The following is a 72,089-nucleotide window of genomic DNA, read 5'->3' as shown; positions in this document are numbered from 1 at the left end:
AAAGGCCAACTTCATTCAAGACAAAAGGTTTCACCACAGCAGTGGTCAAGAGCAGAAACAGGTGTTCAGAATTTGTGGAATCTTCATCCTTGGAAGCATCCAAGGACAGATTGAACATCCTCACCCTTGGTCTTGCTAGGAGCAGGGGCTTGGAGAGGATGGCATCCCATCCAACCTACATGATTCTGTGATTCTAAAAGAAAATAATAAAAGGTTCACTTTTTGCCTAATGTATCCTCATTCCCAGCAAAATACCTCTAAAATATAAAAACAACATTAGGTAAATTGATCTTCCCAGTTTCTCTGCTTATTCAACAACAATAGATCTGTTAAATGCTATTTTTCTCTGGAGGACAGTGAATCAGTGTCCTTGAAAATAACCTATCCATTTTGTCAACAAACCTTAGTCCATCTGATTTATGCTAGATACACTTATTTTATTAAATTAAAGTTTGGACATGCTATCTATCCAGCAACAGAGAAAAACATTGCTAAAGACAATTGGTCCAGTCTGATCTCTCTCTGCTGTGTAAGGGCAGGAACTTCACTGAAGTCAAATGAATTTATGTTGGCATAATAGTGGTTCCTGGGGGAGTAGAATGGATCTTGGCTGCCCAAGGCTGTTTGACAATAGAAAAGAGCAGTTCAGCAAAAGCTAATGGGTTTACAGTGCTTACTCCTATAGTCCTGGGAAGGCAGAATACTTCTGCAATTAAAAATTTCATGCCTAGCTACATTGGGTCAACAGCACAAGATCACCTGTGGCAGAAGAAAGACCTGTTTACAGGTGCTGATGGGAATTGCTCTCATATGTGGGCAAAGCCTTCAGTGTGTTTGGTGCAGAGCTATGGCAGCAAACAAAGGCTCAGGAAACAATCTAGAATTCATCTCTCTTTATTTTATTTTTGTTTCTATGTCTCTACTAGTGTGAATTAGCTCTACTACTATCTGAGCCAATGGAAATGTCAAGACACCACCTGCAACCACCACACTGATCTTTGAGGAGGCCAGACAGAATGAAAACTGGGGGGCTTGTTCCCTTTTGTGGACGAAGTTTAATAAAGAATCTGCTTGCAGTCCACTGATGAATTGCTTTGCTCAATGTGAAGAGAAAGATTGCTTGTGTTTTTTCTGGGGGCCAGCAAGAGGAGGTAAGAACATAAACCTGTGACATTCTTCTGGATTGGTTTGTGTTTTCTGCAAACATTAAGTCTAATCTTAGTCTGTTCACTAGTTATAGTCATTATAAATCTAATCAGCACACTAGAATCAATGAGAGGGAAGACAATTTAAGGAGATTAGAAGAAAATTCTGGTAAACAAGAGCTGAAGCAGCTCTCTTCCAAGATGATACAGACAAAAAAGTTTAAGATGAGAGCATTGGTAGTATGCATACAACCTCAAGAAAGCAGCAGAAAACGTTTTTATTGTAGCAAATAAAAGAACTTTACCATTTATTAAAATTTCACCTCAAGTTTAAAGTCTTCTATCAATTTATGTTCCAGCAATACACTGCTTCAAAACTTCTGTAAGTCTTCATGACGAAGACATGAATAACGACTTCAGAAAATACAGATGCAAATACCCAATCTTAAGATTTGTAAAAGCGTATTTGGAAAAGGGAACAGAGCTACAGAAGATTGCCTCCATGAAAATTAGCCTTAGAAAAAATTTGCATTTCTTCAACTAAATCAGCTGAAGTTTTGTGTGCCTTTAAGAAAATAATCTAAGCTGAGTCTTTTTAAATGCTTTTTCAAGCATATTGAGACTAATTTAAATTACAGAAGGTCGTTTCTGGTTGAGCAACAGCTTTCAGTCTGAATATCACTTTTGGTACAATAGACTTTAGTACAGTTCAAGGTGGGTTTTTGTTACGTCCAAAAATAGCTCAAGTCATTACTGAGTGCTGCACATTGAATCATTACAGTATTTAGAAAATACACATAAATGTATGTATACATATATGTTTGTTCTACTTTCAGTGGAAGTTCTGGAACTTCCTTTCAATGTTAAAACTGAGTTTTCTGCTATAGCCTCACATCACACCTGATATTTTTTCTGAGTCTGTGCTCCTTCAACTTTCAGTCTCTGAGAAGAGATGAATCACCACCACGTGTGAGAGAGGCAAATGGAGGGCATCAGGCCCATGTAATTCTGCCTTGTTTTTGCCCTATATCCCACAAGAGGCTGGTTTCAGGGAGGGCAAAGCAAGGGTAGGAGGGGCTTTAGATCCTTTTCTGTATTCCAGATGTTAGTCTGTTGCGTGGGTACAGACAGGGGACATGAGTTGTGTTCCTTTGCCCATGGCACATCCCTCCCTCACAACACCATCCCAAGGCAGCTGGAGCTGGCAGGACGTGTGGCAGGGACACTGCTGCTGGGGGTCTGTTTGCTGCTGTGCTCTTCAGATGAGATCACCTGCTGTCCCCTCAAATTTTGGTTTTATCTACACGTGAACAGCAGCTAAGCTATTAAAGCTCTAGCTAACTGTGCTCAAAACAATCCAGCTAAAAGTAAAAGATGAATGGCAGCATTTGCATAGAACACCTCAGATCTTTTTAACAATAAGATACGTTTTAGAAAAACAATAGCACCTTGAAGTAATTCCTGAGTGCTATAACAATGCACAGGAAAAAAGTGCAAGAGCAATTAAAGTAGGGATGGATTTGAGACTGAGCAATGCAACAACATGTGCTGCTGACAGTGCCAGAGAGTCATGGAGAATTCGGAAATTGTCACATTTCTATCTCCATAAAAAAGGAACCAAGACAGGTCCTGTTTCCAATAATACAATGATATTTACTGACATCAAGAGCTAATATGGGATTAGTGACCAACATGGGACCAACTATCCACCAAAGCTCCTCTCCATACCAACTGATGTAGCAAGTGGGAACCTGCCTTTGAGGTTATCCAGAGCCCTCCATTGTAACAGTCTGGTGTCAGCCACCAGAATCTTAGCTGGCCATTTCATCTAAAAGGTCACCAAGTTTTTACAGGCAGGAGGGCAGAAATTGTAATGAAAACTATATGGTCATTCCTGACTGTTGTTTTGCCCTTCTGAGAACTGAGACAACTTTTCCCATGGGATTTGACCAGAGACTGTACATGGCAAGGATATCCCTTCTCTCACCCCAATGAGACAACTTTTCCCACAGGATTTGACCAGAGGCTGTACATGGCAAAGATATTCCTTCTCTCACCCCAAAATTATCTGCTCGGGTTCACCAGAGCTGAGCAGCTCCAGTCAACAGAAGTTATGCCATATGAAGTGTGACATTGCAATTTAAAATTAGGTATAGTGCACAGCCAAATGGAGGCAATTGGCATTCTCTACCTGGGTGTCCTGTGGCATTCTCTACCTGGGTGTAGAGAATGTACCCCTCAGGGGGCACCTGAGGACACTGAGCAGCTGCAGCAGCTAAGGCAGCAGCTTTGCCTTCCTGCATCCTAACCTGCTGTCCCTGACTCCCAGCAGTGTTCTGACAGACAGAAGGAAGCTTCCAGAGGAAGCTGATCTCCATCCCGTGCCACAGCAGGAAAAGGCACATCCAGCTGCAGTGGGAAAGCCCTGCAGCTGCATCCAGGGGGTGCAGTGCTCTGTTGTGCACCCCCTGACCCCCAGCACAGCCCAGTCACTTGAGCTCATGGTTATCAGTGTCTGGGCTGGAGCTCAGGCTTGAAGCCCAAAGTTTCCTCCATCAATATCCTCAATTTTCTAAAAAGCAAAGATGGCCTCTGAGCTTGCACCAGTCCAGAAAAAGTTTCTGTTTCACAGTAGGTTTTATTCTTCCCAAGTTACACAGTCCTGGGATTTGAGAGGAGCTGGTGTTTTCTATTCAGCTGATGTATTGTATTAGCCTGCTCTGTGAGTGCCATTATAATTAGAAACAAACCTATACAACTGATAAATAAGACACTAATTGTTGTATTTATTCCCCTGTGAAAGCACACTCTGGCACTATTAATTGTACTTAGTCACAACCTGTTCATCATCTGTTTTCCACAGAGCTGAAGAGAACCAAATATTTACCCACATGAATTTATAAATATCTACTCATGAATCATAGATTTCTTTTTAAAGGCAAGAAAAAAACGCAGAAAATGAGATGTACAAGACTGAACAGAGGTGTCAGGGCTCTCGGGGGACCAGGAGCTATGGAGCCTCTCTGGAAGCCCAGGGCTCATCCCACCACCCTGTCCAGGACTGGGAGCTCCATCCCTGGGCATCCCTGTGGATGCTGCAGCCATGGGGGAAGGGGCTCATATCCCACCCTGTGGCCACCACAGCAGCTCTGGGACCTCTCAGCCTGTGACTCCAAGAAATTCCCTGAGGATGCAATCCTGGCCTCAGCTGGCATCTCTTCCAGACCTTGCTTTGGCTTATCTGTGCTCTCAGGGTGATCTTTCTGCTGCATTTAAGTTTAAGGCAGATTAATCTTTTAGCTGCTGTAGCGACACCACCTCTGAACCCAGCGTGAATTAAACACATGAGCTTGCTCTGATCAACCGGTGGGACTGATTGACTTTCCCAGCATGTCATAGAAGAAATGTACCAAAAATACTCCTCTGATAATATACAAGGTATTTTCAAACTTTAAAAGCAGAGTCCTCAAGTCCCCCAGAGAATTACCTTTGCTGCAGAGGTGTGAGGTGGGCTGCTGGCTCACATTAACTCTTGGTTTTTTCCAGATAGATTCTCCCCTTTACAATGTATATGTATTCTGATCACAGATGCGGTGAATTATTTGATCAACTTGTAGGCAGAAAAATGACAGACTTTTCTTTAAGTGGCAAGGGACATTTTTCTTTTGACACATTGTAAAATATGTAAAAACAATAAGTGCTTAGTCAAGCACTATTTTTCAAAGGATTGTAAGAGTCAATTTCATATTAAGGATTACTGGGAGTTTTATAACTTTTATGTTGAAAATAATACAAACTCTCTTTCTACCTGAAGAGCAGTCAAATTTAAAGACAGAAAATTGGTACAATAGGTAACTGTAATACAAACTGAGTCTTATCAAAGCACACACAGGAACTGTGGTTCTACTGCACATTTCATAGGAGAATATAAATGTCTTCTGTGATCTTAAATTTGGTAATTTGAGGTCTCCCTTTTCCCCTTGGAAGTTATGCAGACAGATCCAAACATGCCTAGGAATGTTCTTTCTATAAGTCAAAGTGAAATTTATGTTGTTAAATTACTTAAAATACGAAGTAATAGAAAGTTGAATGTGCATATGTGAGAAGTCCAGTAAATGAAGTGCTTTGCTTGGGAAGTATGAAAATATGAAGAATTGTAGTTCTAAGTCTGATGAAACTCTGGTACTCTCTGATAGTGACTGCCTCCCCAGAATCAGGTGAAACCCAGAACACAAATTTATTTTTGTAAAGACTGTGGACCTCATTAACAACATCCTCCCCAAGACACTACCTCAAAGGAACACTAAATATACTGAAATACTCTTTTTTTTCACCAGTGGCTGTGGCTCACTGTGTAGGATGCCTGGATAGAACTGCTACCATAGTACACTTGATAACAGGGATGTATCACCAAAATAAAATCTCCTGGCAGCAAAAGCTCACTGTAACAATAAAAGTCCCTTAAAAAAGGGAAGGAAGGAAGGAAGGAAGGAAGGAAGGAAGGAAGGAAGGAAGGAAGGAAGGAAGGAAGGAAGGAAGGAAGGAAGGAAGGAAGGAAGGAAGGAAGGAAGGAAGGAAGGAAGGACAGATAACTTTGAGGGTAATTTGGAAGATTATCTCCAAATACCACTGATTTTATTTTATAATATAATAAAATAATATATTTATGCCAGTACTGGCATATCCAAATGATTACATAACCAGTCCACATATTTTTGTTGTATATTCCTTGCCATGATGTAAGAATATAAATCAGAGTGTCCACAATTGGTATCCCTCCAGTGAAAGGTTGAACCATCCTGAATGAAGATTGAAAGAAATAATTAATGGCTAAAATCCAGTATCCTTTCTCTGGGCCCCACCTTCCCAGCCACAGGAGATGAGAACAGAAACCAAAATCACTTCAAGGCTCCTTCTGCCCTTGTTTCTCCAGGCTGGGATTTTTACACCTACAGCATGTTTGCATGGAGGTGTTATACCCTGGTGACCAAAGTTTGCACTGAAGTAGTTCTGGTCAGAAAAAGAGAGAGCAGAAATAAATTATCTGAATGTTTTATTTCTCAAAAAAAGGAAGCATTCTACCACAATAACAGCATTCCTTCCAAAATCCTTGTATATCTGGATTATAAGGGGAGACCCAAAATGCCTGGTAGCTCAGTGAGTTGTTCCCACCAGGCAAGCCTCAGGCAATTCCACAAATTCACATTACAGTAGCTGCAGTAATTTCAAGCCACAGACAATGGCAGAAAAGCCATTAGTATCTCTACTGCCACGAGCAACCTCACTGTTTTCTGCAGGTTCACTTCCTTGGGAGCTTCATTAACAGGGGAATTATAATCTTTTAAAGGCATTTTGTGCAAGTTTAGTTAGTTTTATGCTTTTTTTTGTGAAAAAGAAAGCCAGAACTTTTGCAATAAATATCAGATTCTTCAGCAGAATGCTTATAAACTGCTCTATAACAGAACAGAAAACAGTCAAAGTGCAAAATTCAGGAACAAATTAAAAGAGATGGGGAAAACTGAGCTAAACCCTGGTTCCACCATAGTCCAAAGCAGACCCAACTCGTTCATTCCAGCCCAGTCCTGCTCATCAAACACCACATCAGAAATGTCAAACCTGACTGTGTCATGCACACTGTAAAGAGTTTTGTGTTACCTTTTAAAACAGTGTGTGAATCTGTTAATGAGTCCTTTAGCTCTTTTTAATTTCCATTTTCCCTCATTGTTGAACCCTCCATAATAATCTTTGATGCTGGGAAAGGATGAAGTTATTTCCAAAAGGCTACAAACAGCCCCAGTTTCATAACCTGCACAATTCTCCTCTGCAAACCAGCAGCCTTTAGCCTGGGTTCTGCTTCTGCATTGTACTGTTCACAAACCTGCCCCTCTACTCTGCTCTTATGAGACCCACCCCGGAGTGCTGCGTGCAGATGTGGGGCTGCCCAAATGAGAAAGACATGGGCCTGTGCAAAGAGCCCAGGGAGGCCACCAAGCTGGTCACAGGGCTGGAGACCTCTCCTGCAAAGGAGACTCAGAGAGCTGGAGCTGTTCAGCCTGGAGAGGAGAAGGCTTTGGGGAATCTTCCAGTCCTTAAAGAGGGCCCATAAGAAAGCTGGAGAGGGACTTTTGCAAGGGCATGTAGTGATGGGACAAGAGGGAATGGCTGCAAACTGAAAGAGAGATGGTTTACACTAGATAGAAGGAAGGAATTCCTTGCTGACAGATGAGGTCCCTCAATGTCAGACTTTGCTTTGAGCAAGTTCCACTGTGTACATTTATCTTTCATCTTTATTTCATTATACTGATTTTAGAGTAACTGTACCCCTTCTCTCCAGACCCAGGTACACCACAGTACCTCTCCCCTCATTGCCTCTGCATCCCCCTGAGTGCTCAGTAGACTTCCCCCTTTTACCCACTTATATCCACGGCTACAAAATGCAGTGTGGCAAGCCTGCTGCCTTGCTGTGTCAGGACAAGGACAAGAGAGGCACACCAGCAGTGTCACAAGGACTGTGGCAACACCGTGTGTGAGTCACTCTGGTCCTGCTTTCTGCCAGACCACCAGCAGAGAGACCTGTGCCTGGAACCTGGGAACCTGGAACCTTGCACAGCCCTCTGGGCACCCCTAGGGTCACTTCCTGTGACAATAGAGACAGAGGGAAGTTCTCCCCTGGCAGGGGAAGTGCCTGGGCATCCCACACATTCCCAAGCCATATTAATCCATGGAACTCTGTGTTTCGTGGCACCCCCACTGTGAGCTGGCTGAGCCACAGAAACAGTGACATGGTGAGCTTGGAGATTGGGCTCCTTCTGTCCATCCAAGGCTCCCTCCAAGCTCTGGGTGCTCACACTGGTGCTGCCAGCAGCTTCTCCGGCCCACTTCAGTCCCAGGACACAGCTGTCCCTCAGCACTTCTCTGTGCAGGTTAATCTTCAAGGCTGAGTTTACACAGGGTAATTTAATGATGAAAAAATGGAGGACAGGATGACAGGACAGGTATTTCAGCTTTTTTTTTCCAAATTATTTGTGGGATTTACAGCTGGTTTAGAGAGAATATATGCTGATGGATATTAAAGAGCTATAGTAACCACAAATATGGCACCTACTTAAACAACAGATTTCCAGAATTTCTGAGGCATAGGTTGAAATTCTTAGTGCTATGACAGCCAGCATCCTTCAGAGCTGCTCTTGAACCAAGCATGAGTCAACACAGTGGTTTCAGGCATGAAAAACTGGAATGTTTGTAAGAAACTGATTAACAAAACACAATACGAACATTCATCTGTCTGAGCAATTCATGTGAAATTTGGGGAGGAAATTAATCAATCATTCCACATTTTTATACATCTCAGTATCCTACCAACACCAAGTTCCCCATGGAGCAAGTCACTCCACCCAACTGACAGATGGGGGTACACAGAGGCCTAGAGCAGTGAGAACACTTCCCAAAAGAAATGAAATTGCAATGAATCACTGTGATTAATAGCCTGGGGCACAGCTCATCCTGTGAAGGACCAGTTAAAAAATGCTTTTCTTTTCTGTCAATGAAATATTGTCCCATCAGAAAGCACTGATGAATGAGTTGTGCTGGACCCATCTCTGTAGGAAGATGAATCTGCCTCTACCCAGGGAATGCAACGTGAGGTTTAGCAAGGCCATCCATGAACCAGGACACTTCTGCAGCACTTTGGTGCAGACAAGGATGCAAACCAGCATCCTTGAGCCAGCATCTCCCTGTGCACTGTGCTCCAAGAGCCATCAGGTGCAACAAAAACTTGCTCGTATATGAGAAAACAAAGGGAGTTGGGGCTGTAAAACAAAGCAAAGGGCTGCAAACCTGTTTCTAAATAAGCCAATCATTACAAAATCAGGATCATGTTTTTCAGGAGCATAACAAGGTTTCACAAAGGAAATTAGGTCAAATCTGTGTTCCTCATCCTAAACAGAAGTTACCAGGGAGCGATTCAAATCATATGTGCCATTGTCATATTTTTCATGAGTAAAGCAGATTTGCAAAATGAGATTGAAACAGGGAAAACACCATGATTTATAGACTGGTGAATGTTTCATAAAGATCATGTGCCATTAAACTCACAGCAAGAAAAACAGGATGAAATATAACCCACTCATGCCTGCACCTATGGAGAATATCCTCTAGCTAATTTGAGCCAGAGTGGATCCTGTAAATCTATAACAGCTTGAGACAACCATTCTCATCTCTCTGAGAAAGTCAGGTTTCAAAACAAATCAGAGGAAATTGATAAGAAATGGGAAAGGATGGGGTCTGTGTCTGTCTCAGGACAACAATATTGGAAAAGTCCTTGCCACTAACACCTGCACCCCATCTAATTCTGTGATTAACTGTCAGACACTACTGATTTTGGGTACAATTTCACAGCACAAGGTCCTCTTCTGCTCCTTTGTAAATTAACAAAATGTTAGCACTTCATTAATGTTAACTGCATTTCCCAGCAGACTCCTAATATTCATTCAGTTCTCATGACAGTCCACATTTGGGTGTTTCTGGGTGTCTTTGGCCAGGATCCCTGAGCTAAGAAGTAAATGGTGTTTTCCATGCCTGGAAAGACTGGTATTTGGAGATCTTAGCATTCTTCTCACTGGAGCTTTGGCAGAGGAGAAGGAGGTAAGACACCTGCCCACTCTTCAAGCACCTATCCCAGCACCTTCTGTCCTTCACATCCAAACATCACAGCAGCATCCACAGTGGCATCCCTAAAACTCACTGGATGGGGCAGAAAATATCCAGCCTGTTTTTTCTAGTGTTGCAGCAGAATTTTTAGATCCATTTGAAAATTATTATTTTCTTTCTTTTCAGAGACCAGAAAGACTCAGGTTTACAGTGGTAGTTAATTGCACCTCCATGATAACCTCATAAAAAATTCTTTTTTTAGTTCAGTTGCTAGCAAAGGGATTTGGATGTAAATTTGAACTCTGAAAGGGTTAGGATTACTAGGGATATATAACATGCATATGCAGGTGAGCTGCTTTTGCAGTGCTACCTACAAGAAGCTTGTATCAAACATTACAAATATTTAAATATTTTCAAATTTTGCTGCTAAAAAGAGCCTTCCTCATATGTTTCTTCCCTAACAAGACAGGCTTGGGAGCCCAAGCATCCTGCACTGAAGGAGTTCACCTGGACAGGTGAGCAAGTCTCAGTGCTCCAGCCCAGCTCCTGGGGAAGCTGTGCCAACAACAAGGAGCTGTGGGAATGAGAGCTGGCAAGGGCAGAGGCATTTGCAACATCTGTGTGATTAATGCAAGCCATGCTTGTAAAAACACACAGCAAACCTTGATCTGCATCAATTACATTAAAAAGGGGAATTATTTTGCCTGTCACTGTGATTAGGCTGTGTCAGAAGGAAACTTTTTCCATATTGGTAGTTACTAATATTTATGGAAATGCTTTGGCATTATTTAACTAAACTTCATTTCACTGTGACTAAGGCCTTTTCTCTTGCTCTTTTCACCCAATTGCCTTCATCCTCCTGATAAGGGGGCTTTTGTCCCCATTTGTTTTGGGGCATGGGGTTTTTGTTCTTTTACTGGTTATGGAATTTTTAGTGAATTTTTGATTAAGCTGAATACTGAGCCTTTCTAGTTTCTGAATTGTTTCACTTTGCTGTAGAAACAGCAGGAGGTAACAATAGTATGCAAGGAATTTTTCACAGTGTCTGTGTTTCTCCTGCCTACTTGGGAGGACCACAGAGCTCTCCAGGATACAAAAATTCTCTTTCACTCAGACAAAAAATAAACAACAAAAAAACCAAAATCACATAAGATCTGTTTCCATGCAGACATGACAAAGTTTTTTCTGGAAACGGAAAAGTTTTTAAAAAAAGGAAAAAAAAAAAAAGAAAGAAAAAGACACATTAGATAGTCTTTAGACAAGCCAGTTAAGATTAACATTTGCAGCATCAGCAGGAGCTTGAATCTGGGTCTGCTGCATTTCCATGTTCAGCCTGCTCCCTCCCTCTGTCTGACTCACCACAATTACAGCCAAAGATTCAATCTCAAGGGATGTCCTTCCATAGGGATCTTCATCTTTAGCCAATCTACATTTTGTGATGGAAAAATGTTTAATATATCATACCATCAGTTAATTGTAGTATTTCCAGGAATTTCTTTTTTTAAACCAAAACTACTCTGGATAGTGGAGACTTTGCATCCAAAGATTCTCTTTAATTTCTTTTTTTGAATTTCAGCACTGATCCATTAACTTATCAGGGATAATGGAGAGCATGTTGCTTCTTGTGTAACAGTGCTAATGTATTGCATTTATCAGATTTGGTAATTTTCTGTTTACAGGAAGCCAACATTTACCAGTCATTAGTCTTTATCCGTTTCATCCTTTGCAGCAAGGAGTGATCTGTATTTTCTCCAGTGGAGCCACTGAGATTTGTAAGCCATACAGCCTTGAATCTGATATTATTCACAATGGGAGCACTCTCTCAAATTAACTTATTGCAGAGAAATGTAAATCAATTATGTTTACAGCTCTCAACAAACAGAATTAAAATGTTCCACCAGTCTGTTTCGAATTCCTAATCATTTTTGTGATTAACCCAGTGTCTGGGGTTTGCAAGAGAGTAGGAGATGAATTGGTTTCTCTTCATTATCTGACACAGTTCAGTTATTTCTGAGGTGTCCTGAAAAAACAAGCAGCCAAGCAAATTCCCCTTAAACAGTGAGCCATCAGAAATGGTTAACACCCACTGCCATTCCTCAGGGAAGGTCATGCTCTTGAGATGGCAAATGAAGGAAATTCAACCCCAGGCCAAGAATGAGCACACAAGGCAAGGCCAGCCTGCTCATGAACTGTGAGTGAAGGCAAGAGATTTGGGTGCATGATAGACAGAAATGCAACTTTGGAAAATCATGAGCAACATCCAAAAATGTGAAGCTCAAAGCACCACTCATTACCCCACCACAACATTTTAACCCTTCTCTCTGCAGCAGCCATCTCCCACTGATTCCATTCCGTTTGGACCAGTACAATAAGAAGGTTTTGATGATCCCTGGGATCTGTCTGCTTTTGCAATCACATTAAAAGCTTATCCCTCAGTGTATGTTTGATTGTCTCCTGGCTCTGAAGAGCCTTTTGGGGCAGGAGAGGTTTGCCTTACACCACCCTAAAGATCCTGCTCCCTGCTGGCAACCATCGGGACTTGCATCCAGGCTCCCCATCCCTGTCCTGGGGAGAGCAGGGATGTCCTTGGGGATGCCTTGTTGCTCTCTACAACTGCTTGAAAGGAGGTTGTACTGAGGTGGAGGTCAGTCTGTTCTCTCAAGTAACAAGCAACAGGATGAGAGGAAATGGCCTCAGGTTCTGCCAAGGGAGGTTTAGATGAGATATTATGAAAAATTTCTTCATGGAAAGTGTTAAGCACTCTAACAGCCTGACCAGGGAAGTGGTGGAGTCACCATCCCTGTGAGTATTTAGTGGATGTACAGATGTGGTACTTACAGACGTGGTTTTTAAGGTCTTTTCCAACCTAAACTATTCTATAACTCTATGACTCAATTTCTGAAGGACACGTGTCTTTCAGATATGCCAAAAAAAAAAAAAAAAAAAACGTAAAAAAAAACAAACCCAGGGCTGGAGCATTTTACCTTTTAGTACAGTAAGACACCACCATTTTTGACATAATCACTTTTGTCTTCCCAGCACACATGTGAAGCAGAAGCTGCCCCATCAGACAGATGGGAGGCTCTGGCAGTCTGAGCACGTGACAGCTCCCTATGTAATATTCCAAAGAAGTGCATTACTTCAGGAGAATCCATGTGCTCCTACTGCCCAAGAGCCCAGACAACTTCTCTGAGATGCAATGGCTGGGTCAGCCCTGGGTCAGCCTGAGCTGCCAGGCAGATTGTGCTCACTCCCCCTCGTGAGGAATTTGGCCAGCTGGGAGGGAAAGGAGCAGCCTACACCCAGAGGAAAGAGGAGCCTCCACATCTGCAGGAGCCCAGCTGCTCCTCCTGCTCTCCAGATGTGCAGGCTCCCATGGGACAGGCACTGCACCAAAGCACAGTTGCAGCAGGAGCACTGCTCTTGCAAAGAGCTTGTTGTGCTCAGCAGCTTCAGCCATCCCTGAATTTCAGCAGCCCAGATCCTTCACATCCTGATGTAAATCTCTGCTCAGTCTAGACTGACTTACGCAAAAGCCTGCACTGATTTCTACAAATCCAGCATTTAGTGGCTTGACATACTGATGAAATATCACATTTTTTCACATTTTTTATTCCAACCTTATAATCAGAAAGTCAGAATTACGGTAAATGGAATCTTTTCTATCCTCTGTTTTAAAAGGTCTAATTATTTTATTATTCAGTGTATGTACACGCAGATAAGTAATAATTATTCAGAGTATTATCCTGCATAATAGAGCCAGTTAATGCTCAGAGATAATAGCACAGAGACAGCTCATTATACCAATTTGTACAAAAATAACATAATTATTTTCTTCTTCTGAACAAACTTGTTCTGGTGTGATAAGAGCAAGTTTCAATCACTTCTTTATTTGCTGAAAGATTAAACGTTATGCAGCCAGTAAAGTGATTATTATTTTCATGATGAATCATCATGTGCAACAAGGAATTAGCCATCCAAAGGATTTGAAGACAAATTCATATAAGGCTACATTAAAATAAGGATGCTCCTGAAATTATTGCACATCTGTTTCTAAACAGCTTCTTACTGGAAATATCACTTAGGGGTTCATCCTACTAACAGCTGAGAAAACCCAGATGAGTATGGAGAGGCAGAAATGGTGATGTTTCCCAGACTGCAAGTTTGAGATGCAGAAAACCAATTCAGCCACTGAGTGTTTGCTTTCACCAAGGCTGAACTCACACTCCAAAGCAGGACAACAGCAACACAGAAGGTGCCTTTCCTGCAAAAAGACAGCTTTGCTCCCTGATAACCTAGTGGCCTGGAGTACCGTGGTCTCTGCTGGATCTAGCAGCCTGCTCTCCTCAAAGTGAGTGTGGAATTCCTATGACAAAGTATGTGTTTTATTTTTCCAGCCCTTTTTTCCTTCATCACCACTGATCCAAGCCCTCTTCATTCAGTACTTCTTTATCTAATCCCTTACTCCACTTTTACCCTGAAATAAAAAAACTCAGGGAAAAAGAGAAGAAAATATAAAACAAGTTAAACCAATGCTTGCCACTCTTGGCTCCTGTCTCTCTTACTCCAGTATGTCCCCCACAGTCAGCTGTGCCCCAGAGCTGTGTCCTGGGAGCAGGGCATGGCAGGGCTGAGCAGCAGGAAGGAGACTGACCTGCCACCACCTCCTTTGCTTGTGGGATGGGGCTGCCAGGGCCTGAGACACTGGTGGGACAACTTACTTTCAAGTAGGAAAATAAGGGAGGAAAAAGGAAGAACTAGAATAAAATCTCCATGGAAAAGGAAGACTTTATTTCAAGCTTTTCTGTCTTGCATACCTTGGAGTCTGTCCTGCAGTGGAAAAAGAAAATCACCACTATACTGAACACAGTTTCATAACTCACTTCTGCTTTTGATGAAAACTCATTCATGGTGGGTTTTATTCTGCACCAGCATTTATGCATGTGCTCAGGGAATGGGAAGGTTCCCCTTAACCAAATGAAATACTGTTCTTGCCTCTAGACAGACATTATGGATCATTGCAATTTCTATCTCCCAGCAGAGGACTTGAGACTGTGAATTTGTCTGCAGCTTTGGGTTTTTTCTATGCCAGCTGTGTGAGGGTGAGCAATGAGCAATGCTGCTCCTTAATCACAAACTGTGCTTCTCTGACTGGAAATCAGGCTGGTTCTCAGGCCAAGGTGCTGACAAATCTCCTTCTCTAACACCAGCAGCAGGAGCCTGGCTCCACAGACAGAGGTGAACCTTGAACCTGTTTCTGGGGCTTACTGGAGGAATGGGGCTTGTCCTTGTTCTGGATTCCAGTTACTCAGTGATGCTGCCAGTTGTAAATCTTATTCCTACAGTGTTGATGGATTTATTTTCTGTGGATTAGAAAGGGCATTTTTATCATCTGCATTGCATGAGCCAGTGATAAAATTCACTGGAATATAGTGCTTCTATAAATATTTCATAGAGATATGCCAAGTACTATAAATTGTTTCATACCCTGCTCCCAAGCACCCTGAAAGCGCAGTGCACACCAAAGGCCTAGGAAGACCTGTGATCCAAAGTCTAGGAGGAGCTGTCTCTCCCACCTGTTAGGAAGAAAATACACTAAAATCTTGCTTGGACAAGGTGTTCACCAGCACATCAAGTCTCCATGACAGCTCTGAATCTTCACAGCATGCAATCTGGACAGAATGTCAGAAAGAGTAGAAAAAACCCTTCATATTTATGGCAGAGACTGAGTCTAGCAACCAGCCACACTCCTGGGGCTTGGGAAGCCTTCTTCTCCATGCTGAATGAGGCTGAGCAGGGGTGGCACAGGGCAGGGCAGGGCAGTGGTAGCACGAGGCTCAGAGAGCAGCTGTACCAAGAGCTGCTCACACCCTCCATGGCCTCTTACATCTGCCCATGCCCACCCCTCACCATGACCCCCAAAAGGGACCTCTGTGGCTGTCCCCTCTCCCCCTGCTCGCCAGATGTGCTTTTTATGCAGCAGATGTTGCTGCATACTTGGCACTTGGCACAGGAAGTAAGAATCATTTCTTAAAACAAAATACAGCAGCCTATATTTGGGCTTATTGCAAATGTTTATGTACAAATTCATTTTTTATTTAAAGATATGGAATTTTAAGGCCATGCTCTTTAAAATGTTGGTGTTCCAGGTGTTATGCAGTGACCTGAGGCTAAAAACCACATCTAAGCAGCCTGTCCACACCAAAGCATCTGAGTCATTTCTAGAAGGGCTCACTTGCAGTCCACAACAGATGGTACAAAGGTTCTCTCCTAATCCCCTCTGTGGTATGTTGAAATTAATTCAGAAAATCCACACAGGTCCCTTGGAGTGAAGACAGAAGCCCATGCACATCTGCACAGAGGAGACCTCTATTGCAGAGGCCAGTGCAGTGGGTCCTGAGCTCCCCAGAGCTTCTGGTGTTTAGTAAAATAGCATCCATTTCAAAAATCTTAGCCAGGTTTGAAAACCTCAAGCAGATTTTCTTACCTGCAAAGGGGAAGAGATAAGAAGTCTTTTTGCCAAGCCAGGCTTTCCATTTTCTCAGCTGAAAAGCAAACAGGTCTGGTCAAGAAATGCCTCCTCAGGACTGGAAAAAAAACACAGTAAGAACAAACACAGCTGGGACCAGATTTGGTTTGATGCAATTTTCAGTTTCTTCCATTCTGTTTCCCCACAAGGGAAGAAGTGTGGACTTTGCAGTCCAAAACTCAGCCTGCTGAGGGCAGTGAGCAGCAAAATGTCAGGATTTCCCTCAGAGGTTTGCTGAGCTGTGTCAGAAGAGCCCATCCTCACCATGCAGAGGGTGGAGGTGGCAGCCCCGTCCCCTGAAGCGGGTCACACTGCCTGGGGAGGAGCAGGAGTAAGAACCATGGGGAATGGGTCCCCCCTTTCCACAGGAGGACAGTCCCTGGCTCTCACCAGCACAAATACTCCTTTGCACCCCAGGGGATGTGACACCCAGTGTTTACCTGATTTAGAGGGTAGCCAGATTAAAGACAGAGTGTGGTTTAACTTAACCATGCCTGTATATCATGCCTCACATCTCTGAAATACCCATGCTACAGCAACAAGCTGTTAAGGATTGCAGCTATTGGAAAACAGCAATTTAATCCCACAGGTAGCATTGATATTTCATGTTTATTGCTTTTCCCCTGCTACCTTTGTGCAGGGAACAAACTTTTGCTCTTATAAATGACTATTCCATCACTAATTACAGTGATCAGTTAGTTATAATAGAAGGGGTTTTGTGATAAAGATGAGATCCAGAAGTGATTATAAATAATACATAAGGTTTATGTGATATGAAGAGCTTCACAGGTATCTCATTACACATATTTTGTTCAGGAGTAATTAATAACATTATTCATTTTCTAAGCCTTTTTTGCTGCTTTGTGGAGTATAGCCCAGGCATTTTCAAATTTCTCAAGTCTTAGTTACTTATAGGAACTTTTTATACTGGTGTTAAGAACTCTTGCTATCAGTTTTTGTATTTATTCCCAAACATGAAAAGAAATAGCTCTAGTTTTTAACTCATCAAGCAGTTCTTATGGTAATAAAGAAATTAATTAAACTGAGCAAAATAAAGGAGAGAATCAGAACCATTAAGGTTAGAAAAGACCTCCAATATCATCAAGTCCAACCAAGCAAGAACTGTCTTCAAGCCAGAATCAGCTTTTTAACTCGCACTTAACATTTGAAGACACTCTTGAATTAAAACAATCCCCCAGATCCCCGTTCCAGTTCTCTAGATGTTTTCTCAGGAGCTAATTTACTCTCCCTTTGAGGCTGATTTTACATCAACTTTTAAATTTATCCAGCTTTTGAGATGAGCAGAATCATATTTTGGCCTGTAAACTTGCTGAAAATTGGTTTCAAAAGAACTGTACACATTGTAGGATGTCAATAACATTGGAATAGCTTTTACAGGATTGTCTCTAGCTCCAAGTACCCCTGATGCCTTAAGTTTTAGCTTTCATGTTTTCCAGATTCTGTACTGCGTTAGTATATAACTCTGAACTTCATATAATGTGTTAACAAATTCTCCTCACAGTTTAGTTAGACAAAACAATCCTTTTCCAGCTTGAGAACCAAAGACACAATTGCACCTTCAGGCCTAACAAGTATAAACAACAGCAATTTGAGGAGAGCAATCTGAGAGGATGGGACTTCTTGACTGAAAGCTGTAACTGGACAATTAACCCCAATATGCAAATGGACCAAAATGTACAAAAGTGTGAAAACGTGTGATCCGTTGTCCATCTTGGGTGTAGCCTTGGCCAGGCTCTTGTACTGCCCAAGGTGTATCCTTTGAAGGCCTTTTTAACAAATACCCACTTCATTCCTTTAACACTGTCTAGCCTGTTCCAGGCAGCCTCTCAAGGCATCACCCCCTTGGCATTCAGGTCAATATTCCTTGCTTGTTTTGACTTCCTATGTAGATTTTGGTGAGCTTTTGGTTTGATATCTCCTAAAATTCCTACAACAGTTCAACATAAGAGATCAAACTAGTAAATTCCTACACGTCCCTGTCATCTCATTTCTGGTACACTGAAAGCCATTATCCAGTCTTTCAATAACTGTCAGTCAGCACGGACATCTGTACACCCTCTGCCTTGCTGTTCTTAACTAGAGGCAATACAGATGTTTAGGAACAGCCAGGAGAAACACTTCTTGCTCTGGGAACCAGCTGCAGCTTTGCAGAGCTCAACAGTGAAAAGGGAGAGAAAATGGAGAAGCTAATTCCACTTGATTTACTTGTGCTGCAGCATTTCCACTTGTTGGGGTGTTGTTTCAGGACTGACACATGCATCACTGTGGAAAAGCACATGGATTCAGTTATGTCCCCAGTCATGACAACCAGAAGAGGCTGCTGATGGATCTGAGAGGTCAGGGATGGGGCCACATGGCCACCCTCTTTGCTCCTTCAGCACAGGGTTCTTTCTCCACAAAGCTCTGAAGCCTGTCTGATCACAGTGTCGAGGATGCATTTTGTCTCCACTCCAGGGCTTAAATCCTGAAACATCAAAACATCTTTAGTTTGGCAGAGTCCCACTTTTTTGTACTGATATGCTGGGGGTCTTTTAAGGGCAATCCATTATGCTTAGGATGTGCCAATTTTTGAAACTTCAGAGTTGCTTTCAAATAATTTATTTACTGCAGCAATGTGATCAGACACACTTCATGCTTTGATCTGCAACAGAGCCTGGTACAGACTTCATGTACCCTTCATACCCTTACTGATCATGAACTCACAGGTACAAGTCTGTTCCTTACCACACTGCCATACAGCTGCCACAGCAGATTTTCCTTCAGGTGATGGACTAGCAAGGGAAGACCACATCCACAGCCATTTAGGAGGAGGTGAAGTCCCAGATTCCATATCCCTGTTGTTGAAAGATGCATATTACAGATAAAATGTGGGTCTATCTTACTGTTAAAAGTGTTATGTTGTTCTCTTAGCATCTGAGCATGGCCAGGCTCCATGAACAGCAGGGCTGGAGCAGTCGCTCTGGATAGGGAACACTGGACCCTCCAAAGAATCTGCAACCAGATTCTTTGCTCTTATGTTCACTGTGGTCCTAGTTCCTTTTCTGCAAAAAGAGACTGTCTTGACACACAAAGACTTTTTCCTCCTTGTTCCTGTCATGTTTGTTTTTCTTTGCAATACTGCTGAGAGGTCATTCAAATTGTAATCTTATGTCCCAGAGGTTTTGTCCGTGATATTTTCATATTCCTTTCCCCTTTTTTTTTTTTTTTGGTCCAAGATAAAGGAGAGAGAAAACAGAACAAGTCACTGCTGCATAAACTCCAGTCTCCATAGCAACAACAAAAAATGTTTCCCTTCCCTCAGTTTTACAAGTCCAATCCTATACTCTCACCTGAGGCTTGGGAGAGCGGCAAGAGATTAAAACATTTTCTAACTTACTTGTTCATTGCAGTTTTGAAAGCAGGCTAGTGGGGTGAGTAGCATAGGCTAAATCAGACCCAAAAGCTTTCCTGAGATCTGGGGCGTGAGGCAGGGCTTGGGAAGTACTGGATTTACCTCTCTAGAACTCGTATGCAGTAAAGCACACTGCTCTAACACAAAGAAAGCAATGGAGAAGGGAAAATGTTAACACTAAGCAGTGCTGGTCTTCCTCTGACCATTCCACCACTGTGGGATCAGGAAGGCAACACTGTACTAAATCCTTAGAAAATACGGGGCTGCATTGCTGTATTTGCACCAAAATCACAGTAATTGTCCCAGGTTACTGCCATGAACCTGCCACAGCCACGCAGAGTGCATGAGGCACACAGCAAATGCTGCACTCCTGAGCACAGGGCAGCTGACATACATCATGACCCCTCTCTCCTGCAGTGCACAAACTGAATTTTCTGGGACAAACTGGGGAATTTTGAGCCTGAGGAAGACTGGACCCCACAGTCTGAGTCAGTGTCTGGCACCAAGACTTTGGCTGTGGCTTTGGAGTTCTGTGTGATGGATCAGCACTCAGCAGTGGCTCTCCAGAGAAAAGTACCTTAAAGTAACAAGAGATGCTTGGAAGACTTAAGTTTTAGTAAAGCCAGTTCTTCCTAAACCCTTTCTTACCTGCCTGCCAGTCTCCTGGGCAGGGGCTGCCAGTGAGCAGCAGGCAGGGGCTGCAGATGTGCAGCTCTGTGTGTGCCACACTCCTGTCCATACCACAGCAACGTGTCTGTCACACATCATTAGAGTTGTTCGTGGAGGAGGTGTTGATTTCCCCTCTCTCAGTGTGAGCGAAGTTCCCCCATGTGAAATCAGCAACCAACAGCACAGCTGGTGCTGTGCTGGCCAGTCTCTCTGGTGATCAGTGAGAGGACCTAAGGGATTGGCATGAAACTGTGCCAGGGAGATTTAGGTTGGGTATTAGAAAAAGGTTCTTCACCCAGAGGGTGGTTGGGCACGGGAACAGGCTCCGCAGGGAAGTGGTCACAGCACCAAGCCTGACAGAGTTCAGGAAGTGTTTGGACAACACTCTTGGGCACATGGTGTGATTTTTGGGGCTGTTCTGTATGGGACTAGACTTGATGATCCTTATGAGTCACTTCCAACTGAGGTTATTTGTGATTCTGTGACTAGAAGGACAAAAGCAAGCTGAAAAACAGATGCATCTAAACAAACCTTATTGCACATAAAAATACCCTTAATTTCTTTTCTAAGCTCATCTTGCAATTGACAATGTTAATTTGGAACAGCTGAACTGGACAGGAATGGTGTAATTTAACTCAGAAGAAAAAAATTAAGCAGAGTGGTTCAGTTTCACCATTTGTAAAAAAAAGCCACATATGAGTTTTCCTTTATCCTGTACCTGAGGGTACATTCTGGGAGCATTTTACAATACCAAGCTGATACTTAGGACAGGTTCATTTTCCCACTACCCAGTAGTATGTGCTCACATTATAAATTGAATAGGATGGAGTTCTCAAATCAGTTTTAACTGAGTATTGGATTCACTAGAGATTCTTTTCAGCTCTGAAAAGTTCTTGTAATTTAGAATCAAAGGTGACTTCACTGGTAACAGCATGATTTTTAATATGTACTCAAGTAGTCTGCTCTGGCAGACTTTCTGTGCTACAGATTCTGTACATTATTCTAACACAGTAAAGCAAAGTGAAATCCTGCCTTTGATACAACCCCAACAGGGAATTTCCATCTTAGATTCCTCTGCATGTTTTATTGGTTTTGCTGTTAGTCTCACAGGATAAACACAGTGTTTCAGATTCTGAACATGTTTTCTCCAGTCAAAACCAGAAATAGGAACCTTTGGGGAAAAAACTGGTAAATGTGTTCATTTGTTTAACACAAATTTCACTTCAACATTCAAGGAACATAACTGGCATAAACCAGAAGGCACAGTGATAGAAGTTGTGTTGCAAGTGGTGGTGTTTCAACAAAGTACTTATTGAGGTTTTTACAGTGGTAATAAGCACATATAACAAGTTGATAAATACTCAATGACTAAAGGTCATTTTATCTAAAAAAGGATTCTTCCTTGTTTATACTTCAAGTACTAGCTTTGAAATGGTTACAGAGATTAAACACTGAACTCCTCACACACATTCCGTTGTGCAGGATCATGTGTCCTGTAAATGAGCTTGTTGAAACACCTGATATTTCATCATAACACACTGCTACAAGTAGCAAAACCATTTCATTCTTATGCACTGAATTTAAGCACTCAGAGCTCTCAACTTCAATGAACAAAGAATACTTTGTATATACATATGTAAAGGTTGCACTAAATAAAATTTGGTTCTGTGATCTACATGTACCCTACCTGGTAGACAGAGCACTGGAAAATCTGGAAGGACTCAGCACTGTCATTGCTCCCAGAGCAGAGCTGGGGCCACTGAAACTGCTAAAATGTTCCTACCAAAGCCAGTGGTTTTGCAGCAGATGCATAACCTCCATGAACAAACACAGATCATTTACAAGTGCAAATGTTATCACTTCTAACACCTTTTAATTTGTGTCAGTTTTTGCAGCCAAATTCCTGATGTGGCTTCACAGGGAAGACCCCTCCATACACCACTGTCCTAGGTTACAATGTAAGATGTAACCAAAATAATGTATTCTATTATCATCTCCATAAGATGCTAAAATAAGTGGGGCAGTATTCCTTATCTTTTCCATGACTCATCCCTGATAACTCCCTCTGGGGGGGCTATCTCTGGTAATGGGAAAATCAAGTCCCACTGCATGACTCATAAAATTACATCATCCTATTGTGAGATGCCCCGCCCAGGGGGAGGAACCAGACATTCCTACCTGGATACAATCTGAGACTTGGAACACCACAGGGGCACTGCCACAGGATTCCCAGCAAACAAGAGCTCAACACCCACTCCTGGACCTCAAGACAGAAAGAACAGATTGTTCTACAGGATCACTGTTTTGACAAAAACACATCCATCACTCCAGCAGGACTGTAGCCACCATTTAATCAGACTGTTACCACCACCCTGACACACACGATGTCAGGTTGTACTCTGACTGTCAGTTTAGGTCCGTGTTTCTGTACTATTGCCTTTAATTTTCCTATTAAATTGTAGTTCTGCCTTGGAATGTTCCACTGGTTTGTTTTCAAACTAGTACAACCACTGCTCACTGTGAGGTGGGCACACCCAGCCTGGTCCAGCACCAGGACATGGAGCAGTAGGGCATGGATTAGGCAGTCCTGCTTATCAAACAAGCCCAGCAATACCCGTGCTGCTGCATCTATACCCTCCTGCATCTACACTATCTAACAGGAAGAATTTACCTTGAAACTCTTTCCAAGAGGTCTGAAAATCAACAGTTAAGCAGGATAGCACATAGAGACTTATTTTGTCCGAGAATGTGAGCTGTTTTTCACAGTGATTCAGCTTTCACAATACATCAAAGGTACATAGATCCTCTGTGGTCCCACTTGGGTAAATCAGTCTGCTGGAAGATTCAGTCTTCCCTTTGCTATTAATTTAGCTACAGAAAGCAGAAGATAAAATAGATTATGACAGGCAGGGAAAGCCATGGTTCCTTCATTAATTCTCCAATATTTTTACCTAGAAGCCAATGAAAATTTGGCCACTGACTCATCCATGCATTTTCAGTGTCTCAAAAATACGTATTCAAGAAGAAATAGAATGTCCACTAATAATTCAAAAATATTAAAGTCCAAATAACTAAGGAATAAAACTTCTTCATAAATCCTACCTTCAAGATGTTACATTATTAATTTACTTTTAAGGAATAAATACGTCCTAATAGCTCTTGCCAGGCAGTCAGTTAAAAACAGCATAAACCCACATCCCAGGCCTAACAAAACACTACAAGAAGGACATTTTATTTGTTCTTTTTAAGATGTGTAACTTTGCATATCAAAACTGGTCATTTTTAATGGCAGAGATTTCTGAAAATTCTTTACTTGTTGGTAAGACTTCAGCTTGTGTCTTTTCCAGCTACTTAAAGCTTCAGCTCACTCCAACTCATTGTTTTCAACTTAACTGTCATTAATCACATTTGTAAATCAAAGAATTTTATTAATCCGTGGCAGTGTTGGCATCATGAAGCTCCTGTGGGGCCCCACCACCCACATAAGCCCTGCTCAGACCAGAGCACACCTTACTATTAGCACTGCCTGTCTTAAAGCCAGGAATCCTGAAAGATGCTTCATTCCTGTAATGGAATTTTGACTTTTGTGGGAGTTGTTTAAAACAAGAATACAAATACTGTACCAAATACAAACTACTGCTGGGAATGAAAGAAAAAAATTGTTGGATTTATTAGACAGAGGGTTGTGGATGTAAAGATGTTCACCCTCACGTCCAACTCCCTTTAGGTGTCATTACAGGCTTAAGATTTTCATGCTAAATAGCAATTTTTCATTATTAATTAATTTAGCCTCTAAAACCTAGATGCATGCATGAGTAGACAGAGCTAAAACAAGTATTTTACCTAGTTTCATTGAACTAACAAGTTACATTAAATGAGTTGATAAAAATAAGGTGCTTTAAACTGCAGTATTTGAAATAAATCTGAAGCAACTCAGTATTTGAAATAAATTTGAAGCAACTTGGATACTGACTGGAAAGCAGGCACAGGTCTACTACCAGTCAAGGACTGGAAACAAATTCTGTTGTCAACACCCAAAAATTACTTTTAGTATAGATTTAGTGATAGAATTACTGATTACTCTTCATCTGATGGAAGTGCAACAGAATAAATCTTAATGCCCTAAACTCCAGAGCTGGATTAGATTTTTACAGCCTTTAAACTGTAAAAAGAAGAAGACTTTAGCAATGTGTGAATGGCAGTATCAGAGACAATTTTCAAGCTTCCTGTATGCACATGCCATTTGCTTCCCACTTTGATGCTGGGGCATCTTAGGTATGGAGCAGGCCAGGAGGGAGCTGCCAGTCTTTCCAACTATGCCCCTGAAGCACCAGAATCAGGACCTGGGAAGAGCCCTGCAGCCTGGATGTCATCTCTGCCCTTCCATCCTGCTTGCACTGGGTGCCTGAGGCTAAAGCGTGTTCCTACTGCACACACAGCAAAGGCAGTGGGTGTCAGAGAAGATGCAGCTGTCACCATCGTATTTTCTGGAAAATCTCTTTGCCCAGGATTCTTCTCCTGAGAAGCTGAGAAGCCTCAGAGAAAAATGAAAACAATAATCTGATGTGCTTCTCCTGCGTTTTGCTGCTTTGGAATGTGTTTGGACATTGTTTACCAACAGGTGATTGTTTCATTGGGTGCTGCTGTGAATTGTTTTGAGTTAATGACCAATCACAGTCAGGCTGTGTTAGGACTCTGGAAGGAGTCACGAGTTTTCATTAGTATCTTTTTAGCCTTCTGTAAGTATCCTTTCTGTATTCTTTAGCATAGTTTAGTATAGTATTCCTGAATATAATATAGATCATAAAATAATCAATTAGCCTTCTAAGAACATGGAGTCAGATTCATCACTCCTTCCTTCATCGGGCGTCTCAGAAAACACAACAATGCAGCAAAGCAACCACATGTTCCTCACACACTATCCTGCAAGTGGACTTTTAATAGAAATGAGCAACCTGCAGCCTACAATCCCATCAAAGAATTGGGAAGAGAGGTACAGGAGCAAGAAAGAGGTAGCTCCCTAGATTGCTCCCCACTCTGTAAGGATCCTGGAGCGCAGCTTTGGCAAACAGCATGTTGTTACAAATTGAGACAGATGGAAATGTGCTTCCTTGTCAAAGCTGTTATTCCCCAAGAGCAAAGAAGTTTTGTTGTCTTAAATGTGCTGTAACAGACAGAGAAAAGTCCAGAAATAAAACAAAACTAGTAATATAAAACTAGTTTTGGAAGATGAAATTAAAGCTGTCTTTTGCACAGAAATGTGTGTGTTTTTCTTAAGAGACAAAACCCCCTTTTTCTTTAGTTCCAACGGTATGAGTTACAACAAGTGTTGCACACATTGTCTTACTGAAGACCTAACCTATTAGAAATAAATTGCTAATGTTGGTCATACAGTATTATCAACAGGATCATTTCTGTGATCAAGTCATTTACAAATTCTGGTCTGTACAAAATATTGCATAATATGGGATCCCAAGTTTTTAAAGAACCTTTGAATTCAAACTACAACACAACCCATTCATGAAAGGTTTTTAAAAATTTTAGATACCAACAATAATCTGAATTTAACTTCGAAAAAACCACAGGATTTTCTGTATAAGAGTGATTCAAGGTTAATTTAATAATGAGCTACATCATTTATTTTAAAGTCCATTTCACAATAAAGCTCAAGACAAAAATCAACTTCCAATTTCACCAGCAGTATGCTTTTCTAATACTGCTCATTTCTTTCCAAAACAAACCCACTTTAGTACCATTCCTTTGTCTACTGAATATTGATCAGAAAATAAATGCTAATAGCATCTTTTGCATTAAGGAAGAGGATGATAAGCAAACAGAAAGATGTTTTGCCCTGTAGGTGCCAAGATTACAAAACAACTCCAAAACTAACAGCTCCATATTTTAAAAACGTCAATTTACTTTCCCCAAATTCTTTCAGTCTTCAACATCCATTAGGAAGGAAAAAACAAAAAGGAGAAAAAATAAGGCAATTAACAAAAAAGTGTGATTATTCCATTTTTCCATTTGTTTTTTGCACAGAAAGCCAAACACATCCACTTCAGACAAGTTATGGCATCAGCAGTGTCCATTATCTCACAGAAACCACATTCAAGTACAACTGGAAAAAGCTTCAAAATGGTTGCAATATGCATCAAAATAATTCTTTTAATCTTTTAGGTTTTGTATTCTGAGTCTTTAGAAATTGTGATTTTTTTATGAGGTTTGGTAGCCTCGTCCATCAGTTCCTTCAGCTGCCCAATCTGCTCATCACGGAAGTCATTAAGTTTTTCTTCTGTGAGCTGAATTCCATATACAGCCTTTTCTCTCAAGTTTTGTTTGTCCTCAATTTGTTGCTGGATCAGTGCTGCATAGTTCTAATGAGAAAGAAATATAAAGGTCACAAAACTGAAAAAAGCAATATTCAGGTCAACTTTTTTTAATAGCATTATATGTTAATAACATACTCTTACACAATCTCCTACAACAGTCTATTAATTGACAACAGGTGACTAAAAAATTAACACTTTTTATAAGAAAGATAACTTATTCAAGCATTTCTAATATCTACAATAATTTTATATAGCTAGTTTAAAATTCATATATTTACAGATTAATGCCCTATCATATACTACTATTGAAAACAAAACAAAATTTAATTCTAGATCTAATATACGTATTAAAATAATCTTTCCTATACAGCAGAATATCAATAGGATACACTTAGTAAACTGATATCAAGGAAAGCACTAGTCCCAATTTTGCTAAAAGATACCTTGGCACTGCCAATTGGTTTAACTGAATTGTTAAACCAATTACCAGCAAAGTAACCCAAGCCACTACTTCAACTGTATGTCTAATAATTCCAGAGAAGTGAGCAAGAAGAAATAAAGATATTCATGAGCCTGTGATAAATTTCAAACTGACACCATTTACTAACATAAATACATTAGATTGTTAATGGACCGTGTCAAGCCTCACTGAACTCAGCAGGATCTTACCAGCCCTGTTGCAAAGCTTAACTCATGGCTATTTAAAGAAAAGAGACAACTAAAACAAACTGGGGCAAACAAAAGTAAATTATTATTTGTACAGACTCTGAATCAAACTGATTCTTCAAGGTTCTTCCCAACATCACCTCTCCTGCTTTTAAATGAAACAGGCATTCAGAAACAGTGACACCACGGTTAATTCCCATGGTAAACCTTCACCTCAGTGGTATTACCTCATGGTAGAGCTGCTGTAGGGTTTAAAAGAAACTAAACAGGTTTTTTTCCCAATGATTGAACAATCACATTGTAATAAGATAAAAAATTGTAATGGGTTAATTCTTCAACTTTGCAATTTACAGAATTTCTTATCAAGGCAGATGGAGAAATGTGATCTCTCAAGCTACCCAGCAGACCAGTAACACACCGACAGTTACACATCAACCACTCCACCTCATTCTACTTTATTCTATCTTTGTATTTCTGCACAGAACAATCCAGTCTGTAATAACTCTGGACTAGGAAAAAAAAACAACCAAAACCACACCAACAAAAACTAACAAACCCACATGAAAAAATACCAGAACAACAACAAAAAAACCCACACAAACAAACAAACCCCACACCACTTTCATTATACCAAACAACATCATTCACAGCATATAATTCAGAAACAATACTGAAAGCAAGCAATGCAAACTCTTCACATCGTATCAAGAGATCTGACTGAACACACAAACCCCTCCATGCAGTGTCCCACCACCACAGAGGGAGGAAAGTCCTCCCACTGCCAACAACAACCACCTGGGAGCAGCCTACAGCTATTACTGCAGGCATGACCTCTGGTACCTAGAAATAACTCAAGTCTATTTAAGAAACAGTTACAATTTTATAAACTGTTTTGTTTTCCAAAAATATCAAATTAATTCCTGACAAATCATCTGCAATTTTTTTTTTTTAATCTAACAATTTTTAACCACAGCACCTCATCTCACAGTGCAGCAGCATTTCCAAACCCAGATCCTGGAAGTGGTGGTCCCCAACAAAACTGCAACACCCACTCCCAAAGGTGCCCTGCACCCAGACCCAGGGTCATGACTGCACATCCCCTGTTCCTCACACCAGGTGTTCTGCTTCACAGCACTCCAGTGGGCTCCCATCTGGACATCACCACTGGCTCTTTTCCCCCACTCATTTTCTAGCTGAACAAATGTTTTGTACATGCCAGAAAGCCTCAGTGGTTGCAGTTTCACATCAATCTGCAATGTGAACAGAAATTCAATACTGGACAGTGGAAACACGCTGGGCTCTGGTTGACTCCTGACAGAAAATGGAACTTTCTCACCTCATTTTACCAAATGTCAGTGATGCATCAAATAAAATATGCTTCAGCCTTTATAAAAGTGTTGAAAATAAGATGAACTATATGGCATATCTCATTTTTTCTGCCGGTGTTACCAGATGAGGGACAAAGCCTGGAATATTTAACTGTTTAATACATTACTGTTCCCTCAGAAATTAATACTATTATTATGTGATCAGTGATTTGTGGAGAGGTATTGCATGATTTGATGGTACATAATAATTTAAGATTCAGCTTCTATCTAGAAAATGTGCCATCTTTTATCTAGAAAATGTGCCATTTTCCTAACAGCAAATGAACTTAATGTGCTGAACTCCAAGGTTTTGTAACAGGTTTAAAAGCATAATGAAAAAATAAAAAGGGGAGAAGCTAACATTTGCTCTTTCAATAATATAACTTTCATCATAAAATACAATGATCACAGTCCCTCTCAGGTAATAAGGAGCAGTATGGTCATGTAAGGTCTAGTTTTCATCAGAACTTAATAAATACAGAATTTAACTATTTTCCACCAGCAGAGCTGAAACCAACTCTTGCTTAGGTTGCTCAAACAAGGAAAATTACTTCACTTCTGCCTTTCATTTGACATTATATTTAACTGCATCTTTCAAATATAACAAAACTCCTCTGTCGTCAATCATGAAACAAATCCTTAGCAGATTTTTCAAGGGCACCGTATTTCAATTATGGATCATACTGTGGTCATAAAAACAGAGACAGAAGACACAAAATGGAACATAAGTAATCCTGCACCCTCACAGAGCCAGGCTCAACATACACAAGGATGGCAGAGGGACACAAGAGCTCTCCTCCCTGGTGGCTTTTTAGGTTGGTTGGTTGTCTCTTTGGAAGGAGCTCTTACACACAAAGATGGCAGAGGGACACAGGAGCTATCCTCCCTGGCCGTTTTTTAGGTTGGTTAGTTGTTTCTTTGGAAGCAGCTCTTACTACAATGATCCTCTGCCTGCACCAGCTGTAAACTTTCTGGGCTTTTACATGGCAAAAGCAAGCAAAACCCAAACCACTTGCTGAATAGCAAAAGCCTTTCCCCTTGTACATGACCGCCACCAGAAACAGAGGGTCAGAATCAAGTTCAAGCTACAACCACCTCTCCTACCATTTACCATCAGAAGATGGCTGATTTATTCCATATTAAATCCCAGCCTGCTGCCCATCCATATCACAGACACCCTCCTCACCTTCAAGGAGGCCCAAGGTAACAGCCCAAGGTGCAGACTGGCCATGTCACAGCACTGCCATCAGTGTGTGCAACCACAGGGACACCCCAAAACCCTCTGTATGGGCAGTGTGCAGGCAGATGCCTCCCCTGGGAGGTTGGTGCACTCCTCACACACAGGTCACGGCTCTGCCTCAGATCACTGGCATCTACAGCATGCATGCTGAACCCAAGCATCAGGCTCTCTTAAATCCTCTATGAGTAAATGCTTGAACCTCTAAATTATTTATACAAAAAAACAGAAGGTCAGTGTTTGCTATAATCAATAACCTTAGGGGTTTTTTGTTTAAACTCACTAATTGAAGCAAATACAGAGTTCCCCTCTGCTCTCTGACTCACAGGCATTCATAGAATGCACAAATTCATTAAAGGGCAAGGGGATGGCTGACATTTGAGGTCTAAAATACCACACACTACAGAAAGAGCATCAGCCTTCTTGTTTTCCAAGTTAAGAAAGGATTAAATAGAAAAATAAAAGCAAAAATCACACAACCAAAAGCCCCACTTCTGTGACTGCCAGATATACAAACTCCTACCAGATCTAGTCCACAATGACACACATTTATCTCACATGCCAATACAAAGTGCTGATAAACATTTATTATTTAATCATAAAATCAAATTATTAAGAGCCCATTTGTTCATTTTCACTGAAAAGAACAACAATCATAATTTTTATTTTCTCTGGCATCCTCCTAAATATGTTCAATGCTGCATTTTAGACAACTGCTCCGAAAATCTCAATAAGATATGTCTGTTCACAGTAACCACCTGTACAATTCACTTTCTAGTCAGATTTTCTCTTTTAAAAAGGTCTAAAATTTTTCTCCTTTAAGCAGTTGAAGTATAAAGCTGAAGTATTCATCCATTCCAAAAGGCTATCTCCACTTGCAGCCAAATTAATGACAGCACTGATAACAAACATTACTGTGGCCAGATCAGAAAATGCTACTCTGAGATGTGTTCAACAAGGCACAGTCAGGCACTGGAAAAATGCTATCAATTTATTTAAATTTATTTTATTCAAGGTAACATAAAAAAAAAAAAAGAGCATGGCCTGAAAAGCCACTGTCATCACTCCCTGGAAGTTAATTTCAAATTGCAGCATTTCAAGTGTTTCTGCAGCTACTCAGAGCAAAATCAAACACATGCTGCGAAGGGTGGCAGCATGAAAAAACAGCTGTGAATGAACAGCACAGCAAGGAGCACCTTGTTCTTATTGTTGTGCAGAGATATGTTGAATTAATAATTTCATATTCATTCAGATAGAATTCTGCAAATTATTTACTATATTTTTTACTGCAAAGCTGTTTTGATGATAAACTGAGATCAGAAAAAGATACAGTATTACAGAAGGGGTTTTTAAATGGGCGCTACGCCCCATAAAAATCCAGAATATCTTCTTCACACATTTTACTTGAAGCTCTAAGTATAGTTAGAAATGCAGTAATAAACCCAGGAAAATTCTACCACATTTAAGTGCAGCTTAATATACCACTACAGTGAACATTTTCATGCACTCACAAACACATTAACCCATAACAATCTATATTCCACGAGACAAGACCATTAAAAATAGCCCTAAACATTTTTAAAATTGCATAAAATACAATTACTGCCAAGTTAATTAACTGATGTGAATGAAAACCTATGTAAAGTCCCACATCTTCTAACAGGAGCAATGTATTATCAATTTCAAAATTTAAATTATACATCACTTTTGGTTTTGTAAAGGTCACACCATTAACACGCGAAAAAAGAAAAATCAATATACTAAAAAGAGTTCTGAGTAAACCTTCCCCCTGCTTTTGAAAATACCTATCAAATGGTATTTGAATGATACCAAGTAATGACATATGGCAGAGTTAGAAGAGTTTATTATGTGAATAATTAAAACAGTAATTGCTGGGAAAAGGGTAACAGAATGGAGAATTGAGACTTTCACTCTGAGGTACCTAGCACAGCAGAGGACCTCTAGGGAATAAACATGTCCAGCTCCTACTGCAAGTCTTGCCAGAAGGTGAAAAGGCAACTTTTTCTTGTGGCATTTGAATCACCTGAGCATCCACCATATGTGTAACAACACACCAAGCATATACAAGAAAGAAATAGCAACAAGATACTGTAATTCATGAGAAGCTCTAAAACAAGTTGTGTAAAGTGCAGCTTGGATAAGCTATTTTGTATTTCAGTCCATATTAGATGGGAAGATTTGCAGAGATCATTTCAAGGCACATCATGCACTTGCAATGGGACTGCCTACACCTAAATATCATGTGCCTAAGTGAAGCTACAGATGTAGCTTGTCTTTGTGCTGGGCACTGGAGAGAGGAACTTCTCTCTTAAACACACTGTGATGAGTGGATACACTGTCCTCCAGAGATGTGGTTCTCATCACTGAGAAAGCCACTACATGTCTCTGTGTCTCTGGCTGTAGATGACTATCTGATCAACTTCCTTGCTTATGCTAAAAGGAAAATGTTCATTAGTCATTTTGTTTTGTGCTTTTTTAATTACAAAAGGCAACAAAAATACCATTTCTCCTTGAATGACTCTGCAATCCCTCCCCTGAAGTTTGTTTTATCTTTTCCTAATGCTGCTGATTGATATCAGACTTGCCAACATTCTGAAGTGAAACACATGAGAGAAAAAAACTGTACTTCCTCTTTTTCTTTAGAACTAACTTGGAATTATGCATAATTTCATTTCTGGGGATGAAAGACCAAGTCTTACAATGCACAGAGGTAAAACAAATTTCTCAAGGACAACATCTCTGCATCATAAAGAACAGGAACAAGAAAACATCAAAGTTTACTAAAAGTTAATCTGAAAGGAAAAGCCATGAGAACTTTAACAACATCAGATCTTCCCAGGATATTCGAGAAGGATGCTAGTGTATGACTATCAGCCAATTTCAGGGAACTGATCACATTCACACAATGATGCACATACTGTAACTATACACAACTGTTACCATAAGGAGTTTGGTTGGTTTTTTTGGTTTTTTTTCAGCTGCTTGCTTGTTTGCAGTTTAGGAGCAAAGGATGAAAAAATGTTCAGCTAAAATGGAGACAGGGAATATAATTATGTAATACTTAGTAATCAGCATGAAGAATTATTATTTGATCAGGAAGGTATAAAATGGACTGCTTTTTCTGAACACAGTTAACTAATATTGTTAAACTCAAAGAAATGACATTTATTTAGAGGAATATGAAAAAAAGCTCAAGGCTAAATCAGCTTTGTTTGTAGCTTAAATAAATGTGATGTTTTTTAATGTAAGATTTATGAGATCATAATCTGAAGTGAAAGTGGGAAGTTTGTGGCCTGGCCATCAAGGTAAACATATATAAATGCTATTGCATCCAAAATGGAACACAGTTCTGATTATTTATTGTGGAAAAACAAGCTGTGATTATTTATTTCTTTCTGGGTGCAGAATACTTATGCCACTGTTGTACACTGGGGCCAAAATACAGGTCACTAAAAGCTTTTTGCATCATCTGGTAACAATCATAGGCTTTAAGTGTTCAAGATTCTCTCCACTTAGGTCAACAAGCTTCACCTCAGGCCTCACACAGAAAGCCTGATCTTATTCTAGGAAATAAGGAAGTTAAAAAATTTGGAACACACCTGAACATTTAAGCAAAAATAAAATAGTCAGTTAAGTTCTGGAAAAAGAGATCATTCTGAAATGTGGGTGCAGCACAAGAAATGAAGCAGGAGGAAGAGAGGGAAGGTAGAACAAAAGAAGTGAGTTCTGATGGCTAAACAAGATCTTGCCATGGTTCCCTATCCTTGGACAGGTTGTATCATTCAAAGTGTAAGTTTCACTGAAAAAAACAGTTATTTTTTGAGAGGCTTAAAACAATATTATTCTCTGATGTACTTATCTGAATTTAAAAGCCTTTTAAATTGGTATTGGAGACAAAAATACCTGGAAGAGAAATATATTAAAACCTCCATTAGAAAACTTATTAAACTTAACAATTTAAGAACAAAACATGGACAATTATTCTGTCTGGACCTTCATCTGTAAAAATGAGAATGAAAATACCCTGTTACTAATACCAAATTATGAGACTGCTGACAAATAAGGACAAATAAGCTACAGACTAGAAAAATTAAATTTCAAGAACATTATTTCATATTTGCATACAAATCCTAAGAAAAACCCAACAATTTGAAAGATGGTAATTTCTGGACTCAGTTTCTATTTTATGTCGACATTTTATGCCCTGCACAGCCAGGCAGCTCTCTGGCTAATAAAAAAGCAAAGTTTTATCTGGAAAATATTATGCTATAATCTCACAGAATACCCAAGGATTTATTGCATGCTGTTAATTTAAAACAAGGCAAGGGAAAATGCTCTAAGTCACAGTATCAGTTTGGTTTTAGGAATTTCATTTCTAATGCATCAGTTACACTGTAATATTTCTATTTAAACATTTAGCTGGGAAATCTTGGCAAAGTGTTTCATTGCAGATAATTCCCAGACAAATATCAACACTAAGGACAGGCATTTTACCTAAAAAAAACCACTAAAGACTGTTTTATCAACATAAGCACACAACTATAATTAAAGCTCACAATGCAAACATCACTTACAGACTTCTGTATCAATTATTTTAAATAGACAACAAGAATCTTAAATCTGCAGCTATTTCTTTCAGAAGTATTATTTATAGATTTTTAAGGAAGATAACCATTTCACATCTAGATATTCACAAAAGGAAAATAAAGCCTGTTTCCAAGACAACCACATTAGTTGCCAGACTGCTAGATGCTAAGAACATGCAAAAAACTATATATCCTAGATGATAACATTTCAATGACTTCCATACATGTTCTTCTGCTCAATTTATACCTAATGATGCATTTAAAGTGTACATATATATCCAAAAGAAATTTGGTATTCTTATTTTTCCATTGCACGCATTTCTACATGCTCATTAGAAACAAAACCTTGAACTAATACAGCAACAAAAAAAAACCTCAAGTATAAACAAAAAATTAATCCACTAATAGGCATCTTGTATTGATTTCCATGACACCACAAATAACCCTTCTGCTGAGGCTGCACTGAATTTTTTACTTAAATGGACCTGTAGAAGAAATATGTGCTTGAATTAAGTAAAAAGTCATGGGCAATATTTTAAAAACATACAAGATCATTAGTGTAGAAGTCAGATTCACCCCTTGGGACAAAAAGACAGAAACTTCCCCAGTTTTAAATGAACATATTCAATGTTACCTGTTCCAATACAATACATGCAAATACTAATTTAGCAAAGCAAATTTGGTGTCAGAAATCACTGAATCAGAGGCTGATTTCTTGGGCCAGTATTACCATGGACCCTCCAGTAACAGGGGACAGAGACAAACCCTACCTCAGCACTTGTGGAGGAATTTAAAGCAGACAAACAAGGAGTCATGGAAGTTTATCTACCTGCTTCTTCAACAAGACACAAACATTCTGAGGTGTGCTCTTCCCAGAGCACTGCCTAGGAGACCTGCCATCAATAAAAGAAAGCCTACACACAGGCAAACTCATGATTTAAAAAATGAAAAAATACTGTCAGTGGGAAACACAGGTGAATTCTAATAAGGATGTTACTTATCTAAGTATGACATTTAGTCTGGAACTTCTGAAAGTCTTACTCTGTAAAAATAAATCAATGTATTTAGACACAATCACTTGGTTGCAATTCAGTCCTTCTTACTTTTAAACAGCAGCAATAGGACATCTCTATGAAAAGAAATGCAAATTGATGTAATTGACATCTTCCTTATAATAACAAACAACACACTGGTTTATATTTGTAAAATCACTCTATGGAAAAAAAGCTTGTTACTGCAATTAACATCTACTTCACAGTACTTAATAAAAGGCAAAAAAGGTTAACTTATTACTCTCTGTGCTAGACCCAGTGCAGATTTTTAAAGTTCTTGTTGCGGCAGCAAAATATCTTAAATGGCATCCAAATTTTAGACCAGACAAATGCTTTGTATACACATACACCTACCTCTGTCAAATGAAATTAATAACATACATTGTTTAAAAAGTCTTCCATATCCTCCAAGCAATAGAATAAATCATGACATTTCCTTCATCTTTGGTTTTATTGCTCTCAAAATGACAACATGAAGTTCCTTAACATATGTAGCCAGAGAGTCCTCTGGTGTAACTGCAGATAAAGATGTTCAGAGAAACTAAAAGTTCCCATTCTAAACCTGGGCTTATTTTTTCAGCAGTTTCTTAATGTAAAAAAATTCTAAAGCCTACAAATTCATGTATCTTACCAAGGCTTTTTAACTTGCAGATTTTTATAGAATTTCTGAATTACTTCAGAAGTGGCCACAGCAGTTAACTGAAGAAAACAAATGTGTTGTCAGTACAGTCAAGAGCTGCTAAAAGGGAGCATGAATCTTTATTGACTACATGAGAACTCTCCAATCTGAGGTAGCAAAAGCCTTCTGTAATCATCTGCAAGTCATTATCTGTTTATCCAACAGCTCTGGCATTTAAGAGGATTTTTAAAGTGTCTATCACAATACAGCAAGTGTTTGCCACACCATCAAAGACTGGAGAGATTAAGGAGAAAGTGAAAAAGGAAAATTCAGTCATCTGCTAAACAAGTTTCAAAATTCAATAAAGTACTGTAGAGACAGTTAATCTGAAAGTACTTCTGAAAAAAAATCCATCAAATATTCTGTACTGTTCTTGGGGAGATCAAATACATATGAAACTCAAGCCTCAACATGTTCTCCAGTAATCTCTTTACAACAAATACTTCAAAAGCAACTCACCTATATCTTGTTCTACTTTTTTTCTTTTTTCCTGCTATTGCCAGAGGTTTTCCAGCTATTAAAGGGGGTTTGCTTTCAATTAGCAAATGACAGGGAAAACAGGAAACATAAAGGAATGGAAATCAAGTATGTCAAATAGCTTAGAGCTGTATGTACTTCCATTTTAAGTGAACATTCAGTTAACAAAGCTCTAAGATTTCCCAACAAAAATCCAGACTGCCTATATATTTCTAAAAATTCTCACCCAGCTAGGACCTCTCCTTTTTCTCTATGCAAAACCAGGCTGATCCCAAACAAACAGGTGATTGTTGAACTGGCATAGAAGCTAATCTACCTCAATACTTCAAAAAGCATGTGAAAATACCAGAGCCATGAAAATATCAGGGCAACCTTTCAGAAAGAGGGATGCACCACATAAAGATTGGTCAGGCAAGCTCAGTTCTGTGCTCTGGCACTCTTGCAGGTGCTTCTACAGCCACAGTCTTCACTGAGAGGTAAAGAAAACATTAACATTTGGAGCAGAAGCAGAAGCCTGTGGCAAAGAGCACAAATGGGAAGTGTCACATACTAGTTGTATTTGTATGTCCAAAACTCCCATGATAAACTACCTCTGCTCTAAGTGGTACCTTTAATAATTTTGGGATGGTGCACCCACATCTGCTCAGCTGCCCTCTGCACACTAATACAATGATACTCCTACATTAGCACCAATGTCAAACCACTGCACTGTTTGCTTACACTGCATTAAGAACACCAAGTTCTTCTCCTACTGTATATGATCAGGAAGGGTTTTAAATTGACTATATAATAAGATTAGAAAAATCTCTGCCTGCCATCCAGTGATGATGCAATAAGTATGGCTCCTACCAGTCAGAGAATACCAAAGCTATTCAAGAGGTTTCATTTGTGTTTCAGGACTTTTCAACACTAAGGAATTATCTCAGGTTATATTTGCATGGCTTTAAAATTACTCTGGACTCATTTAAAACAATGCAATGCTATCTGAGTAATAAAAACTTGAATTATTTTTCAGTTCTTTATACGTCTCAATGGATTTTACATGCTAGCCAATACAAATATGGAAAGTCTTGTATACATCTGCCCACAAGCAGAGCAGAACCTCACAGATCACACTGAATGGCAATTTATGGGGTCTTTGTGAGCAGGGGTTTATTTCAGTCTTAAAGGGTTGGATGAGTATTATTAGCATGATTTGCTGTCCTGCAGAATGTTTCATATACCTTTGAAAAAAAAGTAATTTGTGAAGGCACCAGTTGAGAGGGGAGCCTAGACCAGTCCCACTACATCAGTTCAGTGATGTAGGGGAAAGCCCTTCCCCTCACCTGTATCCTGAGATGCAGCAGGGGAGCACAGCACACCTTTGCTGCAGGTGATGACAGCTGTGAGCATGGCCATGCACAGAAGGGCTCCTCTGCCATCCCAGCACATGCATCACTGCTATCACAGAAGACACAGGTAAACCAGAACAAGCACTTCTTTCAAAAGCCACCTGTGGGCTGCTTGGGAAATGTCCCTATGGGCCAGACACTGAAAGCTCCCCAGGGAGCTCTGAGCCACAGGCACGAGCACTACAGCAAAGCCAGCCTGGAGTGCAGCTGCTGCTGGAGCAAAGGACCGGCCTTGCCTAGTGACCGCTGCCCTAGAAACTGGAACGAAATGTAACATCTCTGTGTCAAAGCATAATGCTTTAACATCAATTTTTAATGCCTCAATAGGGGAAAACACTGAAACAAGATTGTACAGTGTTGAGGAAAAGTGATGGGATCATTTGTATTCTACTATATTTATGAGAAAAATAAAGCAGGTTTCCTCATCTTCACTGAACTCTTTGCTATATCCACTACAGCAACGAATTTACAAATAACAACTTTGCAAAACACCTTCCTTTACAGAACCTCTCAGTAATGCTTTATTTTGTCAGGTAGGTAGAGAATTTCCCTGGGAAAGTTCTGCTACAGCTGCTGTCAAAATTATCATACCTATTTGAAATGTTTTTCAGAATCTGTCTTCCCTCAAAAATGCTCTTACAAGTTACCTAATCACAAATTAAAACAAAAAAGTTCCATTACTCAGGAGAAAGGAAACCTTTGGCAGGTAACTTGGTAAGTACTCAGTGACAGGGGCATCACTGTACCAAAAGCTTAATCAACAAATGGGATATGCTAAATAGTACAAGGGACCATGAGAATTTCATCTCACATAACAGAACTGAACATCTGAAGGTTAAGAAAAAAAGGACAAAGCCAAATAAATTCAAAATGAATTTCAATTTCCACTGCACACTGCTGCATGCTTTCTGCAAGACTACTAAATAAATTCAAGTGAAACTGTTAGATATCAATCAAATGCCATGAAAGATTGGAAATAAATCTTTTAGATACCATGGCATTAATATTAAAAAAAATAATCATGCACTTCATTTATTCTTATACTTGCTACTGTGCATTAAAAGTGTATATTAGTGCAAATAAGTACACAAACAATCCATCAAAAATAATACAATAAAAATTAATAATGATGTAGACAGCAGTCACAGGTTTCCAGGCTCTTGCTAATTACCATGAAAGTTGTTCCATCCAGTTACATTCCACACTGTATAGCACATTAATCCTCAATTCAATGACATATACAATTTATATGGCTGACTTGTGTCTCTGTATAAAAACAGATAAACTAAACTAAAGCATACTAAACATACTGTGGAAGCATAAACACACATCTAACTATATCACATCTATGCAGTTACATTTCTATACAAACTTAACTAATTATTAGGCAAAACCCAATATAGTATGATTAAAAATTTTTCAGGTTTCCAATCCATACTACTCTTGGATTGAAACCAAGCGATTAAAAGTGCCACAAAGGATACCAACGTGTGCCAGTGACCATATTTCTTCAGAGTGCTGAGTCAGCACTTGTACTTCAGCACCATTCACCTGTGAATGCATCTTAGGTTACAACTGACTTTTAGAATTGTAGTTACTCTTGCTTGAACATAAGAAATTTTGGGAACCTTCTCAGCTAACATTTGAAAATTATACTTTAGGTCAAATCTTTTCTGCACATCCTCTACCAGCAAAATCCAAAAGGGTTTGTGTAAAGGACTGGATGAGGTCACAACCAACCTGATCTAAAATGGTCCTTCCAGTAAAGGTCTTGCAGGCTACCTCTGCTTTATTACTCCATTCATTAAAACCCAAGATTAGTTCAAGTTGTATTTTAATGACTACTCCCAAGATAAAAATATTTAAATTACAAATTTAAATTCTCAGGTTATTGTTAAGATCTGACATTATGTTTTGAGGACTATCAGATTTCAGATTTTTTTTCAAATGTTTCAGTACTGAAGATATCATACTAAATCAAACAGTTCTCTTCTTCCCCCAAGGCAATTGTTTCAAAATAATTGAATCAACTACATAGTTCACTAAGACAGACAAGTTCACACACCTAAAAGATCAGTAATATAATACTGATATTATTCAATAATCAGCTGATTCATTCAAACTCTTTTTGTATACAAGCTATTACTAGCACACACAAGCTAGTTTCCATCCTACTCTTTCATAATCAACACAAAACTTTATTAACAGCTATTTTTCAGGTAGAAACAGATTGTACTTATAATTTTCCTCTCTATACAAAAGTCACTGAAGCTTTACTTGTACAATATGCAAGTGAAAAAAATAACAAAACCTCATTTCTACTGGAAACAACACACACTATGCAACAGCACTCAAAAAAAATCTGATCAAAATTTACAAGCAGTACATCTTAACAGTTCACCAAATGAGGCTCAGTGACAACAAAACATAATTAGAAATGCTCTGATAGACAAATTGGCATTACTCAAGGTTTATTTTCTGCCTGCTTGCCCTTGAGGTATTGTGTAAGATGATAGTAGCTCTAGATTTTTGAGGGAACTCAGGAGCTCCTCTATACCCACCATCACCCAAAGAAGTAAACAGCTTGTTCATGCAGCTTGTTCTTCATGCAGCTTTTCCTTCACCCATACTCACAATACCCTCTCAAAGTCACCGCAGCAAACAATCTTCCCAAACTCAGTCTCATCTGTGGCCCATGAGAGTGTAAACCTGGCCCATGACATTTCAGAAGCAAGTCAGTAAAAGGGAATGATGAAAAGGTGTGTGCTTACTTGTCTTATCAACACAAAGCATAACCATGAACAGCAGATAGACTATGTTCTCCAGAGGCCTCTGAAATAGCAGTGAATGCTGTCTTTGAATTGAATCACAAATGAAATTTTCTTAATATGCTAGTTTTCAAATAATATTTGAATGGTACTGAATATTACAGATCTAGGATGCAGAATAATGAGACATGTCTGGCAATCCCTGCTGGTTAGAAAGACAGCAAAGGTGGTTTTTTTCATTTTCTTTTCCTTCCAGGAATGTACTTTCCACTAGAGCTGAACATTCGCAAATGCTGCTGTGCAGACACAGTGCCCAGCTCTGGCATACAATTTCATTATGGCCTAGATTCTCCTCTTCTTTCACCAGACCAGCAGCAGAACAGCACCAGAGAGCTCAGAGCTTGTTTCTTAGACAGCTCAACCTCCACATGGATTTCAGATACCACACTCTTGATCTGGAGAAAGGAAGATAAATCCAAGAGCTGTTAAGAATCTGCTAATGTGTGACAGAGAGAATTCAGAACAAAAGCAGCACTTGCACTTAACAGAGGAGTCAGCACTCTGTGTGCAGTTGCAGCTCATAGCAGTGCCAGGGAATGCTTTGAGAAGGTCCCAGAACTCAAGCACTCACCCTGGGAGCTTGGTGCCACAGCCCCTGCCACAGGTTTTGATCAAGGATAACCATCTTTATGTGAAACAACTCCCAAGTTCAGTGAGCTGGCACAGATCAGGGACAGCTCCCAGCAGGCAGTCTGGATATGGCCACCCTGCTTTGGAGCACAGGAGTTTAACAGCATGGAAATGGGCTGTTCCACTGCCAGCTGCAAAGCAGCCCAAGCACATCAGCTCAGCAGTACAGACTCACTTTAGCTCAACAATGCTGTGGCCAAACAGGCCTCAGAAAACTCTGCAAGAGGAGTTATCTCTATTCCCAAACCAAAAGCTTATTTCATACACTGCTTGCTTTTGTCTTGTCCTCTGTGCTGTGTAGTTTTTGAATTGGGATAACTTCTTCAAAACCCCATCACTGGGAAGCCTCCAAAGGCTCTGAATGGCAGAGTACAACATTTGGAATGTTGTCAAGCAGAATTAATACAAAGGTTTGCTTGCATGCAAACAGGAAATGTTTCAGTTCTCTAACTGCAAAATTCCAACTATTTTCTCTCAACCAAACACTGTGATACATGAATGGCTTTCAGTAAAAGAGCTGAAAGGAACTTCAACTTCACCCACAGCTACTGTCCACTGAGGAGACTGTCCAGCACACTTGCCATTTCAGAAGAACCCACTGAAATCACCCTATGATTTCAATATGCTTTGCTCAAGTCAAAGCCATTAAACACTCAATGAAGTAGATGGTGCCAAACTCCTGAAATACACCATGCAGGTATACTGCACAGCTGTAGGTATATGAATACAGAAAAAAAAATTCCAAAAGGTTGGAAATAGTTAACATCTAGAAAATTAAATCTGTGAAACACATAAGTCTATTAACACTGGATAACTGACACTAATCCATGCTCCAGAAAACATCCTTAGGAGAAGCAAGTTTGTTGTAACATCAAATGAAGTCAGAAACACTTTTTCCTGAAAGTGACGGGAATACCACAAAATGCAGAATACACAATTTCCAAGGAAGAGCTGATGAAACCCAAACCCAAACTACAGAACACAAACTAGAAGGTAAAGCAGAACTTTCCCAGGAAACGTGGCAATGCAATAAAACTGGCACTGATGGCTTTTTTCACAGTTTTTTCTCCAGGGCTCAAATGGCATCCCCAGATCTTCACAGGTTTCCCACCAGCCACAAGAAAGTAGTCTGCACTATTTTTGAAGTTGAGGAGGCGTAATATGTGTGTGTATATATATATATACATGCACACACACATATATATATAACATATATATATTCTCTCACCAGGATATAAATCAGAACCCTTTAGAATGAAACAACACACACATGTGGTTCTGTGTGAAAAGTCAAAAACTTGTCAGCTATATCAGAAGTATTTCCATTTCTGCCAGACAGATGGAAGGGGCTGAGGCTGTAAAGGTGACACCCATCATCTCAATCCAGGGTCTGGTGGTCCAACCATATTTGACAATTATCAAAATAGTCTTCTACTACAGATGTCTACAGAGGCCAAGACAGGTCTTGCCCATATCCAAAACACCAGATGCTAAAAACACTGGCTGTTGAAGTTTAGATAGCAGTATGTCATTATTCATGTCCCAGGACACATAATCATAATGTCTTTTCAAAATTTAGAAATTACAAACAGAATATTCTTACCAGGATTTCCTTGTCTGTTTTCACTTCTTAGTTCCTTCTTACACTTAAAACTGGGCCATCTGTTTTTCCATATGCTTAAAGGTTTTACAAGGACTTGGTCTATTGGAAGCCATTGAGCTTCCAGCTTCCAAGGCTTTCTCATTACATCTTTTCAGCAATTCCAACACAGACACCTTTACACCTTCTGTAATGAAGCCCCCTGAGCCCCAAAGGATTTCTGGGTCATCCTCTGTTTAACTAAAATACTTTGAAGAACAAAGGCAGCTTACCTCACACACTACCATTTTTGCAGCCTTGGGGTTTAATGCATCAGCAGGAAACAAACCTTTATAAACAGCTCCATTGTAAAATATAAATATTTAATTGTTTATAGCATATTTATAGCAATATAAATATTTAATTGGTTTATATCTAAAAACAAGGGTCTACCACAATTATTTTCCTCTATTTGGTGAAGTGTGGAAACACTCTGCTGCTGAGGAGTGGCATCTGCTGGCAGACAAAGACTCCATAAAAATCAGATTCCCCAGTAAAATAAATATTTTTTTTTAAAAGACAAATCAGAGTTGACATTATTCACAAAGCAACTCTCACTTCCTTCTTGATAGGATGATGATGTTTTTCTCAACAGTGTAAATCCTTTCAGTTACACTGATGGTACTGAACTGTCCGTGAACCAGAATAACATTGCTAGTGCTACCAATGAAATTTCTTGTCATTCCTCAATCAGCAGCTGAACTGAAGAACAAAAGACATGTTTGCTACTTAATTAAAACCCTTCCCATCATGGATCTCTTAAATAAATTCTTAAAATGACTCCACTTAATAATGGATGTTAAATAGCTCACCAGGGTACTAACCTGTGAACAATAAACTGAATTTAAAAGGCCCAGAAAACAACAGAATATCATCATTTACTGAACACCTTAAAAATAATTCTAAGCATAAAATCAAGTTTAAACTACTGCAAATAAAGTACACACACAGAACAAGCAACTGAACATGAACCAAAATATCCTTCATTTTAGAGCAGCCTACTTGTACCACTGCCAAAAGCTGACCTACACCTTCCACAAGGTTTTATTATTGGAACTGTGACAACCTGCAACTCTTTGGCTTAAAATATCATGGTGGATGACTGACATATGCCATATTCATTTTGAAAGGGGCAGAAAAAAGAGAAAGAGATTCAGTTTAAATGTTTCACTGGCATCCAGGAATAATAGCGGGAATAAAAAATATTTTATACTCTATTTTCATTTTTAAAGAAAACTTCCTACTCTAAACAGTACTATGCAATACCAACATACTCTGTAACAGCATCTAAAATGTGACATTACTAACAATAAAACTTTTTTATTTGATGGAAAAAACATTTGCACTAGAGCTATTACAGTACACTTCCAAAAATAATTGCTTTAAAACTCAATACATCCATTATGAAAAAAAATAAAATAAATTTCAAAAGAGTTTTGTATCTACATGCTGAGGCTCCATCTGCTCTGGGCTTACTCTCCTGGGGACTCCCACAGCTGATCTGAATTTTATAATCAAAGAATATGCCAAGTTGGAAGGGACCCACAAAGACCAGTCCAACCCCTGGCTCTGCCCAGCATCATCCACAAGAGTCACACCCTGTGCCCAAGAGTGTTGTTTACCAATGCAAATCCAAACCAGAAAACACATTACAACTAAACCAGGTGGAAAGCCAGTAAAGTTTTCTAATTGAAAAGCCTTCTCAAAATTTGTAACAGTAAGTTAACTATTCTCAATATGTATTACAATAAATTATTTAGCAATAACTGAATCTATAGGAATTCTAGTTTGTATTAGAAAATTCAGCAGCCTCTTTTTTCTAGCATAGGAACAAGGCTTCTCTAGCTAAGTATTTGCTGCCATCATGTGTACACTTCAAAAACTGCAAACTTGTGAACAACACTTTATCAGGTCAAAAATTAGCCATGAGATTACACATAAGGGCATTACAGACCTCAGTCAGAAGGTGATGAAGTCTCAAGGATTGCTAATGTAATATGAAATCTTATCTCAATACAGACTGCCTATTAGAATTCAAATTCTACAACAGAGACCACATGCTTTCACTATGCAATCATAAGAAGCAAAAAACTGGTTATAAATAAATGGTATTTAATGGCCCCTAAAAAAATTAGTTTCTCTGGCTTATTCCCTGCAAATGTCAATACTTTCAGCACCACACAACACCTTCAGCCACGACATCTCCAAAGAAGCAATGGTGATGGGGACATAAACCCTTCCACCACATTTCTTCTGGTTCAGGAAGGAAAAAAAAAAGAAAAGAAAAAATTTGCTTCAGTGACCTAATTTTCATTTCCTCTAAATTACTGGATAGAATAGTTCACCAAGAACAAAAAAACACCATTAAGTTGCATAAAACTAGTTTATCAAGTTTACACCATTCAGAAATTCCCACAGAGAAAGGGAAGATGCATCTACATTGTGTCTCTTGTTAGTTACTTTTGAAACATGGGTGCAAGATCAATTTAGAAGGTATTTTACAAATTTATCTAGTTACTGCAGCGAGGAAAAAAGTGCATCATGGTCTCTTTCATCTTAGACTGCTCCTCTCACTAATATCCCTGAAACAATAAAACAATATCTCTGAAACAATAAAAAATAGGACATTGACAGGACTCAACCCCCCACATTTCAATAAGCCTAAAATCCAACACTCAGTAACTACGCTTCTAGCAGGATTTCTAACTTGTTCATTAGAAATACCTCATTACTATACATTACTTCTGGAAATGACCTTTAAAAGATAGAAGTACAAACATTTTATCATACACTATGATTAAATGTATTTTTTAAATTATATCCTTCAAAAATAGTTTGAAATTAGCAGCTTTGAGACGCAGAAATAAAATATATTTCAGCAGACATTTTCTGCTCGATGAATTCCCAGAAGTGATCTGCACAAAAAGCAGGATACCACCAAGAAGATGTACGGCCGTAAGTACAGTCAGCTTCAGCCTCAAAACAGCCAAAGCTCTCAGCGTTACAAAAGACAGCTAAAGCAACATAAATGGTGACAAAGATGCCACTAAATACAAGATTACGAGGTCAAAATCTGAGGTTCACCTTCTTGCAAAAAACAATATTCAATTAAATTACTTGAATATCAGTGAACTGTGTAAAAAACCTCTTTCATTCTTCAAGGGGTACACATCAGTATGTCTTAAGTATAGCTCTATATATAAAAAATCTGGGGCTTTAAAATCCTCCAATATGCATAACTCTATTTGTGCAACCTCACATTACACTGAAAGAAGAAGAAAAAAAACCAGCTTCTAAACAATAATTCTGATGTGCTCCAGATGCAATTTTAACTTGCAGAAAATATCAATTTTCTGTCTACACAGGATGGAAAGGCACATCTATACAGTATATGCAATTACAGCACTCATAATATTATTGCAGTAATTACAAAATATGGTACTTGACAGCACTTGTAGAAAGTTGGCAGTGTTTACAGTGTTGATAGTGGAAATGCACTGACAAGGCGGTAAAAAAACCTACCATGCTTACAAAACACTACATGCTGACAATATTCACACAAGTGCCAAACAAATGCTAGAAGGAAGGTGTCAATAAAATACAAACAAGCAGAAATCCTCATAGCTTTGCAAATGCAATTCATACTCTGTTTGACCCATGTAATGTTTAAGATACTACCCCGTCTTAAAATGCAACAAAGTTCAGAATTCAACACCTTGTGTTGCAGAGCAGAATGAGTTAAAGGACATGAACAATACTCTTGAGCTGCTGAAGATTGTACAGCAAGAGCTGTGAGAAAAAGCTGTGAGAAAGAACTGCAGAAACGGAGAAGGATACATAAAGGGCCTGCAGAAACTGTGTCCCCTCCCAAAGAACAGAACAGCCTGCTGTGATAAGTAATTGTGCAAAAGAAAATATACACAGTATGGCCTGCTATGTACTAAATCACACGCAGACTGAACAACTGGAAATTTTTATGCAGAAGTAAAAAACAATTTAAATATCTGTGCTTTTTGTCAATGAACATCCTTGCAGCATCACACTGCTTGGTCCTTCTTTCAATCACTGTTAATCCTCACCTCAAAACATAATCTGGTAGATTTTCTAAATTCTACTGCAAAATACTTTAAATACTAAAAATAGAGCTAAAACACTGGAGCAAAAGAATCAGAATACTCATCTGTTCCTGTTTCCTTTTCTTTCTCTTTTGTTTACATATAAGAGAGAGGAAGAAATTGAACAAAACTAGCACAGATATAACTTGCAGAAAACCTTTTAAGAAACCCGTTTGCTTTCAATAACCTGTGTCAAGTTAAACTTTTTAAATGGCTGTCATGGAATAATGAAAAAGAGGAATCAGCCTAATTCACACCAAAGATAAACGTACATTTAAAGAGTATTTGGATATCTGAATGCCCAAAATAACAGACTGCTGGTCATTGCAGCTCTAACTTTAAAAAATCTGGAGGTCCTGAGAATTACATGCTAGTACATATATAATTTATACATAATAAAGGCTTTTGATTCCCTAAGTTTCACACATATGTAGAAGTACAATGGTATGTTAGGAACATGGCTATGCAGATGCTGTCTCATCTGGCTTGGACAGAATTTTATACCACCACTAGATGGAAACCTGAATTACCTTTTAAACTGACAATTCTGTAAATGCTCACTACTGGTGCTGCTTCTACTATGTCTGGCTCTTTTCTTATTTAGAGACATATTCTCACACTGCCTGTCACTAACCTGTACTCATTAGGAAGGTGCAGGTCTCTGCTCATGGAGCAGACATTCACAAAATTTCTACAGCATCTTCAACCCTTGAGAAGTGTGGCCTCTCAGTGCTATTCAATGTAAGGAGTAAACTGTTAACACTCGTTGGAGATGCATCCCACTTCTAACAGCAATTTAAACTTCTCAATCTAAGTTGTAACTAATAAAATTGCTATATTCTGCCAGAAATTTCAGGTCAGGGATTCAATTCATGCCACATTTTAAATATCCAAGGCATGCTACAAAACTATCTGAAATTTATAAACCTATTTGCGCATCATGCATTTATACTTGCATTGTAGCTGAGGTGACTGGCACAAGCAAGTGATTGACATTACTGTTGGGTGTCACCCCTATGACTTGGATATGATTTCCTGCTGTGTCAAAACAGTTATAAGTAAAAACTTCAACTAGCAGATAAGCAGTTATCAAAAGAGCCATCTGACTAGCTACCTGCAACCATAGATATGATAGCATACTGATAATTGGCAGAGTAACATGACAGAAGCAGTGAGAATGCTGATGCTACAATTTATAAAATTTTGAATTTAGAAAATACAGTAAAGGTCTAAAGCCAGCATGTATACAGGAGGGGAAAATAAACAAAACAACCAACCCAGCAAGAAATCCCTGGTCTCAGCAGCAGCCAGGTGAACCTGAAGGACAATGATGCTGCTTTCCAGGTGAGAAGCAACAAATGCCCCTTCCTGCAATGGGTGTGCATCATGCACAAGGCAGTGGGTATCCACCAGGCTACCCCAAGTGTCAGCACTTCAGAAAGCTCCCAGACTCCCTGGATTCTTACAGAAGAGAGGCAGACACCAGCTCCTGCTTCTTAACCCAAAACTGAAAGAGCACTGAAAGGACGGAAGAGATGGCATAATATGGAAGAGCTTCATTTGTATGAAACTTCACAACAGGGATTCACAACAAATGTCAACCTTTGCAATTGCACATAAATACTAATTCAGGACACTCACCAAATCAGGCAAAATTTCATCAGAGGTAGGCTTCAAATCCTACAACCAAGCAGGCCACCAGGAACGCCAGGTCAGAGCAGCAGCCTGATTTCCTGCAGCCATTCATGCCCTAATCCCAAATGCTCTTCAGTTTATCAGCCACAACTCCCTGGCTCTCAGAAAAGTGCAAAATTCCTTCCTACCTTTTGAGAAATATAAAAAAAAATACAGGAAATTGACTCCAATTTAGTTCTTACAGATTAATAACTAGTGAACACCCTAAGTGGGGGATAAAAACACAGGACTCAGTAGGAATTTACTCTTAGTAAGATTTTCATCTGGATAGCCATAAAAATCACCAAAAGCAAATTCTGATGTATCCAGTAATGTTAAAATGAAATACTACTCTAAAATGCTATTTCACAACTTTAATAAAAGTAATAAAATGGCAAAAAACCTAAAGACATATTTTGCTTCCAAAAAATGTATTTCTTTGTCAAGGCAAAGAAAACATCTCTTATATAATGTACTTCACTGAAACTGAGAGCAGAATTCAGAATGCCAGCAGCTGTTTTATACTCATACTACCTACATTATTTGCTGAAAGACAGCACAAAGGACAAACCACACATCCCATTCCTATTTCAGTCTGACTCCAGTACTGGCCACAATTTACTCTTCCACCCTCTTTGACTATTTGCTCTTCAAATTCTCCATTCAACATTTCAACATATTTTTGAGTGCTAGTAGTTTAAAAATAAATCAAGAAGGGGAGGGAAGATTATACTTGCCCAGAAAATTAAGAAGCAAAAAGTTCTATAAGTGTATCTGCTCATGAGCAGAAAAAGACATATCAGAACAACTTTATTCTCTGAGATATGACAGCATCCCACAATGATCCCAGCAAAGTAAATACTGCAAGTGATGCAGGCAACTGAAAATAAATTTGATGAATGACAATTATTTGTATTGCATCAAATGCACTGATTCAAAAATTCAGTCATTCCTGAGAGGCTACGTGACAGTTCATTTGAAAGCTTGGAAAAAGATTTTCAGGGTCAAGAGTGGCCAAAGAATTTCAAAGGCAATTTATTCAATCTGTTAAATTGAGAAAATGTTGTGTAATTCTGCAGAATGATTCTGCTTGTCTCAGAGACAGTCCAGGCCCTCTCATCTACAGGGTCAGGCTTTTTAAAAAAGCCAAGTACTAAATGGTCATTTTCAAAATTAATGCTTAAATGTGAAACAAATTGTTACTTAAATAATTTAGCGGAATATTGAACCTATTGCAATCTGAAATGAAGTAATCAATACTATCTTAATATTACTTATCTTATGTAAGCATTCTCATCAGCTACCATGATTTAGAAGACTGCTGAACTAATTGACTTATCATACCTGTCAACATTAATTCAATACCATTCCAAGATAATAATCAGTATCAATCTAATTATATCAGCAGTCTCCTGTAAATGAGTACCAATTATTTTAATTAAAATATTAAATATTTAGAAAATAGATAGGAACATATATTAATAATTGATATGCTTAATTTGAATCTACCTGAAGAAGCATAATTCCTGAACAACAAAGCTTACTTTCTTTGTATCATCCCTCTTTAATATTTTCCAGCAGGCTTCCAGACACAAACTAGGAATCCAATACCAATGATAGGAAAACCATAATATTTATATTCTTCTACTTTGACATGAGCACATATGGACTTGCAGTCTACCATTGGTGGTACCCACTTAAAAACTCTTCCAAGAATATTCAATGGATAGTTTCCCTATTTTACAAGTGCAAATAGGTCAGCTTAGGTTTCCTACAAAACTTCATTAGCCATCTACATGGTTGGCTCTAATATTAAATCCCTCAATTCCTGTGCATTCTAAACAAGATGAGGTCCCTTCTCATCTCCTTTACAGGAAAACAACACAAACCACTCACATCCTACAATAATATAATCTCAGAGCTTTTTACTTCTTGTTTCTCCTCCTTTTATTTTTAAAGCTGATCTTAAAAATCTCCCTATAGGTTTTCCACTGTGTTTCATAAGAAATAAAGGAAATTTATTCCATTTGTGAGACACAATCACAGAATCATTCAGACTGCAAAAGACCTCTAAGGTCATGGAGCCCAACCTTTGATCAAACACAATTTGTCAACTAAACCATGGCACTAAGTGCCACATCCAGTCATCTCCTGAACACTTCCAGGGACAGTGACTCCACCCCTCCCTGTCTGTTCTTAACAATCTTTTTTGCTAAGAAATTCCTTCTGATGTCCAACCTGAACCTCCCCGTGGCAGAACCTGAGGCTGGGACAGCAACCACAGCCTGGGACAAGAGGCTGACTCCCACCTGGCTACAAACTTGAATTAATATGCCCAGCTCCCTTGAATCAACATAATTTAAATGGCAAGGGGGGCAGGGGCATTATGTGAGGCAACCACAATGTGATTGAAATGCCAGGCCTGTTTTCTAAATGTTCAGCTAATATGAATCAAATTGGAGGACAAGAAAGCACACCACAGGCTATGAACTAGTATATTCAGAAGGTCTGACTACCCAAAGAGAGCCTGAAGAGATTTAGCAATAGTCAAGGAGTTTCATGTTCAAATACGACATCCTTGGAAATTTTCATTCAAAAAGCATTTCAGATGACTTATTAAGATTACACTTCATATTGAAATCCTCATTCGAAGTCAAGAAACATCACTGCAATCATCATATCCATAATCTTTACCCTCTGATAAATATACATCAAGATATATTACTTTAACATAAAATTAAGAATACTAATTCTCTGTAACATGAGACATCATGCCACCCTGTACCAGATGCCCTGCCCTGCATTCAACAGAAGGCATGAGGAAAGAACATGAGGAAAAGGCATTTCCAGATGGAAGCTGAATACTGACAACACCAAAGTGCACACAGCAAGGTATTTGCTTAGCCTAATGAACAAGCAAATTGGGAAGAAAAAAGTTGGAAGTGCAACATGCCATAATACTGTTATCAGAGCCGTAAGCATTTTTCCAAAAAAAAAGAAATTTAACAGGCAATTTAAACAACCAGTTTGTATTAATGTTGTAGTGATTTGTTTAGGTGGATTTGTTTGGTTTGATTCTTTTTTGTTTCATTTAATAAAATTAGAGGCAATATTACAGCGACCTGATGAAGGTCTTCAGGGTGAGAGAGAGACGGAATCTTGTTTCATGATCAGAAGGCTGGATTTATTGATATATGATATATAATACATTATTACTATACTAAAAAGAATAAGGAGAGAAGTTGCAGAGGCTGCTAAGCTAACAATAGCATAGAAAAGAATGAATAACAAAGTTCTGTGTCCAGCAGAAAGCAAGGACAAACTCTCCTGTGAGTGGTCAGCAAATCCAAACACTCACAGAAGACCAATCACCGCTGCACCTGTTGCATTCCACACCAGCCGATAACAATTGTTTACATTCTTCTTCTGGGGCCTCAGCTTCCCAGAAGATGAACAAATCCCAAAGAAAGAATTTCTATGAAAAAATGTCTGCGACAAGGCAAGAAGTACAGTTACGGTACAAGCTACATGAACAGCAGCATTATCTCAGCTTCCCTCGTGGCTAACTGGGTGACTCTTAGGCAAGAACCCAGCACTCCACAGCTACGCTGGTCTGTCCTGCAAGACCTGTCCTGGAGCTTCCAGCCTATTTTCAGAGTGTCCTGCTGCCCAGGAAGGGTGCAAAGAATGAAATACAAGAGAAACAAGTGGTGCACAGTACAACTGCTCACCACCTGCTGACTGATGCCCTGCCCACGCCGGAGCAGTGATCAACCCTCATGGCCAACTTCCTCAGTTTATATATTGAACATACTACAGGCTGTATGGTATGGAACATCCACCTGGCCACTTTGGGTCAGCTGTCCTGGCCATTCTCCCTCCCAGCTTCTTGTGCATCTCCTTACTGGCAGAGCATGGGCATCTGAAAAATACTTGATTTAGAGTAAGCACACTTAAGAATAGCTACAACAGTGCATTACCAACATTATTCTCACACTAAATCCAAAATACAGTATTCTCACACTAAATCCAAAATACAGCACTGAACAAGCTACTACAAAGAAAATTAACTCTATCTTAGCCAAAATCAGGTCAGAGGACTGATTCCAACATGAATTAATTAGCATGTAATTAGAGCCCAGAGTTACCTAATCCCAGTTTGTCCACAGTCCACTTTCCTCAATCACCTCACTCAAGTCTTCATGGGGCTGGGAACCACAGCATAATATAAGATGCAAAGCAAGTCTCACAGGCCAAAAATGTGAAAGTCTGACTTAAATTTCACACTCAAAATAAATTATTATTTGGGTGAGAAAAAGACCCCAGAACAAAACAAAAATTAAAGATGAGAAGAGACATGTTAACTACATGCTAATATCTCCCAGCATCTTGTTAGAAGACAGACATATTTGCAAAGTTCTTTATATTCACACACTCAAAACAGTTATTAAATTAGTTTCCTTTCCTTGAACATATCATAGCTAATAGCACTAAATGTCAGGTTTCAAAATTCAACTCGTTACTCGTAGTCTAATTTTTGTCACCATTTTCCCTATAATCTACCTTTAAAACATTTCAGAACTGAGAAACATTTTCCCTATTAGTACACTTCACTTTAAAAATGGCTAAAGATATTTCAATGTAAACATTTCCTTCCTTTTCTAAAACTATTTTAAGGAAGATTTTAGCACTGGAAATAGTAACCTGTAACTTGTCTCTTTAGCTCATGTTAAAACTGAAAGCAGTGATGCGGAAACATTTCAGCAGTATTAAGTAAACGGCAATTGAAAATTACAATAGCATCAGGCATTTGAGAAGTTGATACAAATTTCTCTGATTTGAGGATCTATCAGTTGGCAAGAGGCAATTAAAATACATTTATTCCTTTCCTTTGTACACGAGGCAGTATTCTTCCTGCTTCTTCCTGATGCCCCAGTTACTTCAAGCCCTAAGATTTCAGCTACTGCAGGTAGAAGGGATGGGGCAGTTCTCCCCACTACCCTCCTTCTGTAAACTGGGAGGCAATGGATGCTACCTTTGCTAAGCACCTTCCACTGCAAAGCAGAACAGAGTTTTCTTCCAAAGAAAGGAAAACAGTTTTGAGATTCAAAAGTACTACCAAGCCAGTAGTTCAAGGAGCACGAAAATTAATGGGAAGCTTGTCAATACATCTGTCTCTTGCAGCTGTGTTCATGCTTTAACTGGAGCTTCTCCTCTGTGAAGTGCCTATACATTTGCCATGTGGACTCCTGGTGACCTGTTAGTACGCTGATACCTACTGGAGTCCAGGCATGTGGGGAAAGCACCTTACAGGCCTCCTTCCTCTGCTGCTTGTGAAACTTGTTACAACCTCGTCACTTGGGAGTGATCTGCTTTTCTCTCCTTGGAGAAACCAGGCAGGAAGTTCAGGGGAAGGGGTGTTAAGCAGAGAAGCAATGTTCACATAAGACTTATTTCCTTAAGAAACAATGAAAAAATGTTACTCCAAAATCAAATGCAAGTTCACAGGGAGGCTATTTACACCCATACTTAGCTAATTATAATTATAAAATTAGTTATGTATGTCGTTATAAGTATTTATATATACTCATACGATGCATTATTACAGATCACACAGATAATTGTGCGTGTACTTTTATTTATATATTTATACATAGCTAATTATATAATTGAGGCCACTCTGTTACATATACCTGTGTGTGCTCACACACATTCGAGGCAAGGCACTGACAACCATAAAAGATAACCTGCCTAGAGACATGGAGCCACAAAGCATTCTGCAGCTCTGCAAGGAGCTCGCCCCTCACGGGAGCATGCCCGAGCAGAGAGAATCAGCTGGGCTGGAAAAGACCTCTGAGATCCCCGAGCCCGACACCTGAGCAGCTGCGACCGCCCGGCGCCCCTGACCTTGCCGGGGCCGGGCCTGCCCTGCGCCCCGCCGGGCCCCGCCGCGTCCCTGCCCCGCGGGGCGGCGGCCACTTGCCTCCCATTCCCGCAGGAAGCGCTGGGCCTCGGCGGGCCCGGCCGCCCTGTGCCTCCGGAACTCCTCCTTCACGTAGCGGTCGCCCAGGTCGCGCAGGGCGGGCGGCAGAGCGCGGTGCAGCTGCAGGATGCGGCGGTACAGGCGCCGCGCTCCGCCCGCCATGGCGGCCCTGGGGCGGCCCGAGGGGCCGGGCCGGGCCGGGCCGCGCCTCCCCCGCCGCGGCCGGAGCGGCGCCCAGCGCCCCGTGTGGGGCGGCGCTGCCCGCGAACGGCAGCCTGCGTCTCGCGGGTGGCGTCTGGAGCGATACCCAGCAATGGGATTGCGGATAGTACTTGTAAGAATGCATGGAGGATGTTGTTTCACAAAGACCGGTCCGGGTGGCAGAGATCTCGATATATAGATAGATAAAGAAATCAGTTCATTTTTGGCTCCAGGTTCACCACCAGAAGAATGAAAAGTGTACTTTATAGCAGATTAGAATGTGGCACAAATTAATTAGGCCACTAAGCCCCAAGCTTCATACGCTTAAATTTGATTTGCATTTTCACCATAAGACAAGAGGAGTCATAGCAAGAAGCCTTACTGCCCCTGTTGGACTTTGTGCCACCACATTGTCACTACCGAGAGCACTCCTGCGTTCTCCTACCTCCCACTGACAGCTCAAACTCCAACTCCCTAGCTCTCCATAAAGCTTTTTCAGCAGCTTAACATCACTTCCAACTCACCCATGTGGAAAAACCCTCAAATGTCAGCAGCCATAGATATAATGGAAAAAGCAGAGTCAGGCAGTGGCCGCAGTGGCAGAAGTCCTGCCTCATTGCGGGTGAGTGTTAAGCTCCTTCCAGCCAGTGAAATTGCTCATGATTCAAAACAAAAAGGAAACATTTCTATAGGGCCAGGGAGCATTAAGCTTTACTAAAATACTAGGAAATTACAAAAATGTACTGCCTTACAGAAAGCCCAAGCTGTTATATGAGAGCAACAGAGTAAAGAGCAAAGTACAGACTGTTTTACTGACTACTATTTCTTTATGTTTATTTATTGTCCTAAGCACTTTACTGATGGAAAACTGAAGTTCCCAGTAACACAAAGTTACTGAAATAAAAGCAAATGCTTATAGATTCAACTATTCTCAATTACAGTCTCCTGTCCTTTTCCTGCTGGTGGTGCTGTCAGAGTGAGCAGTCGGGCCCTGGCAGAGGTGGTCTGATCCTCAAATTGATTGGTACAGTTTCATATATTTAAACTGTATTTTCTGCAGACATTTCTTTGAGGGAAGATTTCTGGACCTAAAGCATTTTGTCTACCATATGTCTTTCAATGTGTTCACAGTTTAAAAGGATTGAGGTTAAAAAACCAATTTGCTGTATCACTTATTTGCAGTGATGCAATTCCTCTGAATCATCTAAGGGTGCATTCATTTAGAGATTTTATTTAAATATTTTATTATATCTTGACCATCATACTAGTATTGCACATTGAGAGCTTTTTTTGCTACATCCACCCTGTGTGGATTTTAGGAGCCCTCTTCTTCCATGGCCTGCTTAAGCCCTCTGCTGGGCACTCACTTTGCCTCTCAGATACTCTCACCAGGCTCAAAGACCAACTCACGCAGATCTGTGACCTTCAACATTTCTTACATCTTATCTTTCAGTCTACAGAGACCAAAAGCCATTTTTGCCCATCCAGTGGGGCAGGTGGTTCCTGCCCAGGAGGATTCCTGCAGCATCTCTGCACCTCCAGAATGCTTCAGCTGCAGCTCTTGAGCCTCATCCTTGCGCCTTCCCTAGGTTCTGCGAGAAGAGTGAGGATTTACCAATGAATTCCCCCTGCAGCAGGAGATAGAGCTGTAAGTTCATCAAGCTGCTGATAACAGTCTAAGTTGTCAGTCTTTGTCTAATATGAATTTTTAAATGCCTAGGTCCTCGGAGGTCTCTGCACTATCAGGCAATGTGGTGAGGCAGCAGAGTCAATTGAGTGCCATATTCTTTATGTACAGGCACAAGCAGACTCACCAGCAGAACTCATTAAGACATGATACAATATTAGAGGTATTCTTTCCATATAATGACTTCTCAGTCATCAGTACTCAAAATGTCTGTGCCACACTTTGAATCCAGATACAATTTTAGTTAACACACGAGCGCAAGTCCTTTGCTTGCCTCGTGTTGGCGCCTGCCTCTGCTTCCAGGCAGCACTGCTTCTGTGCAGGGCACTGGGGCATCTGTCCTGCTGCTCCTGGTGCTCCACAGCCCACGAGCACTTCTTAGCTTGCATCAAAGAAAGGCACCTCAGGAGAGTGCTCATCCCACTCCTTTTTGGGCAGGTGGAGGCAATTAAGCACTACTTCCTTTCAAGTGTCAATAGGAGGCTGTACTGTGGTACGTGTGATTTAGACAACCCATAATGGATGATTCTGTATCTGACTGGTCTTTAGAGCACTGGGTCAGTGTTTGTTTTGCTAGAATTGGTGTGGATCCTACAAAGTATCAGAGTGTCTTTGTGCCATGCTCCATCATAGTGCCTTTGGGTCTGGGGAGGCAGTGTCAGCCCTGCAATAGGTCAGCACAAAGGCAGGTGGAGTGGCTTGGCCAATATATTAAATCTCTATTTGCATGGCTAGTGACTGTGTGAGTAGCATCATATCTCTTTTCCCAAGGATATACAAGAAACCTGTGGTAAAGCATGGATGCAAAGTGGTTTCTTAGCCATCCTTCTGAGCTTTTGACCCCGTGAATCTGTCAGAGTGGCCGTGTTGTTTGTTACAGTCCTAATTCCAAATGTAGAAAGACTGGAGGAACACTTCCATGTTTATTTTTTCCTTTTATCAGTAATATGTTGACTAAAGAAAATGAAGCTGAAGTATTTATTGAGCTGGTATAATTGCTGTAATTTTTTAAATTATCAAGAGCATCCTGAGAGAAGTTCTTTTTGTGAATCAAAATAAATGATTAAATATAGAATGCAATGAAGTGGTATTTCTTTCCAGAACTGTTGGTACTCCTGATGAAGCTAAATTGTATTGTCATATTTAAAATATACCTCCCAGAATAATATGCAATCTTTTCTGTAAATTGTGGATTAATGTTAAAGTACAGTCTAATTTCCTGCTATTAAAAAAAAGTATAGCCCTGTTCCTTGTTTCCTTTTTTGCATTGTGCAGATCACAATAAAATTGCATCTCTTATTTCAGAATTATTATGTTTTTAATAAACTCTCTAAGTATTTGAATATATTCAATACAGTTTCTTTTTGTATGCTGTTCCATAACAAAGCAGATTCAAAAACCAAGCAAAAGATCTGTTATGACAGCACAAGTTGTCTACTAAACATTCTGTGGCACCTTCCAATGTGCCTCATAAACTAAAAAGACACCGAATTACCCCTGTTCTGTAGGAAACATAAACAGAAAATTAATATTAACTTTCATAAATTACTTAGAAAAACGTCATTTTTTGAGTACTTTGAGGTTCTGAGGATGTTTCTGCCTCTGTCAAAGTGGAGTCGAGTTTTGTCCTTGATTCAAAAGAAGCAAAGTCAGTTTTAGCACAGGACTGTCTGCTCCAAAACCCACCCAAAAGCTGGATGTGCAACCTACTATAGTTGGATGCTGCTGAAACTGGAGCAGCTCTTTCCCCAGGCTTGGGGAAGTAGAGCTGATGAGGACACCAGTGGTGTTTGCTGCTGGCTGCAGAGGCTGGACACTGCCTGTCCCTGTCTGGCCCAGCGTTCTGCACACAGCCTGTGCTTGGCATGCTCCAGCCTGGTCAGCAGAGCGTGGTAGGGAGAGCAGGACAGGTGATTTTCTTCCAAAAGCTCCATTTCAGTGAGAGAAAAAGATGCCATAATAAATGTCATTTGGTGCAGCTCATCAGGATGGCTTCAGGTACTCACACATGCATCTGATAGTAGGATGAAAACAAATAGAACACAATTCTGATGAAATAAATACAGCACATGACAATTTTGGAAGGGAGAGGCAGTCAGCTGGTTTTGGACTACAGTGAATTACATGCTTGGCATGCTGGTAGCTTTTGGACATTGAAAGGAAGTTCTGCTTTGGTTCAGCTTATGCTTGAGCTGCTCATTCATTGCAAGATTTCTTGTACTTTCATCTGAAGCACATGGTCCATATCATCCAAAACAAATTTTTGACAGTTCCTGAGGAAGTTCTGCTTGCCTCCTGCAGACGTGAAAGATGCCAAGTGTGCTAAAATATTCAAATATTTAGCTACCAAACTCTATCAAGTTTCTGCTTGAATATGTGAGAGCAGAGCTTTGCAGCAAGCCAAGTGTAGGCAACATCAGCCTGGAGGAGTGCCAGGCTTGCACGTGGACCCTCCTGCTCACCATCTCCCCACCTTCATCTCCTCTCCCCAGTCCAGCACTGGATTTCAAAGCACACAGGCAGCAGCATGTCTCAGGGAAGTGTTGTGAAAGAAAAAGAGAAGATTGCGATTAACCTTGTGAGGGTTTTCTTTAATCTCCTTTCAGACACATCTAATGTTCAGTGGAAATTTTCTAAAAGAGTTCTACTCAGTGAACTGATTCAAAATTAAAATTTTGGGTAGAATGATTAAAGAGCATCAAAACTCAATGTAAATGGCAGGCAAGATGGTTTTAGGGGGAAAATCCTACACCGTCTTTTATAGATGGTGCCAAGTCAGACTGTGAGCTGGAAATCTTTTTCATCCTTAAGCTATTGTTGTTTTCAACATTCAAAGAAAGCATCCAAAAGATTGCCTATATTGCAAAACATTTCTTCTACTTTTGAAAATTCAAACAGAATTTGAAAATGTCATTTATTTGGAATTGCTGTGTGTCTTCTTGTGAACAATCTTTTTGCTAAATACAGTACTATTTCACTTGGTTAATCTGCCACATGTGCTGTTCTGTTTAACTGCATTCAAATTCTGTAAGAGATGCAATATTCTGCTCTTAATTCACATAGTAAGTGAATTAAGAGCAGAATGTTGATGCTGAAATAAATACAAGTTGAAAGCACACATTTTGTTATTTCAAATATAATATGAAGTGTGCACCATTCATAGATAAGGCTTTGTTTTCCTTTTCTACTTATTAAGTCATTGTAAAACTTAAGGCCATGCAAAGATGCTTCCACAAATCCATTAAAATTCCTTCCAGAATAACACAAAAAGAGCACAGAAATTTTTATGTTGATGCTTTTCACAGAGGGGAGAAACAGAACAAGTGAGTAGATGATCAAATTTTAAAAAATTAATATTCTGAAAAGCTGCAGAAGGGACCACATATGTGTGACTGCAGAAGCATTGCCCAACCTCAAGGCATCAGGAGGGGAGCAAAAGCAAACCCCGGCTGAACAGTGGCGTCCATGGGCCCTGGGAGCTCCAGATGATGTGCTGTCAGGCCCTGAAGCCTAAACTCGGGGAATAAAGCTAGCTAGGCTGCATCACTTCCAAAGTTTTAGCCCAGCTTCATATTAACCCAGGAGGAATTTAAAGTGCAGCATAAACATGTTTAAATGAAGTTAGAAGAAAGCTTGTTGTCCCGTCTCCTGTTTTCATTAAATATGTTTTATATGAAAAGCATAGCTTACAAATGCAAGCTGTGAGGTTTCTCTGGCAGCATTGCAGCTCTAAGTAAACAGACCATAGTATTATTTAGTTTGCTTTCTTCCCTAATTAAGTTTTTTTAAAGTTTCCCCTGCTCTCTGTGTGGCTGCTTCAGTTTTGGCATTAGTACTGAGCCAAAGGGGACTGGGAAGAAGACTGTGCTTTCTCTTTCTCCCTCCCTCCCTCCCTCCCTCCACCAAGTAACCACAGATCGATTGGAAATCCCTTCGTGCTTTTATAAGATCTACAGATAGCAGTCCACATGTCACAAATAAAGCATGAGCCCTGTGGCTCTTACTGGTCTGGGAGCCCATTCCTTCCCACTGGGAGAGAAACAAAGCCACTGACTGCCCTGACCATGGGAGGTGCAGCTGCAAGTGTCCAGCCAATGCTGCACACTTCAGAGCAGAAAGCAGGGCAAACCCACAATTCAAAGCCAAACATAAATTTTGACAGCCTCTGAGAGTATTTGTATTTCTCCTTTTACCATGCTCAGTGGTTACATGTTTTCAGGTTCAAGGCTTTGCTATAACGTTGTTATTGTTTCACAAATCCAGATCATTGTCTGCAGTTTAAAATTAAGCATGCATAATCCAACATCATTCATTATTTTGGCATAAACAATATGCTATCAGCAAAGCACATGTTCCATCTCAGGTCTCTAGTGCTTTAAAAGCCTTCTGAATGCATCCAGTCTGTCCAGGACAATTTAACATGCAGGCCAAGTTCTGGAATACTTAACTGGCCTCACGCTAAAACACTTGGCATCACCTTTGATGTGCAGCCTTGGATAGGCATCTCTTGTCTCTATCCAGTTTCTGATGTTGTAATCAATCAGGAAAACAAATCCAACATGAAACTGTGTAGCTCTGAAACTGTTTGTGCTCTTTTGTTGTGTTCCCTGCCCTGAAACTCAGCACCACACTGCAAACTGGGGGTGTATCTGGATGGCTACTCATCCGAGGTTTATTATTCACTGGATCTGGTAATATTTGTAATTACATTTCTTGATAGTCAGGATTTTCCTATGTGGTTTCTTGATATAACATCTTGTGTTAATGGTTGGGATTCAAGATAGAACTATAGGATACCACATGAAAAAAAAATTATTTAAAAGTATTTAAATAAATACTCAAGGTTCCTTAAACCCTTTTTATCCAACATCACTATCACTGTTAATCAGTTCCTCCCTCCACCCCCTCCCCAAACCACCTGAAGGCAGGATCAGTGGTGATCAAAGGACATGTAGCATTTCTTAGTATTGAAATTATCACCTCAGTGAGATATGGTTTTTAATAGTGAGTTTATTGCTGTTGCTTTGTGAATAATGGCTTTTCACTTCTCCTAAACCAAAACAAAAGTTATTTGCAAGGTGCCACAGGAATAATTTTTTGACTGAAAACAAGTTAGTGATCACAAACTGCTTGTTGCTTTGTGGAAGTGGCATTTGGTTTTTGACTTCTTTGAGATTTGCTTTTAAACTGAGATGTTGAAAGATAACTTGTATGCTATGGAGCAGTAGCAGCTCCGGGTGCTGTAGAAAGCACAGACCAAAATGTAGGGGAAAATTTTCAATTGTTTCATTCTAATGTGTTAGACAGTAGGATGGTCACAATCTCTTGGAAGGAAAAAAGTTGGAGACTTTTCACTGGTGGAATACAGCAAAGTGTCCTAGCATTGTTTATTCTCCAGTTTTATTTTCCCACCATATAGAAGTTAAATTTTTTAAATATTCATTAGTAGGGTGTAAAGATAATGTACATTTTAAAATCCTTTAAAATTAATCTTGAAAGCAAGCTTTTTAATGGTGCAGCAATGCACTCCTGGAGTTTATGGTGAAAACAACATTCTGTAGGACAGATGATTTTTCTGTGAGCTCCAAAATTCATATAATTGCTGTGGCATCTTGAAAACTTGGAGAATCCCATCTAGGTCCAGGGTACAGTGTCTATGTAAAATATCAGGCTGTGATATCAAAAGATGTTCTTGAGGAGATCAGTACTTCAGAAATTCTTCAAAAGGACAAGGATTGTACCCCTTCTGTTGTTCAGCTTCATATGTCAAAACTGTACTCTTCTCAGCTTCCAGAGGGCTTTGCTGGGACTCATTTACTGTCTTCCTGCACTCTGCTTTCAAAGTTATGCCCTGGGAGCAAAACTTCTCATTAAAGACCTGGATTTCAAAGTGCTCTGAAATCCACAGGCATCTCCAACATGTTTTGAAAATTGTTACACCTCACCAGAGCCAGAGGCATCATTATCCATGCAGGTCTGAAGTCAATTGGTCTAACAGGTCTTCAGATAATACCCCTTCTTTTCAACCTTCCCAGGAGAGCTGCATTTTATATGCTTGGAAATCCACTGGGATATTATGATGGTCTTGAAAACTTAGTCGTGACAATAACTGGAACATTTCCCAGTGTAAATTTGGAGTAATTCCTCCCTCCCTGTGAAACTGCTAAGCAACTTTTGTTTCTTGATTTTTTAAATCTTTTTTTTGTAGCACAATTCAGAGAAATCTGAGGGTATGAAACCCATGAAATATGTACTTATTGCAGACTGATCTTAAGCTTAATTCTTCAGCTAACCAAACAGACACTTGAAATTTGGTAAACAGCAAGTTGAGAAATATTTAACACTAGAGTGATAGCTCAGAAAAAGCAAAACAAAATAAAAAATTACTTTTTTGATACTAGAACATGAATCATTTCTCTTGCTGTCAGTAAATACTTTCAATTCCTTTTCAAGTATTGTGTGTTTGATTCATGTGCTGCTGTACAAGCAAAGGAATAGACATGCCACACAAGTAGTATGAGCTATATGTGCATGTACCTGTTTTTATAAAAATGTATATACATATACTTCCCCCCACATGCCCCTCCAAACTCACATATGTATGTCCATGGACACAAATACACACACACAAATAGACACAGAACTTTGTTACTGTAACTTTCTGAAATAACATAACAAACCCATTTTTCCTGGCTTACTTTGTAATCAGATTTTTAAGGCTTTTAATATGTGTCTTTTTTTTTCTTTCTGATAGCTGCTGCAAGTACTTTCCACAATATAAACTGTGTCCTGTGCATGTGTACTTGACACTCACTGATTGCTTTGCACACTTGCCTATCAAAATGTGCCTCCAGGTGCACTGAGATTGTGTGAGAGTACCACATCACCATTCAACATATGGGAAACTTGAGAAAGTGGGTCATCATGCCAACCTAGCCTTCAGTAAGACAGTGTCAGACATGGTACAACAACTTAAGGCTTTCCTGTGTCTCAGTTCAGTGCTTCAGTTAATAGTTGATATTGTCTCTGAGGTTTGGACAACTTTGTATTATTCCACATTCTTATCAATGTGTCAGTTTTTACTTAAAACTTTTTGGACAATATATCATTGTCATCATCATCAGATATATTACCCATACAAATCAACCTAAACCCTATGAGGATTTTAGTAAATGCTTTCTATACATCCTATAGAGGCTCTTTCAACAACAGCAACGTGCAGCTACTGAGATCTGAAGCCTTAACCCTAAAATGAACTGAAAGGTGTTCCCACAGCAAAGGTGGAAATGCCCTAGCAGCAAAAGGCTTGAAAGATACTGATTGTCTCTATCTGACATTCAGTAACAGAAATATATCTTAAGGCAAGATTAAAACATTCATTAAAGAGTGAAAATAAAACATCATTACAAAAAAATGAGGTTTCCCTCTTACTCTTTAGTAGTTACAAAACATTATTCTGGTTCTTTAATTGCTGCTTGCAAAGGCTCTGTACTGAGTCATTTAGCTTCTGAAAGTAACAACACTGTCCTAGCCTTCTTATTGGCATCTACTCCTATGCCACCCACATTGAGCTCCAAATCTGGATGCAAGGATTGCTGAGCTGTGAAGACTGTATTTGTGTAATTCTGCCAGCAACCACCCATATAACCTCAGAAGAATCAAAGAGAACTAAAGATATGCTGAAACATTCAAAAGTCATATGAACACCAACTACAAGGAGATGCTTACAAGCTTAAGGATATTTTATATACATCCTGTTCCATTTTCTGGTTGGTCTTTTCAGGGTGGAGAAGGATGGGAAGTGGTCAAAGACAACTCTTTGTATTTGGTCATTTAGCAAAGTGGAAGTTTTTTATTCTATCCATCTCGTCTCCAGATGGTGGTAAGCCAAACCTCAGCATTGTGCCACATTGCAGGACCAGAGAAAGGCAGTTGAATGTTGCCACAGGATGAAAAAAATTATTTTAAAGGAGATGAGGACTAAAAACTGCTAAGAATTATTAGCATGGTTATGTTGTTTAGCCATTCCACAGTTGGCTTCTTCACTGTCTAGTAGTTGTCCCTCACTGGGTGTCTCCTTGCTGAAAAAATGAAGAGATTTACCCAGGACCAACAAGGGATCAAGGCAAGATGAGAGTAGCTTCAACATCCTCACCTGTCTCTCTTGGCTTCACCCTTCACCCAGGGTGTCCCTGTGCCCAGCTTTGCATGTCCTAGAGGAGTTTTGTCTTTAGGCTTGACAGATGAGGCTCTAAGGCTGGAAACAGTGTTCTTCACGTCTAGAGTCTAGATTAAATGTCCCAAGGATGGTATAGGCTCTGTACTCCCCAAAAGCAGGATCTTCCAGGATGTCTCAAAGTGAGCACAACATGAATAATGCAGTTCAGTACTGAAGTGGATCCTGCAGATGGAGACTGCAGTTCTGTGCATGCAAAGTTCTCTGGTTCATCTCTACATATGTATATGGAGAAGGCACATATTTATGCAAACAGATCTCTGTATTGAAGACAGAAATTAAGAAAATTATGTAAAAGGCTCCTCCTAACTTTGTTTAACTGGAAATAGCAGTGATCTGGCACAGCTGAGGACAAGTGTTCTTCCAACTGTGTTTTAACCAGAGTGCTTAACCCTCCCACCTTTACTTTCTGAGATTTCATAAATATTTTTCAAGTATTTAGCTGCCCCTCTGTATTTTCTCACTCTTCCAAATTAAACAAAATTAGTTGATTCATTGCAAGTTGAAGTAATTATTTCTCATAATTTTTACTCCCTAACTCCCATGCTGCATTGTCTGGGATGACTGGCTGAGTGGAAGATGTTTATTTGCAATAAGGATTCAAGAAAATCCCCTGTATCCACTGGAAATTATAAACATAGAAATGTCTCCAGAAGTCTTTGGTTTGTTAAAAGGATTGTGTTTAAAGTTGCTATCTTTAGGTCCCAGTTTGACATCACAGTATCTCTTTAAACAAATAACCCAGGCAGTGCAATGCTTTTTGGAGGGGGAGAGAAGGTTACCAGTGAACATCTTCTTGGCTGGCCAAGACACTCAGCAGATTTTTGGGGTTTGGAAGGAAGAAAAAAAAAAACAAAGCTCACCCTTTGTTATCTAAACAAATATTTTTTAATATTTCTATGTAAGTACGTTCATAGGAAATGTAAATGAAAGTCAAATGAGGGAAGACAATAACTAGGGGGACTCCACAGAGTCCTGGTAATTATTCTGGTAATAATTATTCCCTAGTAATTATTCTGGTAATGATTATTACCCAGAATTGTTGTGGAATGCACCCATGGACACATGGTGCACCCGCCTGCCAGCATGAAAGACTGAGGGTTTATATTGGCACTGAACAGGGACATGAGTATCACACTGGCTGTTTTCAGGCTGCATCCCAGCTACTACAGTGTGAGAACCACTAACATACATGACCACTTGCAAAAGTCATGGACGGTGTGGTGACAGAGGACAGCAGCCCAGAAATCTGCATCTGATTTATTTTTTACTCACTGTTAGGTGTCACTATGTTTAACATGACAATTCACATCCCTTAAGAGCTCTGTTTATAGAAGTTACACATATCAGAAAAATATGGAAGACATTTCCTTGTTCTTGGTTATGTTTTCTTGTCTCAATAGAATGTAGCCTTTCAGAACCCAAATTCAGGATGACATATGGAAACAAGCAGCCTCACAGATATACACATTCCTGTTTTGTCCCGCATCCTGAATGCTGCCAGTCAGGAATCAAATGCCAATTCTGACGCTCTGAAATTATTTGAGGAGGGAAAGCCTGCCCAAAGTTGTCCCATTGCTATACAATGTACAGAAGGAATCATCTGCTGTATATAGGCTGGTAAGAACTTCCTGCAATATTTTGATGGTCAGACCACTTTTATCACAGATTTCTCTATTATTGCTATGAGGAGGACCCTTTTAGACCTTTATAATCACAGACTGAACCATTTTTTGCTTGTTTGTGTTATGCCATCTCCCTTCTCCCCTTCTCCTTTCTTCCTTGCAACAGCACTGTGAAAGGCCCATTGTTGAGCAGTAGGGTTGTGACATTAGGGTCAAATCCTTTTGCTCACATTCCCTCATCTCCTCTGTAAGGGATGAAATCTAAGTGAGGGAGTGACATGCAAAACTGTACAGATCTTTGCAGCATTCACTTACATTATACAAGATGCTGCTCCAGTTCAAGCACATTCTTGACTCCTGCTAAACCCAACATGAAATGGTACTAAAGTCTCCATGGATTGCCGTGACCACATTTAATGCATTGCTCATATTTGCTACTCTTACTTCCATGCACAATATTCATTCATTTTAGACAGCCTCAATTTTCTTGTCACCACCTAGAAGCCTCTAAACCATGGACAGGATCTAGTCAATGCTGCATTCCTTAGTTCTGGATTGATTTGCTTCCATGAATGGAAGCCAAAGCCTTCTTTTCCACTCAGTTCCTCTTCTGGATGCTGCACTGATATACTGGCTGTATAACATTTCCAACCCAGTGCCACTTACTGAGTAAATTGCACAACCTATCCATTTTAGAAAGCCAGCATGATGATTTTCAGAGGTGCTGGTTCTGCTGAACTGCATCATCTTGTTGAGGCAACACAACTAAAAATTATAGGAACAGAGTTGATAGAAGACAAGGGATTTCAAATCATACACATTTTGAACATAAGAAGTGTGAGCTGGTAGAAAATTCATTCTCAATTAACTGCTATTGTTAGCATTCACGGTTTCAGAAACAGACAAGTTTTGATTGCTTGCTTTATTTATTTTTAATAGCACTATTTGCAAGAGAAATACCATACTGCTGGAGCACCATGCCTTTGGGGTTGATTAGGTATAGTCTTCTGCACAAGACTTACAGAGATTGCATGCATCAGAGAAAAAATGCACTAATATCAGTGCTGTGCAGAACTGTGTCATTTCAGGGTATCAGAAAGTCCTGCCTATATGCATCCCTTTTTTAAGAGGAGAGGAGGCACTTGTGCATTCTGGATCTTGTTTGTGAATTTTAGCTGGCTACACCCACTGTAAATTGCTTTAACTTTTTTAGCTCTGACAGCCATTACTGAGGACAATAGAGAAAATTTGCACCATCAGAGGATTTGTGTTGCTTGTTTGTTTGTTTTTCAACTAACAATAAACAAGTGGTACCTAAATAAAATACCTTAAATTTTCTGGTTTTCAATCTCTATTGTATTTCTTGGTATATCTGTGGGTGTTGTACTGATTTGTCATCCTGCCTCTCAGAAGAATGCCATGCCCTTTCCTTGCAGAGTCACTCTGGGCTGTTGTGCTCCGGCAGACACTCTGACAGCCATCTTCATTGGCCAGTAGATGTCATTGTGTTTCCACCACAGAAGCACATCAAACATATTCATCTGGCTGCAAATGCCTGTCTGGTCCTGCAAACAATGCTGTTGAGCATTTAGGATTTTCTCTACCCTGCAGCAAAATATTTCTTAAAAATTCTTAGCAAGAAAAGAGTGAAAATTAAGTTCCAAGCATTTGATAGCTGTGACTAACTAGCCAGAATACCCTTGGCTTCAGCTAATGTAGTGCCAATGGTGTTATACAAACACAGCTTACTCAATAGGACACAAATCATTGTTAATAAACTATTACAAAAGATGCCAACAGAAGAAGATAGAAATAATGTCTCGTGGATTAGCCAGCTTCTTTAGGCCACCAGCTCATTTTGCTGTGAGGTCATCTGTCCTTCAATACTCAGACAGGATTGAGAATTTATACTTCAGAACTTTTTAGACCTTCAGAGTGTAATGAAAAGAGGCTGTAGTCTGTTAATTTTCAGTTATTTTATTCTGGACTATGTTAACATGTTCCAAATTTGCATGATATAATATTTGTGATGTAATTAGAAAGTTCCATTTGAAGTCAAAACTTGGTAGCAATAGAGAAGGAAACACTTGGCAGTGGTACAAGAGGTAGGGTTTTCCAAAAAGTCTGACATATTTTTTTTATCAGTAAAAGCTCAAGAGAAATCATTTAACCATCATCTTGCAACATCCATGCTGGAAATGGCATGGAGGGCCAAATTCCCTGCTAGCAGCAACCAGTGAGGCCCTGTTGGCTCTAACAACACAGGAGACCCTTGACAGATTCAGCAGAGAACTGGTGTTTTGCAGTGTGTTTTGAGTCCCAGGGGCCAGTGTGAAACTGAGTGAAGTCAACGGAAATGTTTTGCTTTTTGGCAATGGGCTGTGGATGAAGCCATGAATCAGGTTTTCTGCAGGCTGGCGCAGCACATCTGTCTTGGGGTGAGGCAGCTGAAAGGCATAGGCCTGGATTTGAAAGGACAAACTCCATTTCACAAGTCTCTACTCAGGCTTCACCAGCTCAGGAATACCCTGAGATGGCACAAGAGAAACTCTGTTCTTCCCTTAGAGTGGCTCATTCTCTTGGTTGATCATGGAAACATCTAAAACTCTTCCTGGACTTGGAGACTTCTGAACAGGTAGGTGGCTGGTTTGGGTTGAGAGGGTCCTTTAAAGATCATCACATCCAACCCCTGCCATAGGCAGGGACATCTTTCACTCAATCAGGTTGCTCAATGCCCCATCCAACTTGACCTTCAACACTTCCAGTGGTGGACAGAGTGGCTGGACAGTGGCCAGGCAGAAAGGGACCTGGCCTTTCTGGGTACTGGTCGACAGCTGACTGAACATGAGCCAGCAGTGTGCCCCGGTGGCCCAGAAGGCCAGTGGCATTCTGGCCTGTGTCAGGAATAGTGTGGCCAGCAGGAGCAGGGAGGTCATTCTGCCCCTGTACTCTGCACTGGTCAGGCCACACCTTGAGTGCTGTGTCCAGTTCTGAGCTCCTCAGTTTGGGAAGAACACTGAGATGCTTGAATTCATCCAGAGGAGGACAACAAGGCTGGTGGGGGGCTTGGAACACAAGCTTTGTGAAGAACAGCTGAGGGAGCTGGAAAAAAGGAGGCTCAGGGTGACCTTCTCGCTTTCTACAGCTCCCTGAAAGATGGTCATAGTTAGCTGGGGGTCGGTCTCTTCTCCCAGGCAACCACTGACAGAACGAGAAGACACAGCCGTAAGCTGCACCAGGGAAGTTTAGGTTAGACATCAAGAAAACATTCTTCACTGAAAGAGTGATTGGGCTCTAGAATCATCTGCGGAGGGAGGTGGTGGAGTCACCATCCCTGGACATGTTTATAAAAAGGTTGGACAAGGCACTCAGTGCCATGGTTTAGTTGATGAGATGGTGTTAGGTCATATGCTGGACTTGATGATCTCAAAGGTCTTTTCCAACCTAGTTCATTCTGTGATTCTGTGGGTCACTCACAATTATGGATGGGAACTGTGGCTGTTTCCAAGCTTGGATAGGAGGTGTTTGGCATACATACAGACGTCCTGTAAATAAGGACCCCTTGGACAATCTAGACCACCAAACTCTTGAGCTTGGATGAACAGCCAGAAGTCCACAGGTACTACAGCAGTGTCCTCTGGGCTGTATGTTTAAGGATCACAGCAGCTTCACCTGCTGTCTTACAGATAAATTCACCTGCAATTTGAGCTATCCAGGGTGCAGAACTAGTCTTTATTAATATTCCAAAGTAGTTTCTTGCACAAAAAACCCAAAACTGTTGTGCAAAACATCAGCTTAATAATTCATGGGTCAGGCTACAGGTGGCTTACCCATTTCCTACGCACCACTCCACATTCATGACATACCTGCTATGGCTGCTCACTTCCCAAAGCACATGGAGGAAACTTTGTACTCCTCAACTGAGAGCAGTGTCAGGCTGCTGAGCTCCCAGTGCTGTGCCTCCAGACTTTCACATTTACCTGGGATTTCTCATTCGAATAAGATCATTTAGAACTGCCCCTGGTAATTTTTTTGATCTACATCAGCTGATCCATAAATATCAAATAAAAAATATGCAGCACTGTCTTAAATAGTTGTATTCCCAGTTCACTACTTCCTCATCGGATTCCTCTCAGTCCTGTTCCCTATCCCATGCAGTCAGGGCTTGCTGGAACATTTATCTGAGGATTTAGCTGACTAAAAATACACCATACATTTTTCTTCTTTCAGGTGCACATTTTTTCCCATGCAACTAACCATATCATTGCATGTAAGGTGTAAAGGAGAAGAAAAAAGTAAAGAATAAAATGTAAAGGAAAAGAAAATAGATCTCTGTTTTTCTATCTGCCTGAGGATATCCTCACAGAGGTGGAGACAGTGGTGAGATGGATGTGGGAATCCAAATGGCTGACTTTAATCTGGACTCCAGTAAATGTCCTCTGTCTCATTTTCCATCTAAACCAGTGGAAGTAATGCTATTCACTGTCTCATTTCACCTCAGGAAAAACATTATCAAGGTTGTTAAAGCATTAACATACTACAGAAACTAGAAAATTCCCACTCCTGCAAAAGACCATGAAGAAATGACTGATTCTACTTGTTGTACCAAATGCACTAGTGAAGAAGATCACTAATTTAAAAATGACAGTAAAAATACTGACCTATCTCACTTCCTAAGTATGCCTTGGATATCCTCACCAACACAAATGTTCCAATTTATTATTTAAAAAATAGTAATTTATGGTGTAATTACAGCCTGTGTTAGAACACACTTCCAGAAGGAGGATGAATGGAGACTTTCTGAATATCTGTACATTTTGATAAATCTAAGTTTTGCTGTATTTGATTCTGCTGCTATTTAAATATTCTCTAACTTTCAATGTAATTGTGCATGAGTTTGCATATCTTTTCTTGCTTAGAGCTAATCCAAGTCTGGGAACGCTCAGGTGCAGGTGGAGGTTTTGCAGCAGGGTTCAGGTTTTAAGGGAACGACCCTTAGATCCCAGATAGCCAGATCCCAGTCTGAGCACCCATTCTGAGGCTTCTGCCAGTCACATTCCCGAGAGCAGAGACTGGGACTGCTGGGACCAGAGGGCCTTCAGAGAAGGCAGCTCCAGTGTGCCAATGGGAGCCCCACTTGACTCGCTCCCATTGGAGCACTCACACACTCAGGCCATGTTCCCTTACCAGTTTGGCTCTTGTTTTCCCATAGCAGAGTCTCAGATGTCTAGTTCCATTTATTCATAGCACAGTAACATAGAA

General features: G+C 39.9%; 1 protein-coding gene across 1 annotated transcript; it reads right to left on the bottom strand.

Annotated features, from left to right (window-relative positions):
* Positions 1 to 26,011: 26,011 nt before the first annotated feature.
* Positions 26,012 to 55,257, bottom strand: SDHAF3 (succinate dehydrogenase complex assembly factor 3). The gene is made up of 2 exons (XM_058815671.1): positions 55,079 to 55,257; positions 26,012 to 26,778 (listed from the first exon to the last, which is right to left on the bottom strand). The coding sequence occupies exons 1-2, from the start codon at positions 55,238 to 55,240 to the stop codon at positions 26,578 to 26,580; spliced, it is 363 nt and encodes a 120-aa protein (XP_058671654.1). The 5' UTR covers positions 55,241 to 55,257; the 3' UTR covers positions 26,012 to 26,577.
* Between the last annotated feature and the right edge of the window lie 16,832 nt (positions 55,258 to 72,089).

This window comes from Ammospiza caudacuta, chromosome 1 (assembly GCF_027887145.1).
Source record: "Ammospiza caudacuta isolate bAmmCau1 chromosome 1, bAmmCau1.pri, whole genome shotgun sequence".
Classification (NCBI taxonomy): domain Eukaryota; kingdom Metazoa; phylum Chordata; class Aves; order Passeriformes; family Passerellidae; genus Ammospiza; species Ammospiza caudacuta.
This window is presented reverse-complemented; position numbering and strand designations above follow the sequence as displayed.

Bases quoted from the DNA above. Each gene is read 5' to 3' on its own strand.
- SDHAF3 (XM_058815671.1), bottom strand. From the start codon at position 55,240: ATGGCGGGCGGAGCGCGGCGCCTGTACCGCCGCATCCTGCAGCTGCAC. The intron at 26,779-55,078 runs GCAAGTGGCCGC...CTTTCTCATTAG, and splicing joins GCTTCCTGCGGGAATGGGAG to AACTATGCAGCACTGATCCA.